Source organism: Ranitomeya imitator, chromosome 2, assembly GCF_032444005.1.
Source record: "Ranitomeya imitator isolate aRanImi1 chromosome 2, aRanImi1.pri, whole genome shotgun sequence".
Classification (NCBI taxonomy): domain Eukaryota; kingdom Metazoa; phylum Chordata; class Amphibia; order Anura; family Dendrobatidae; genus Ranitomeya; species Ranitomeya imitator.
This window is the reverse complement of record NC_091283.1, coordinates 660,624,515-660,693,877: the sequence shown is the minus strand read 5'-3', so window position 1 is coordinate 660,693,877 and position 69,363 is coordinate 660,624,515.

Here is a 69,363-nt window from a genome sequence, read left to right as displayed (position 1 = left end):
CCCTGCCTTATGCCTAGCCAGCACTTGTGCCCCTGCCTTATGCCTAGCCAGCACTTGTGCCCCTGCTTTATGCCTAGCCAGCACTTGTGCCCCTGCCTTATGCCTAGCCTGCACTTGTGCCTCTGCCTTATGCCTAGCCTGCACTTGTGCCCCTGCCTTATGCCTAGCCAGCACTTGTGCCCCTGCCTTATGCCTAGCCAGCACTTGTGCCCCTGCCTTATGCCTAGCCAGCACTTGTGCCCCTGCCTTATGCCTAGCCAGCACTTGTGCCCCTGCCTTATGCCTAGCCAGCACTTGTGCCCCTGCCTTATGCCTAGCCAGCACTTGTGCCCCTGCCTTATGCCTAGCCAGCACTTGTGCCCCTGCCTTATGCCTAGCCAGCACTTTTGAGCCCCTTGCATTATTGTTTTTTTGTCTTTAGCTTCATGTTGGTTATGCACACAGGGCAGGCTTTACGCTCTTCGCTCTTGTCCCGTCTGAATGCACATGCACGACTGTAATTGGGGACGAAGGCATTACCCATTTACGGAGGACAGACAAGATGTGCCTGGTCGCTTGGAGCATGGGGGTTATGGAGTGGCTCCGCACTGTACAACAAAGTACAGAGTAGAGGGGTGAAAGCTAGCTCTTCACCCCTAAGGGTGCCTATCCCTTTATGCAAAGAGTGCAAAGAGTTAGCCGTATGCCTTATGTGTAGCCATCACTTGTGCCCCTGCCTTATGCCTAGCCTGCACTTGTGCCCCTGCCTTATGCCTAGCCTGCACTTGTGCCTCTGCCTTATGCCTAGCCTGCACTTGTGCCCCTGCCTTATGCCTAGCCTGCACTTGTGCCCCTGCCTTATGCCTAGCCTGCACTTGTGCCCCTGCCTTATGCCTAGCCAGCACTTGTGCCCCTGCCATATGCCTAGCCAGCACTCGTGCCCCTGCCTTATGCCTAGCCAGCACTCGTGCCCCTGCCTTATGCCTAGCCAGCACTCGTGCCCCTGCCATATGCCTAGCCTGCACGTGTGCCCCTGCCTTATGCCTAGCCTGCACGTGTGCCCCTGCCTTATGCCTAGCCTGCACGTGTGCCCCTGCCTTATGCCTAGCCTGCACTTGTGCCCCTGCCTTATGCCTAGCCTGCACTTGTGCTCCTGCCTTATGCCTAGCCTGCACTTGTGCCCCTGCCTTATGCCTTGCCTGCACTTGTGCCCCTGCCTTATGCCTTGCCTGCACTTGTGCCCCTGCCTTATGCCTAGCCTGCACTTGTGCCCCTGCCTTATGCCTAGCCTGCACTTGTGCCCCTGTCTTATGCCTAGCCTGCACTTGTGCCTCTGCCTTATGCTTAGTTTGCACTTGTGCCCCTGCCTAAAGACTAGCCTGCACTTGTGCCCCTGCCTTACGCCTAGCCAGCACTTGTGCCCCTGCCTTACGCCTAGCCAGCACTTGTGCCCCTGCCTTACGCCTAGCCAGCACTTGTGCCCCTGCCTCATGCCTAGCCAGCACTTGTGCCCCTGCCTTATGCCTAGCCTGCACTTGTGCCTCTGCCCTATGCTTAGTTTGCACTTGTGCCCCTGCCTAAAAACTAGCCCGCACTTGTGCCCCTGCCTTATGCCTGGCCAGCACTTGTGCCCCTGCCTTATGCCTAGCCAGCACTTGTGCCCCTGCCTTATGCCTAGCCAGCACTTGTGCCCCTGCCTTATGCCTGGCCAGCACTTGTGCCCCTGCCTCATGCCTAGCCAGCACTTGTGCCCCTGCCTTATGCCTAGCCAGCACTCGTGCCCCTGCCTTATGCCTAGCCAGCACTCGTGCCCCTGCCTTATGCCTAGCCTGCACTTGTGCCCCTGCCTTATGCCTAGCCTGCACTTGTGCCCCTGCCTTATGCCTAGCCTGCACTTGTGCCCCTGCCTTATGCCTAGCCCGCACTTGTGCCCCTGCCTTATGCCTAGCCCGCACTTGTGCCCCTGCCTTATGCCTAGCCCGCACTTGTGCCCCTGCCTTATGCCTAGCCTGCACTTGTGCCCCTGCCTTATGCCTAGCCCGCACTTGTGCCCCTGCCTTATGCCTAGCCTGCACTCGTGCCCCTGCTTTATGCCTAGCCAGCACTCGTGCCCCTGCCTTATGCCTAGCCAGCACTCGTGCCCCTGCCATATGCCTAGCCTGCACGTGTGCCCCTGCCTTATGCCTAGCCTGCACGTGTGCCCCTGCCTTATGCCTAGCCTGCACGTGTGCCCCTGCCTTATGCCTAGCCTGCACGTGTGCCCCTGCCTTATGCCTAGCCCGCACTTGTGCCCCTGCCTTATGCCTAGCCCGCACTTGTGCCCCTGCCTTATGCCTAGCCCGCACTTGTGCCCCTGCCTTATGCCTAGCCAGCACTCGTGCCCCTGCCTTATGCCTAGCCAGCACTCGTGCCCCTGCCTTATGCCTAGCCAGCACTCGTGCCCCTGCTTTATGCCTAGCCAGCACTCGTGCCCCTGCCTTATGCCTAGCCAGCACTCGTGCCCCTGCCATATGCCTAGCCTGCACGTGTGCCCCTGCCTTATGCCTAGCCTGCACGTGTGCCCCTGCCTTATGCCTAGCCTGCACTTGTGCCCCTGCCTTATGCCTAGCCTGCACGTGTGCCCCTGCCTTATGCCTAGCCCGCACTTGTGCCCCTGCCTTATGCCTAGCCCGCACTTGTGCCCCTGCCTTATGCCTAGCCCGCACTTGTGCCCCTGCCTTATGCCTAGCCAGCACTTGTGCCCCTGCCTTATGCCTAGCCAGCACTTGTGCCCCTGCCTTATGCCTTGCCTGCACTTGTGCCCCTGCCTTATGCCTAGCCAGCACTCGTGCCCCTGCCATATGCCTAGCCTGCACGTGTGCCCCTGCCTTATGCCTAGCCTGCACTTGTGCCCCTGCCTTATGCCTAGCCTGCACGTGTGCCCCTGCCTTATGCCTAGCCTGCACTTGTGCCCCTGTCTTATGCCTAGCCCGCACTTGTGCCCCTGCCTTATGCCTAGCCCGCACTTGTGCCCCTGCCTTATGCCTAGCCAGCACTTGTGCCCCTGCCTTATGCCTAGCCTGCACTTGTGCCCCTGCCTTATGCCTAGCCTGCACTTGTGCCCCTGCCTTATGCCTAGCCAGCACTTGTGCCCCTGCCTTATGCCTAGCCAGCACTTGTGCCCCTGCCTTATGCCTAGCCAGCACTTGTGCCCCTGCCTTATGCCTAGCCAGCACTTATGCCCCTGCCTTATGCCTAGCCAGCACTTGTGCCCCTGCCTTATGCCTAGCCAGCACTTGTGCCCCTGCCTTATGCCTAGCCAGCACTTGTGCCCCTGCCTTATGCCTAGCCAGCACTTGTGCCCCTGCCTTATGCCTAGCCTGCACGTGTGCCCCTGCCTTATGCCTAGCCTGCACGTGTGCCCCTGCCTTATGCCTAGCCTGCACGTGTGCCCCTGCCTTATGCCTAGCCTGCACGTGTGCCCCTGCCTTATACCTAGCCCGCACTTGTGCCCCTGCCTTATGCCTAGCCCGCACTTGTGCCCCTGCCTTATGCCTAGCCCGCACTTGTGCCCCTGCCTTATGCCTAGCCAGCACTCGTGCCCCTGCCTTATGCCTAGCCAGCACTCGTGCCCCTGCCTTATGCCTAGCCAGCACTCGTGCCCCTGCTTTATGCCTAGCCAGCACTCGTGCCCCTGCCTTATGCCTAGCCAGCACTCGTGCCCCTGCCATATGCCTAGCCTGCACGTGTGCCCCTGCCTTATGCCTAGCCTGCACGTGTGCCCCTGCCTTATGCCTAGCCTGCACTTGTGCCCCTGCCTTATGCCTAGCCTGCACGTGTGCCCCTGCCTTATGCCTAGCCCGCACTTGTGCCCCTGCCTTATGCCTAGCCCGCACTTGTGCCCCTGCCTTATGCCTAGCCCGCACTTGTGCCCCTGCCTTATGCCTAGCCAGCACTTGTGCCCCTGCCTTATGCCTAGCCAGCACTTGTGCCCCTGCCTTATGCCTTGCCTGCACTTGTGCCCCTGCCTTATGCCTAGCCAGCACTCGTGCCCCTGCCATATGCCTAGCCTGCACGTGTGCCCCTGCCTTATGCCTAGCCTGCACTTGTGCCCCTGCCTTATGCCTAGCCTGCACGTGTGCCCCTGCCTTATGCCTAGCCTGCACTTGTGCCCCTGCCTTATGCCTAGCCCGCACTTGTGCCCCTGCCTTATGCCTAGCCCGCACTTGTGCCCCTGCCTTATGCCTAGCCAGCACTTGTGCCCCTGCCTTATGCCTAGCCTGCACTTGTGCCCCTGCCTTATGCCTAGCCTGCACTTGTGCCCCTGCCTTATGCCTAGCCTGCACTTGTGCCCCTGCCTTATGCCTAGCCAGCACTTGTGCCCCTGCCTTATGCCTAGCCAGCACTTGTGCCCCTGCCTTATGCCTAGCCAGCACTTGTGCCCCTGCCTTATGCCTAGCCAGCACTTGTGCCCCTGCCTTATGCCTAGCCAGCACTTGTGCCCCTGCCTTATGCCTAGCCAGCACTTGTGCCCCTGCCTTATGCCTAGCCAGCACTTGTGCCCCTGCCTTATGCCTAGCCAGCACTTGTGCCCCTGCCTTATGCCTAGCCAGCACTTGTGCCCCTGCCTTATGCCTAGCCAGCACTTGTGCCCCTGCCTTATGCCTAGCCAGCACTTGTGCCCCTGCCTTATGCCTAGCCAGCACTTGTGCCCCTGCCTTATGCCTAGTCTGCACTTGTTCCTCTGCCTTATGCTTAGTTTGCACTTGTGCCCCTGCCTAAAGCCTAGCCCGCACTTGTGCCCCTGCCTTATGCCTAGCCCGTACTTGTGCCCCTGCCTTATGCCTAGCCCGCACTTGTGCCCCTGCCTTATGCCTAGCCCGCACTTGTGCCCCTGCCTTATGCCTAGCCTGCACTTGTGCCCCTGCCTTATGCCTAGCCTGCACTTGTGCCCCTGCCTTATGCCTAGCCCGCACTTGTGCCCCTGCCTTATGCCTAGCCCGCACTTGTGCCCCTGCCTTATGCCTAGCCCGCACTTGTGCCTCTGCCTTATGGTTAGTTTGCACTTGTGCCCCTGCCTAAAGACTAGCCCGCACTTGTGCCCCTGCCTTATGCCTAGCCCGCACTCGTGCCCCTGCCTTATGCCTAGCCCGCACTCGTGCCCCTGCCTTATGCCTAGCCTGCACTCGTGCCCCTGCCTTATGCCTAGCCTGCACTCGTGCCCCTGCCTTATGCCTAGCCTGCACTCGTGCCCCTGCCTTATGCCTAGCCTGCACTCGTGCCCCTGCCTTATGCCTAGCCTGCACTCGTGCCCCTGCCTTATGCCTAGCCTGCACTCGTGCCCCTGCCTTATGCCTAGCCTGCACTCGTGCCCCTGCCTTATGCCTAGCCTGCACTCGTGCCCCTGCCTTATGCCTAGCCTGCACTCGTGCCCCTGCCTTATGCCTAGCCTGCACTCGTGCCCCTGCCTTATGCCTAGCCAGCACTCGTGCCCCTGCCTTATGCCTAGCCAGCACTCGTGCCCCTGCCTTATGCCTAGCCAGCACTCGTGCCCCTGCCTTATGCCTAGCCAGCACTCGTGCCCCTGCCTTATGCCTAGCCAGCACTCGTGCCCCTGCCTTATGCCTAGCCAGCACTCGTGCCCCTGCCTTATGCCTAGCCAGCACTCGTGCCCCTGCCTTATGCCTAGCCAGCCCTCGTGCCCCTGCCTTATGCCTAGCCAGCACTCGTGCCCCTGCCTTATGCCTAGCCAGCACTCGTGCCCCTGCCTTATGCCTAGCCAGCACTCGTGCCCCTGCCTTATGCCTAGCCAGCACTCGTGCCCCTGCCTTATGCCTAGCCAGCACTCGTGCCCCTGCCTTATGCCTAGCCAGCACTCGTGCCCCTGCCTTATGCCTAGCCAGCACTCGTGCCCCTGCCTTATGCCTAGCCAGCACTCGTGCCCCTGCCTTATGCCTAGCCTGCACTCGTGCCCCTGCCTTATGCCTAGCCAGCACTCGTGCCCCTGCCTTATGCCTAGCCAGCACTCGTGCCCCTGCCTTATGCCTAGCCAGCACTCGTGCCCCTGCCTTATGCCTAGCCAGCACTTTTGAGCCCCTTGCATTATTGTTTTTTTTGTCTTTAGCTTCATGTTGGTTATGCACACAGGGCAGGCGTTACGCTCTTCGCTCTTGTCCCGTCTGAATGCACATGCACGACTGTAATTGGGGACGAAGGCATTACCCATTTACGGAGGACAGACAAGATGTGCCTGGTCGCTTGGAGCATGGGGGTTATGGAGTGGCTCCGCACTGTACAACAAAGTACAGAGTAGAGGGGTGAAAGCTAGCTCTTCACCCCTAAGGGTGCCTATCCCTTTATGCAAAGAGTTAGCCGTATTCCTTATGTGTAGCCATCACTTGTGCCCCTGCCTTATGCCTAGCCTGCACTTGTGCCCCTGCCTTATGCCTAGCCTGCACTTGTGCCCCTGCCTTATGCCTCTGCCTTATGCCTAGCCTGCACTTGTGCCCCTGCCTTATGCCTAGCCAGCACTTGTGCCCCTGCCTTATGCCTAGCCAGCACTTGTGCCCCTGCCTTATGCCTAGCCAGCACTTGTGCCCCTGCCTTATGCCTAGCCAGCACTTGTGCCCCTGCCTTATGCCTAGCCAGCACTTGTGCCCCTGCCTTATGCCTAGCCAGCACTTGTGCCCCTGCCTTATGCCTAGCCAGCACTTGTGCCCCTGCCTTATGCCTAGCCAGCACTTGTGCCCCTGCCTTATGCCTAGCCAGCACTTGTGCCCCTGCCTTATGCCTAGCCAGCACTTGTGCCCCTGCCTTATGCCTAGCCAGCACTTGTGCCCCTGCCTAAAGACTAGCCAGCACTTGTGCCCCTGCCTAAAGACTAGCCCGCACTTGTGCCCCTGCCTTATGCCTAGCCCGCACTCGTGCCCCTGCCTTATGCCTAGCCCGCACTCGTGCCCCTGCCTTATGCCTAGCCCGCACTCGTGCCCCTGCCTTATGCCTAGCCTGCACTCGTGCCCCTGCCTTATGCCTAGCCTGCACTCGTGCCCCTGCCTTATGCCTAGCCTGCACTCGTGCCCCTGCCTTATGCCTAGCCTGCACTCGTGCCCCTGCCTTATGCCTAGCCTGCACTCGTGCCCCTGCCTTATGCCTAGCCTGCACTCGTGCCCCTGCCTTATGCTTAGCCTGCACTCGTGCCCCTGCCTTATGCTTAGCCTGCACTCGTGCCCCTGCCTTATGCCTAGCCTGCACTCGTGCCCATGCCTTATGCCTAGCCTGCACTCGTGCCCCTGCCTAATGCCTAGCCTGCACTCGTGCCCCTGCCTTATGCCTAGCCAGCACTCGTGCCCCTGCCTTATGCCTAGCCAGCACTCGTGCCCCTGCCTTATGCCTAGCCAGCACTCGTGCCCCTGCCTTATGCCTAGCCAGCACTCGTGCCCCTGCCTTATGCCTAGCCAGCACTCGTGCCCCTGCCTTATGCCTAGCCAGCACTCGTTCCCCTGCCTTATGCCTAGCCAGCACTCGTGCCCCTGCCTTATGCCTAGCCAGCACTCGTGCCCCTGCCTTATGCCTAGCCAGCCCTCGTGCCCCTGCCTTATGCCTAGCCAGCACTCGTGCCCCTGCCTTATGCCTAGCCAGCACTCGTGCCCCTGCCTTATGCCTAGCCAGCACTCGTGCCCCTGCCTTATGCCTAGCCAGCACTCGTGCCCCTGCCTTATGCCTAGCCAGCACTCGTGCCCCTGCCTTATGCCTAGCCAGCACTCGTGCCCCTGCCTTATGCCTAGCCAGCACTCGTGCCCCTGCCTTATGCCTAGCCAGCACTCGTGCCCCTGCCTTATGCCTAGCCAGCACTCGTGCCCCTGCCTTATGCCTAGCCAGCACTCGTGCCCCTGCCTTATGCCTAGCCAGCACTCGTGCCCCTGCCTTATGCCTAGCCAGCACTCGTGCCCCTGCCTTATGCCTAGCCAGCACTTTTGAGCCCCTTGCATTATTGTTTTTTTTGTCTTTAGCTTCATGTTGGTTATGCACACAGGGCAGGCGTTACGCTCTTCGCTCTTGTCCCGTCTGAATGCACATGCACGACTGTAATTGGGGACGAAGGCATTACCCATTTACGGAGGACAGACAAGATGTGCCTGGTCGCTTGGAGCATGGGGGTTATGGAGTGGCACCGCACTGTACAACAATGTACAGAGTAGAGGGGTGAAAGCTAGCTCTTCACCCCTAAGGGTGCCTATCCCTTTATGCAAAGAGTTAGCCGTATTCCTTATGTGTAGCCATCACTTGTGCCCCTGCCTTATGCCTAGCCTGCACTTGTGCCCCTGCCTTATGCCTAGCCTGCACTTGTGCCCCTGCCTTATGCCTCTGCCTTATGCCTAGCCTGCACTTGTGCCCCTGCCTTATGCCTAGCCAGCACTTGTGCCCCTGCCTTATGCCTAGCCAGCACTTGTGCCCCTGCCTTATGCCTAGCCAGCACTTGTGCCCCTGCCTTATGCCTAGCCAGCACTTGTGCCCCTGCCTTATGCCTAGCCAGCACTTGTGCCCCTGCCTTATGCCTAGCCAGCACTTGTGCCCCTGCCTTATGCCTAGCCAGCACTTGTGCCCCTGCCTTATGCCTAGCCAGCACTTGTGCCCCTGCCTTATGCCTAGCCAGCACTTGTGCCCCTGCCTTATGCCTAGCCAGCACTTGTGCCCCTGCCTTATGCCTAGCCAGCACTTGTGCCCCTGCCTTATGCCTAGCCAGCACTTGTGCCCCTGCCTTATGCCTAGCCAGCACTTGTGCCCCTGCCTTATGCCTAGCCAGCACTTGTGCCCCTGCCTTATGCCTAGCCAGCACTTGTGCCCCTGCCTTATGCCTAGCCAGCACTTGTGCCCCTGCCTTATGCCTAGCCAGCACTTGTGCCCCTGCCTTATGCCTAGCCAGCACTTGTAACCCTGCCTTATGCCTAGCCAGCACTTGTGCCCCTGCCTTATGCCTAGCCAGCACTTGTGCCCCTGCCTTATGTCTAGCCAGCACTTGTGCCCCTGCCTTATGCCTAGCCTGCACTTGTTCCTCTGCCTTATGCCTAGCCTGCACTTGTTCCTCTGCCTTATGCTTAGTTTGCACTTGTGCCCCTGCCTAAAGCCTAGCCCGCACTTTTTCCCCTGCCTTATGCCTAGCCCGCACTTGTGCCCCTGCCTTATGCCTAGCCCGCACTTGTGCCCCTGCCTTATGCCTAGCCCGCACTTGTGCCCCTGCCTTATGCCTAGCCCGCACTTGTGCCCATGCCTTATGCCTAGCCCGCACTTGTGCCCTGCCTTATGCCTAGCCTGCACTTGTGCCCCTGCCTTATGCCTAGCCCGCACTTGTGCCCCTGCCTTATGCCTAGCCCGCACTTGTGCCCCTGCCTTATGCCTAGCCCGCACTTGTGCCCCTGCCTTATGCCTAGCCCGCACTTGTGCCCATGCCTTATGCCTAGCCCGCACTTGTGCCCTGCCTTATGCCTAGCCTGCACTTGTGCCCCTGCCTTATGCCTAGCCTGCACTTGTGCCCCTGCCTTATGCCTAGCCTGCACTTGTGCCCCCTGCCTTATGCCTAGCCTACACTTGTGCCCCTGCCTTATGCCTAGTCTGCACTTGTGCCCCTGCCTTATGCCTAGTCTGCACTTGTGCCCCTGCCTTATGCCTAGCCCGCACTTGTGCCCCTGCCTTATGCCTAGCCAGCACTTGTGCCCCTGCCTTATGCCTAGCCAGCACTTGTGCCCCTGCCTTATGCCTAGCCAGCACTTGTGCCCCTGCCTTATGCCTAGCCAGCACTTGTGCCCCTGCCTTATGCCTAGCCCGCACTTGTGCCCCTGCCTTATGCCTAGCCAGCACTTGTGCCCCTGCCTTATGCCTAGCCAGCACTTGTGCCCCTGCCTTATGCCTAGCCAGCACTTTTGCCCCTGCCTTATGCCTAGCCAGCACTTGTGCCCCTGCCTTATGCCTAGCCAGCACTTGTGCCCCTGCCTTATGCCTAGCCAGCACTTGTGCCCCTGCCTTATGCCTAGCCAGCACTTGTGCCCCTGCCTTATGCTTAGCCAGCACTTGTGCCCCTGCTTTATGCCTAGCCAGCACTTGTGCCCCTGCTTTATGCCTAGCCAGCACTTGTGCCCCTGCCTTATGCCTAGCCTGCACTTGTGCCCCTGCCTTATGCCTAGCCAGCACTTGTGCCCCTGCCTTATGCCTAGCCAGCACTTGTGCCCCTGCCTTATGCCTAGCCAGCACTTGTGCCCCTGCCTTATGCCTAGCCAGCACTTGTGCCCCTGCCTTATGCCTAGCCAGCACTTGTGCCCCTGCCTTATGCCTAGCCAGCACTTGTGCCCCTGCCTTATACCTATCCAGCACTTGTGCCCCTGCCTTATGCCTAGCCAGCACTTGTGCCCCTGCCTTATGCCTAGCCAGCACTTTTGAGCCCCTTGCATTATTGTTTTTTTGTCTTTAGCTTCATGTTGGTTATGCACACAGGGCAGGCTTTACGCTCTTCGCTCTTGTCCCGGCTGAATGCACATGCACGACTGTAATTGGGGACGAAGGCATTACCCATTTACGGAGGACAGACAAGATGTGCCTGGTCGCTTGGAGCATGGGGGTTATGGAGTGGCTCCGCACTGTACAACAAAGTACAGAGTAGAGGGGTGAAAGCTAGCTCTTCACCCCTAAGGGTGCCTATCCCTTTATGCAAAGAGTGCAAAGAGTTAGCCGTATGCCTTATGTGTAGCCATCACTTGTGCCCCTGCCTTATGCCTAGCCTGCACTTGTGCCCCTGCCTTATGCCTAGCCTGCACTTGTGCCTCTGCCTTATGCCTAGCCTGCACTTGTGCCCCTGCCTTATGCCTAGCCTGCACTTGTGCCCCTGCCTTATGCCTAGCCTGCACTTGTGCCCCTGCCTTATGCCTAGCCTGCACTTGTGCCCCTGCCTTATGCCTAGCCTGCATTTGTGCCCCTGCCTTATGCCTAGCCAGCACTTGTGCCCCTGCCTTATGCCTAGCCAGCACTTGTGCCCCTGCCTTATGCCTAGCCAGCACTTGTGCCCCTGCCTTATGCCTAGCCTGCACTTGTGCCCCTGCCTTATGCCTAGCCTGCACTTGTGCCCCTGCCTTATGCCTAGCCTGCACTTGTGCCCCTGCCTTATGCCTAGCCAGCACTTGTGCCCCTGCCTTATGCCTAGCCAGCACTTGTGCCCCTGCCTTATGCCTAGCCAGCACTTGAGCCCCTGCCTTATACCTAGCCTGCACTTGTTCCTCTGCCTTATGCTTAGTTTGCACTTGTGCCCCTGCCTAAAGCCTAGCCCGCACTTGTGCCCCTGCCTTATGCCTAGCCCGCACTTGTGCCTCTGCCTTATGCCTAGCCCGCACTTGTGCCCCTGCCTTATGCCTAGCCCGCACTTGTGCCCCTGCCTTATGCCTAGCCCGCACTTGTGCCCCTGCCTTATGCCTAGCCCGCACTTGTGCCCCTGCCTTATGCCTAGCCCGCACTTGTGCCCCTGCCTTATGCCTAGCCCGCACTTGTGCCCCTGCCTTATGCCTAGCCCGCACTTGTGCCCCTGCCTTATGCCTAGCCCGCACTTGTGCCCCTGCCTTATGCCTAGCCCGCACTTGTGCCCCTGCCTTATGCCTAGCCCGCACTTGTGCCCCTGCCTTATGCCTAGCCCGCACTTGTGCCCCTGCCTTATGCCTAGCCCGCACTTGTGCCCCTGCCTTATGCCTAGCCCGCACTTGTGCCCCTGCCTTATGCCTAGCCCGCACTTGTGCCCCTGCCTTATGCCTAGCCCGCACTTGTGCCCCTGCCTTATGCCTAGCCCGCACTTGTGCCCCTGCCTTATGCCTAGCCCGCACTTGTGCCCCTGCCTTATGCCTAGCCCGCACTTGTGCCCCTGCCTTATGCCTAGCCCGCACTTGTGCCCCTGCCTTATGCCTAGCCCGCACTTGTGCCCCTGCCTTATGCCTAGCCAGCACTTGTGCCCCTGCCTTATGCCTAGCCAGCACTTGTGCCCCTGCCTTATGCCTAGCCAGCACTTGTGCCCCTGCCTTATGCCTAGCCTGCACTTGTGCCCCTGCCTTATGCCTAGCCAGCACTTTTGAGCCCCTTGCATTATTGTTTTTTTGTCTTTAGCTTCATGTTGGTTATGCACACAGGGCAGGCTTTACGCTTTTCGCTCTTGTCCCGTCTGAATGCACATGCACGACTGTAATTGGGGACGAAGGCATTACCCATTTACGGAGGACAGACAAGATGTGCCTGGTCGCTTGGAGCATGGGGGTTATGGAGTGGCTCCGCACTGTACAACAAAGTACAGAGTAGAGGGGTGAAAGCTAGCTCTTCACCCCTAAGGGTGCCTATCCCTTTATGCAAAGAGTGCAAAGAGTTAGCCGTATTCCTTTTGTGTAGCCATCACTTGTGCCCCTGCCTTATGCCTAGCCTGCACTTGTGCCCCTGCCTTATGCCTAGCCTGCACTTGTGCCCCTGCCTTATGCCTAGCCTGCACGTGTGCCCCTGCCTTATGCCTAGCCTGCACGTGTGCCCCTGCCTTATGCCTAGCCTGCACTTGTGCCCCTGCCTTATGCCTAGCCTGCACTTGTGCCCCTGCCTTATACCTAGCCTGCACTTGTGTTCCTACCTTATGCCTAGCCTGCACTTGTGCCCCTGCCTTATGCCTAGCCTGCACTTGTGCCCCTGCCTTATGCCTAGCCTGCACTTGTGCCCCTGCCTTATGCCTAGCCTGCACTTGTGCCCCTGCCTTATGCCTAGCCAGCACTTGTGCCCCTGCCTTATGCCTAGCCAGCACTTGTGCCCCTGCCTTATGCCTAGCCAGCACTTGTGCCCCTGCCTTATGCCTAGCCCGCACTTGTGCCCCTGCCTTATGCCTAGCCAGCACTTGTGCCCCTGCCTTATGCCTAGCCAGCACTTGTGCCCCTGCCTTATGCCTAGCCAGCACTTGTGCCCCTGCCTTATGCCTAGCCAGCACTTGTGCCCCTGCCTTATGCCTAGCCCGCACTTGTGCCCCTGCCTTATGCCTAGCCAGCACTTGTGCCCCTGCCTTATGCCTAGCCAGCACTTGTGCCCCTGCCTTATGCCTAGCCAGCACTTGTGCCCCTGCCTTATGCCTAGCCAGCACTTTTGCCCCTGCCTTATGCCTAGCCAGCACTTGTGCCCCTGCCTTATGCCTAGCCAGCACTTGTGCCCCTGCCTTATGCCTAGCCAGCACTTGTGCCCCTGCCTTATGCCTAGCCAGCACTTGTGCCCCTGCCTTATGCTTAGCCAGCACTTGTGCCCCTGCTTTATGCCTAGCCAGCACTTGTGCCCCTGCTTTATGCCTAGCCAGCACTTGTGCCCCTGCCTTATGCCTAGCCTGCACTTGTGCCCCTGCCTTATGCCTAGCCAGCACTTGTGCCCCTGCCTTATGCCTAGCCAGCACTTGTGCCCCTGCCTTATGCCTAGCCAGCACTTGTGCCCCTGCCTTATGCCTAGCCAGCACTTGTGCCCCTGCCTTATGCCTAGCCAGCACTTGTGCCCCTGCCTTATGCCTAGCCAGCACTTGTGCCCCTGCCTTATACCTATCCAGCACTTGTGCCCCTGCCTTATGCCTAGCCAGCACTTGTGCCCCTGCCTTATGCCTAGCCAGCACTTTTGAGCCCCTTGCATTATTGTTTTTTTGTCTTTAGCTTCATGTTGGTTATGCACACAGGGCAGGCTTTACGCTCTTCGCTCTTGTCCCGGCTGAATGCACATGCACGACTGTAATTGGGGACGAAGGCATTACCCATTTACGGAGGACAGACAAGATGTGCCTGGTCGCTTGGAGCATGGGGGTTATGGAGTGGCTCCGCACTGTACAACAAAGTACAGAGTAGAGGGGTGAAAGCTAGCTCTTCACCCCTAAGGGTGCCTATCCCTTTATGCAAAGAGTGCAAAGAGTTAGCCGTATGCCTTATGTGTAGCCATCACTTGTGCCCCTGCCTTATGCCTAGCCTGCACTTGTGCCCCTGCCTTATGCCTAGCCTGCACTTGTGCCTCTGCCTTATGCCTAGCCTGCACTTGTGCCCCTGCCTTATGCCTAGCCTGCACTTGTGCCCCTGCCTTATGCCTAGCCTGCACTTGTGCCCCTGCCTTATGCCTAGCCTGCACTTGTGCCCCTGCCTTATGCCTAGCCTGCATTTGTGCCCCTGCCTTATGCCTAGCCAGCACTTGTGCCCCTGCCTTATGCCTAGCCAGCACTTGTGCCCCTGCCTTATGCCTAGCCAGCACTTGTGCCCCTGCCTTATGCCTAGCCTGCACTTGTGCCCCTGCCTTATGCCTAGCCTGCACTTGTGCCCCTGCCTTATGCCTAGCCTGCACTTGTGCCCCTGCCTTATGCCTAGCCAGCACTTGTGCCCCTGCCTTATGCCTAGCCAGCACTTGTGCCCCTGCCTTATGCCTAGCCAGCACTTGAGCCCCTGCCTTATACCTAGCCTGCACTTGTTCCTCTGCCTTATGCTTAGTTTGCACTTGTGCCCCTGCCTAAAGCCTAGCCCGCACTTGTGCCCCTGCCTTATGCCTAGCCCGCACTTGTGCCTCTGCCTTATGCCTAGCCCGCACTTGTGCCCCTGCCTTATGCCTAGCCCGCACTTGTGCCCCTGCCTTATGCCTAGCCCGCACTTGTGCCCCTGCCTTATGCCTAGCCCGCACTTGTGCCCCTGCCTTATGCCTAGCCCGCACTTGTGCCCCTGCCTTATGCCTAGCCCGCACTTGTGCCCCTGCCTTATGCCTAGCCCGCACTTGTGCCCCTGCCTTATGCCTAGCCCGCACTTGTGCCCCTGCCTTATGCCTAGCCCGCACTTGTGCCCCTGCCTTATGCCTAGCCCGCACTTGTGCCCCTGCCTTATGCCTAGCCCGCACTTGTGCCCCTGCCTTATGCCTAGCCCGCACTTGTGCCCCTGCCTTATGCCTAGCCCGCACTTGTGCCCCTGCCTTATGCCTAGCCCGCACTTGTGCCCCTGCCTTATGCCTAGCCCGCACTTGTGCCCCTGCCTTATGCCTAGCCCGCACTTGTGCCCCTGCCTTATGCCTAGCCCGCACTTGTGCCCCTGCCTTATGCCTAGCCCGCACTTGTGCCCCTGCCTTATGCCTAGCCCGCACTTGTGCCCCTGCCTTATGCCTAGCCCGCACTTGTGCCCCTGCCTTATGCCTAGCCAGCACTTGTGCCCCTGCCTTATGCCTAGCCAGCACTTGTGCCCCTGCCTTATGCCTAGCCAGCACTTGTGCCCCTGCCTTATGCCTAGCCTGCACTTGTGCCCCTGCCTTATGCCTAGCCAGCACTTTTGAGCCCCTTGCATTATTGTTTTTTTGTCTTTAGCTTCATGTTGGTTATGCACACAGGGCAGGCTTTACGCTTTTCGCTCTTGTCCCGTCTGAATGCACATGCACGACTGTAATTGGGGACGAAGGCATTACCCATTTACGGAGGACAGACAAGATGTGCCTGGTCGCTTGGAGCATGGGGGTTATGGAGTGGCTCCGCACTGTACAACAAAGTACAGAGTAGAGGGGTGAAAGCTAGCTCTTCACCCCTAAGGGTGCCTATCCCTTTATGCAAAGAGTGCAAAGAGTTAGCCGTATTCCTTTTGTGTAGCCATCACTTGTGCCCCTGCCTTATGCCTAGCCTGCACTTGTGCCCCTGCCTTATGCCTAGCCTGCACTTGTGCCCCTGCCTTATGCCTAGCCTGCACGTGTGCCCCTGCCTTATGCCTAGCCTGCACGTGTGCCCCTGCCTTATGCCTAGCCTGCACTTGTGCCCCTGCCTTATGCCTAGCCTGCACTTGTGCCCCTGCCTTATACCTAGCCTGCACTTGTGTTCCTACCTTATGCCTAGCCTGCACTTGTGCCCCTGCCTTATGCCTAGCCTGCACTTGTGCCCCTGCCTTATGCCTAGCCTGCACTTGTGCCCCTGCCTTATGCCTAGCCTGCACTTGTGCCCCTGCCTTATGCCTAGCCAGCACTTGTGCCCCTGCCTTATGCCTAGCCAGCACTTGTGCCCCTGCCTTATGCCTAGCCAGCACTTGTGCCCCTGCCTTATGCCTAGCCAGCACTTGTGCCCCTGCCTTATGCCTAGCCAGCACTTGTGCCCCTGCCTTATGCCTAGCCAGCACTTGTGCCCCTGCCTTATGCCTAGCCAGCACTTGTGCCCCTGCCTTATGCCTAGCCAGCACTTGTGCCCCTGCCTTATGGCTAGCCAGCACTTGTGCCCCTGCCTTATGCCTAGCCAGCACTTGTGCCCCTGCCTTATGCCTAGCCAGCACTTGTGCCCCTGCCTTATGCCTAGCCAGCACTTGTGCCCCTGCCTTATGCCTAGCCAGCACTTGTGCCCCTGCCTTATGCCTAGCCTGCACTTGTTCCTCTGCCTTATGCTTAGTTTGCACTTGTGCCCCTGCCTAAAGCCTAGCCCGCACTTGTGCCCCTGCCTAAAGCCTAGCCCGCACTTGTGCCCCTGCCTTATGCCTAGCCCGCACTTGTGCCCCTGCCTTATGCCTAGCCTGCACTTGTGCCCCTGCCTTATGCCTAGCCTGCACTTGTGCCCCTGCCTTATGCCTAGCCATCACTTGTGCCCCTGCCTTATGCCTAGCCAGCACTTGTGCCCCTGCCTTATGCCTAGCCAGCACTTGTGCCCCTGCCTTATGCCTAGCCAGCACTTGTGCCCCTGCTTTATGCCTAGCCAGCACTTGTGCCCCTGCCTTATGCCTAGCCAGCACTTGTGCCCCTGCCTTATGCCTAGCCAGCACTTGTGCCCCTGCCTTATGCCTAGCCAGCACTTGTGCCCCTGCCTTATGCCTAGCCAGCACTTGTGCCCCTGCCTTATGCCTAGCCAGCACTTGTGCCCCTGCCTTATGCCTAGCCAGCACTTGTGCCCCTGCCTTATGCCTAGCCAGCACTTGTGCCCCTGCCTTATGCCTAGCCAACACTTGTGCCCCTGCCTTATGCCTAGCCAGCACTTGTGCCCCTGCCTTATGCCTAGCCAGCACTTGTGCCCCTGCCTTATGCCTAGCCTGCACTTGTTCCACTGCCTTCTGCTTAGTTTGCACTTGTTCCACTGCCTTATGCTTAGTTTGCACTTGTGCCCCTGTCTTATGCCTAGCCTGCACTTGTGCTCCTGCCTTATGCCTAGCCTGCACTCGTGCCCCTGCTTTATGCCTAGCCTGCACTCGTGCCCCTGCCTTATGCCTAGCCTGCACTCGTGCCCCTGCCTTATGCCTAGCCTGCACTCGTGCCCCTGCCTTATGCTTAGCCTGCACTCGTGCCCCTGCCTTATGCCTAGCCTGCACTCGTGCCCCTGCCTTATGCCTAGCCTGCACTCGTGCCCATGCCTTATGCCTAGCCTGCACTCGTGCCCCTGCCTTATGCCTAGCCTGCACTCGTGCCCCTGCCTTATGCCTAGCCAGCACTCGTGCCCCTGCCTTATGCCTAGCCAGCACTTGTGCCCCTGCCTTATGCCTAGCCAGCACTTGTGCCCCTGCCTTATGCCTAGCCAGCACTCGTGCCCCTGCCTTATGCCTAGCTAGCACTTGTGCCCCTGCTTTATGCCTAGCCAGCACTTGTGCCCCTGCCTTATGCCTAGCCTGCACTTGTGCCCCTGCCTTATGCCTAGCCTGCACTTGTGCCCCTGCCTTATGCCTAGCCTGCACTTGTGCCCCTGCCTTATGCCTAGCCAGCACTCGTGCCCCTGCCTTATGCCTAGCCAGCACTCGTGCCCCTGCCTTATGCCTAGCCAGCACTCGTGCCCCTGCCTTATGCCTAGCCAGCACTTGTGCCCCTGCCTTATGCCTAGCCAGCACTTTTGAGCCCCTTGCATTATTGTTTTTTTTGTCTTTAGCTTCATGTTGGTTATGCACACAGGGCAGGCTTTACGCTTTTCGCTCTTGTCCCGTCTGAATGCACATGCACGACTGTAATTGGGGACGAAGGCATTACCCATTTACGGAGGACAGACAAGATGTGCCTGGTCGCTTGGAGCATGGGGGTTATGGAGTGGCTCCGCACTGTACAACAAAGTACAGAGTAGAGGGGTGAAAGCTAGCTCTTCACCCCTAAGGGTGCCTATCCCTTTATGCAAAGAGTGCAAAGAGTTAGCCGTATTCCTTATGTGTAGCCATCACTTGTGCCCCTGCCTTATGCCTAGCCTGCACTTGTGCCCCTGCCTTATGCCTAGCCTGCACGTGTGCCCCTGCCTTATGCCTAGCCTGCACGTGTGCCCCTGCCTTATGCCTAGCCTGCACGTGTGCCCCTGCCTTATGCCTAGCCTGCACTTGTGCCCCTGCCTTATGCCTAGCCTGCACTTGTGCCCCTGCCTTATACCTAGCCTGCACTTGTGTTCCTGCCTTATGCCTAGCCTGCACTTGTGCCCCTGCCTTATGCCTAGCCTGCACTTGTGCCCCTGCCTTATGCCTAGCCTGCACTTGTGCCCCTGCCTTATGCCTAGCCTGCACTTGTGCCCCTGCCTTATGCCTAGCCAGCACTTGTGCCCCTGCCTTATGCCTAGCCAGCACTTGTGCCCCTGCCTTATGCCTAGCCAGCACTTGTGCCCCTGCCTTATGCCTAGCCAGCACTTGTGCCCCTGCCTTATGCCTCGCCAGCACTTGTGCCCCTGCCTTATGCCTAGCCAGCACTTGTGCCCCTGCCTTATGCCTAGCCTGCACTTGTTCCTCTGCCTTATGCTTAGTTTGCACTTGTGCCCCTGCCTAAAGCCTAGCCCGCACTTGTGCCCCTGCCTTATGCCTAGCCAGCACTTGTGCCCCTGCCTTATGCCTAGCCAGCACTTGTGCCCCTGCCTTATGCCTAGCCAGCACTTGTGCCCCTGCCTTATGCCTCGCCAGCACTTGTGCCCCTGCCTTATGCCTAGCCAGCACTTGTGCCCCTGCCTTATGCCTAGCCTGCACTTGTTCCTCTGCCTTATGCTTAGTTTGCACTTGTGCCCCTGCCTAAAGCCTAGCCCGCACTTGTGCCCCTGCCTTATGCCTAGCCCGCACTTGTGCCCCTGCCTTATGCCTAGCCTGCATTTGTGCCCCTGCCTTATGCCTAGCCTGCACTTGTGCCCCTGCCTTATGCCTAGCCTGCACTTGTGCCCCTGCCTTATGCCTAGCCAGCACTTGTGCCCCTGCCTTATGCCTAGCCAGCACTTGTGCCCCTGCCTTATGCCTAGCCAGCACTTGTGCCCCTGCCTTATGCCTAGCCAGCACTTGTGCCCCGCCTTATGCCTAGCCAGCACTTGTGCCCCTGCCTTATGCCTAGCCAGCACTTGTGCCCCTGCCTTATGCCTAGCCAGCACTTGTGCCCCTGCCTTATGCCTAGCCAGCACTTGTGCCCCTGCCTTATGCCTAGCCAGCACTTGTGCCCCTGCCTTATGCCTAGCCAGCACTTGTGCCCCTGCCTTATGCCTAGCCAGCACTTGTGCCCCTGCCTTATGCCTAGCCAGCACTTGTGCCCCTGCCTTATGCCTAGCCAGCACTTGTGCCCCTGCCTTATGCCTAGCCAGCACTTGTGCCCCTGCCTTATGCCTAGCCAGCACTTGTGCCCCTGCCTTATGCCTAGCCTGCACTTGTTCCACTGCCTTATGCTTAGTTTGCACTTGTGCCCCTGCCTTACGCCTAGCCCGCACTTGTGCCCCTGCCTTACGCCTAGCCCGCACTTGTGCCCCTGCCTTACGCCTAGCCCGCACTTGTGCCCCTGCCTTATGCCTAGCCCGCACTTGTGCCCCTGCCTTATGCCTAGCCCGCACTTGTGCCCCTGCCTTATGCCTAGCCCGCACTTGTGCCCCTGCCTTATGCCTAGCCTGCACTCGTGCCCCTGCCTTATGCCTAGCCTGCACTCGTGCCCCTGCCTTATGCCTAGCCAGCACTCGTGCCCCTGCCTTATGCCTAGCCAGCACTCGTGCCCCTGCCTTATGCCTAGCCAGCACTCGTGCCCCTGCCTTATGCCTAGCCAGCACTCGTGCCCCTGCCTTATGCCTAGCCAGCACTCGTGCCCCTGCCTTATGCCTAGCCAGCACTCGTGCCCCTGCCTTATGCCTAGCCAGCACTCGTGCCCCTGCCTTATGCCTAGCCAGCACTCGTGCCCCTGCCTTATGCCTAGCCAGCACTCGTGCCCCTGCCTTATGCCTAGCCTGCACTCGTTCCTCTGCCTTATGCTTAGTTTGCACTTGTGCCCCTGCCTAAAGCCTAGCCCGCACTTGTGCCCCTGCCTTATGCCTAGCCCGCACTTGTGCCCCTGCCTTATGCCTAGCCCGCACTTGTGCCCCTGCCTTATGCCTAGCCCGCACTTGTGCCCCTGCCTTATGCCTAGCCCGCACTTGTGCCCCTGCCTTATGCCTAGCCCGCACTTGTGCCCCTGCCTTATGCCTAGCCCGCACTTGTGCCCCTGCCTTATGCCTAGCCCGCACTTGTGCCCCTGCCTTATGCCTAGCCCGCACTTGTGCCCCTGCCTTATGCCTAGCCCGCACTTGTGCCCCTGCCTTATGCCTAGCCCGCACTTGTGCCCCTGCCTTATGCCTAGCCCGCACTTGTGCCCCTGCCTTATGCCTAGCCCGCATTTGTGCCTTATGCCTAGCCCGCACTTGTGCCCCTGCCTTATGCCTAGCCCGCACTTGTGCCCCTGCCTTATGCCTAGCCCGCACTTGTGCCCCTGCCTTATGCCTAGCCCGCACTTGTGCCCCTGCCTTATGCCTTGCCTGCACTTGTGCCCCTGCCTTATGCCTAGCCTGCACTTGTGCCTCTGCCTTATGGTTAGTTTGCACTTGTGCCCCTGCCTAAAGACTAGCCCGCACTTGTGACCCTGCCTTATGCCTAACCTGCACTCCTGCCCCTGCCTTATGCCTAGCCTGCACTCCTGCCCCTGCCTTATGCCTAGCCTGCACTCGTGCCCCTGCCTTATGCCTAGCCTGCACTCGTGCCCCTGCCTTTTGCCTAGCCTGCACTCGTGCCCCTGCCTTATGCCTAGCCCGCACTCGTGCCCCTGCCTTATGCCTAGCCCGCACTTTTGAGCCCCTTGCATTTTTGTTTTTTTGTCTTTAGCTTCATGTTGATTATGCACACAGGGCAGGCTTTACGCTCTTCGCTCTTGTCCCGTCTGAATGCACATGCACGACTAATTGGGGACGAAGGCATTACCCATTTACGGAGGACAGACAAGATGTGCCTGGTCGCTTGGAGCATGGGGGTTATGGAGTGGCTCCGCACTGTACAACAAAGTACAGAGTAGAGGGGTGAAAGCTAGCTCTTCACCCCTAAGGGTGCCTATCCCTTTATGCAAAGAGTGCAAAGAGTTAGCCGTATGCCTTATGTGTAGCCATCACTTGTGCCCCTGCCTCATGCCTAGCCTGCACTTGTGCCCCTGCCTTATGCCTAGCCTGCACTTGTGCCCCTGCCTTATGCCTAGCCAGCACTTGTGCCCCTGCCTTATGCCTAACCAGCACTTGTGCCCCTGCCTTATGCCTAGCCAGCACTTGTGCCCCTGCCTTATGCCTAGCCAGCACTTGTGCCCCTGCCTTATGCCTAGCCAGCACTTGTGCCCCTGCCTTATGCCTAGCCAGCACTTGTGCCCCTGCCTTATGCCTAGCCAGCACTTGTGCCCCTGCCTTATGCCTAGCCAGCACTTGTGCCCCTGCCTTATGCCTAGCCAGCACTTGTGCCCCTGCCTTATGCCTAGCCAGCACTTGTGCCCCTGCCTTATGCCTAGCCAGCACTTGTGCCCCTGCCTTATGCCTAGCCAGCACTTGTGCCCCTGCCTTATGCCTAGCCAGCACTTGTGCCCCTGCCTTATGCCTAGCCTGCACTTTTTCCTCTGCCTTATGCTTAGTTTGCACTTGTGCCCCTGCCTAAAGCCTAGCCCGCACTTTTTCCCCTGCCTTATGCCTAGCCTGCACTTGTGCCCCTGCCTTATGCCTAGCCTGCACTTGTGCCCCCTGGCTTATGCCTAGCCTGCACTTGTGCCCCCTGGCTTATGCCTAGCCTGCACTTGTGCCCCTGCCTTATGCCTAGTCTGCACTTGTGCCCCTGCCTTATGCCTAGTCTGCACTTGTGCCCCTGCCTTATGCCTAGCCCGCACTTGTGCCCCTGCCTTATGCCTAGCCAGCACTTGTGCCCCTGCCTTATGCCTAGCCCGCACTTGTGCCCCTGCCTTATGCCTAGCCAGCACTTGTGCCCCTGCCTTATGCCTAGCCAGCACTTGTGCCCCTGCCTTATGCCTAGCCAGCACTTTTGAGCCCCTTGCATTATTGTTTTTTTGTCTTTAGCTTCATGTTGGTTATGCACACAGGGCAGGCTTTACGCTCTTCGCTCTTGTTCCGTCTGAATGCACATGCACGACTGTAATTGGGGACGAAGGCATTACCCATTTACGGAGGACAGACAAGATGTGCCTGGTCGCTTGGAGCATGGGGGCTATGGAGTGGCTCCGCACTGTACAACAAAGTACAGAGTAGAGGGGTGAAAGCTAGCTCTTCACCCCTAAGGGCGCCTATCCCTTTATGCAAAGAGTGCAAAGAGTTAGCCGTATGCCTTATGTGTAGCCATCACTTGTGCCCCTGCCTTATGCCTAGCCTGCACTTGTGCCCCTGCCTTATGCCTAGCCTGCACTTGTGCCCCTGCCTTATGCCTAGCCTGCACTTGTGCCTCTGCCTTATGCCTAGCCTGCACTTGTGCCCCTGCCTTATGCCTAGCCTGCACTTGTGCCCCTGCCTTATGCCTAGCCTGCACTTGTGACCCCTGCCTTATGTCTAGCCTGCACTTGTGCCCCTGCCTTATGCCTAGCCTGCATTTGTGCCCCTGCCTTATGCCTAGCCTGCATTTGTGCCCCTGCCTTATGCCTAGCCAGCACTTGAGCCCCTGCCTTATACCTAGCCTGCACTTGTTCCTCTGCCTTATGCTTAGTTTGCACTTGTGCCCCTGCCTAAAGCCTAGCCCGCACTTGTGCCCCTGCCTTATGCCTAGCCCGCACTTGTGCCCCTGCCTTATGCCTAGCCCGCACTTGTGCCCCTGCCTTATGCCTAGCCCGCACTTGTGCCCCTGCCTTATGCCTAGCCCGCAGTTGTGCCCCTGCCTTATGCCTAGCCCGCACTTGTGCCCCTGCCTTATGCCTAGCCCGCACTTGTGCCCCTGCCTTATGCCTAGCCCGCACTTGTGCCCCTGCCTTATGCCTAGCCCGCACTTGTGCCCCTGCCTTATGCCTAGCCCGCACTTGTGCCCCTGCCTTATGCCTAGCCCGCACTTGTGCCCCTGCCTTATGCCTAGCCCGCACTTGTGCCCCTGCCTTATGCCTAGCCCGCACTTGTGCCCCTGCCTTATGCCTAGCCCGCACTTGTGCCCCTGCCTTATGCCTAGCCCGCACTTGTGCCCCTGCCTTATGCCTAGCCCGCACTTGTGCCCCTGCCTTATGCCTAGCCCGCACTTGTGCCCCTGCCTTATGCCTAGCCCGCACTTGTGCCCCTGCCTTATGCCTAGCCAGCACTTGTGCCCCTGCCTTATGCCTAGCCAGCACTTGTGCCCCTGCCTTATGCCTAGCCAGCACTTGTGCCCCTGCCTTATGCCTAGCCTGCACTTGTGCCCCTGCCTTATGCCTAGCCTGCACTTGTGCCTCTGCCTTATGGTTAGTTTGCACTTGTGCCCCGCCTAAAGACTAGCCCGCACTTGTGCCCCTGCCTTATGCCTAGCCTGCACTCGTGCCCCTGCCTTATGCCTAGCCTGCACTCGTGCCCCTGCCTTATGCCTAGCCTGCACTCGTGCCCCTGCCTTATGCCTAGCCTGCACTCGTGCCCCTGCCTTATGCCTAGCCTGCACTCGTGCCCCTGCCTTATGCCTAGCCTGCACTCGTGCCCCTGCCTTATGCCTAGCCTGCACTCGTGCCCCTGCCTTATGCCTAGCCTGCACTCGTGCCCCTGCCTTATGCCTAGCCTGCACTCGTGCCCATGCCTTATGCCTAGCCTGCACTCGTGCCCCTGCCTTATGCCTAGCCTGCACTCGTGCCCCTGCCTTATGCCTAGCCAGCACTCGTGCCCCTGCCTTATGCCTAGCCAGCACTCGTGCCCCTGCCTTATGCCTAGCCAGCACTCGTGCCCCTGCCTTATGCCTAGCCAGCACTTGTGCCCCTGCCTTATGCCTAGCCAGCACTTGTGCCCCTGCTTTATGCCTAGCCATCACTTGTGCCCCTGCCTTATGCCTAGCCTGCACTTGTGCCCCTGCCTTATGCCTAGCCTGCACTTGTGCCCCTGCCTTATGCCTAGCCTGCACTTGTGCCCCTGCCTTATGTCTAGCCTGCACTCGTGCCCCTGCCTTATGCCTAGCCAGCACTCGTGCCCCTGCCTTATGCCTAGCCAGCACTCGTGCCCCTGCCTTATGCCTAGCCAGCACTTGTGCCCCTGCCTTATGCCTAGCCAGCACTTTTGAGCCCCTTGCATTATTGTTTTTTTTGTCTTTAGCTTCATGTTGGTTATGCACACAGGGCAGGCTTTACGCTTTTCGCTCTTGTCCCGTCTGAATGCACATGCACGACTGTAATTGGGGACGAAGGCATTACCCATTTACGGAGGACAGACAAGATGTGCCTGGTCGCTTGGAGCATGGGGGTTATGGAGTGGCTCCGCACTGTACAACAAAGTACAGAGTAGAGGGGTGAAAGCTAGCTCTTCACCCCTAAGGGTGCCTATCCCTTTATGCAAAGAGTGCAAAGAGTTAGCCGTATTCCTTATGTGTAGCCATCACTTGTGCCCCTGCCTTATGCCTAGCCTGCACTTGTGCCCCTGCCTTATGCCTAGCCTGCACGTGTGCCCCTGCCTTATGCCTAGCCTGCACGTGTGCCCCTGCCTTATGCCTAGCCTGCACTTGTGCCCCTGCCTTATGCCTAGCCTGCACTTGTGCCCCTGCCTTATACCTAGCCTGCACTTGTGTTCCTGCCTTATGCCTAGCCTGCACTTGTGCCCCTGCCTTATGCCTAGCCTGCACTTGTGCCCCTGCCTTATGCCTAGCCTGCACTTGTGCCCCTGCCTTATGCCTAGCCTGCACTTGTGCCCGTGCCTTATGCCTAGCCAGCACTTGTGCCCCTGCCTTATGCCTAGCCAGCACTTGTGCCCCTGCCTTATGCCTAGCCAGCACTTGTGCCCCTGCCTCATGCCTAGCCAGCACTTGTGCCCCTGCCTTATGCCTAGCCAGCACTTGTGCCCCTGCCTTATGCCTAGCCAGCACTTGTGCCCCTGCCTTATGCCTAGCCAGCACTTGTGCCCCTGCCTTATGCATAGCCAGCACTTGTGCCCCTGCCTTATGCCTAGCCAGCACTTGTGCCCCTGCCTTATGCCTAGCCAGCACTTGTGCCCCTGCCTTATGCCTAGCCAGCACTTGTGCCCCTGCCTTATGCCTAGCCAGCACTTGTGCCCCTGCCTTATGCCTAGCCAGCACTTGTGCCCCTGCCTTATGCCTAGCCAGCACTTGTGCCCCTGCCTTATGCCTAGCCAGCACTTGTGCCCCTGCCTTATGCCTAGCCTGCACTTGTTCCTCTGCCTTATGCTTAGTTTGCACTTGTGCCCCTGCCTAAAGCCTAGCCCGCACTTGTGCCCCTGCCTTATGCCTAGCCCGCACTTGTGCCCCTGCCTTATGCCTAGCCTGCACTTGTGCCCCTGCCTTATGCCTAGCCTGCACTTGTGCCCCTGCCTTATGCCTAGCCAGCACTTGTGCCCCTGCCTTATGCCTAGCCAGCACTTGTGCCCCTGCCTTATGCCTAGCCAGCACTTGTGCCCCTGCCTTATGCCTAGCCAGCACTTGTGCCCCTGCCTTATGCCTAGCCAGCACTTGTGCCCCTGCCTTATGCCTAGCCAGCACTTGTGCCCCTGCCTTATGCCTAGCCAGCACTTGTGCCCCTGCCTTATGCCTAGCCAGCACTTGTGCCCCTGCCTTATGCCTAGCCAGCACTTGTGCCCCTGCCTTATGCCTAGCCAGCACTTGTGCCCCTGCCTTATGCCTAGCCAGCACTTGTGCCCCTGCCTTATGCCTTGCCAGCACTTGTGCCCCTGCCTTATGCCTAGCCAGCACTTGTGCCCCTGCCTTATGCCTAGCCAGCACTTGTGCCCCTGCCTTATGCCTAGCCTGCACTTGTTCCACTGCCTTATGCTTAGTTTGCACTTGTGCCCCTGCCTTACGCCTAGCCCGCACTTGTGCCCCTGCCTTACGCCTAGCCCGCACTTGTGCCCCTGCCTTACGCCTAGCCCGCACTTGTGCCCCTGCCTTATGCCTAGCCCGCACTTGTGCCCCTGCCTTATGCCTAGCCAGCACTTGTGCCCCTGCCTTATGCCTAGCCAGCACTTGTGCCCCTGCCTTATGGTTAGTTTGCAGTTGTGCCCCTGCCTAAAGACTAGCCCGCACTTGTGCCCCTGCCTTATGCCTAGCCTGCACTCGTGCCCCTGCCTTATGCCTAGCCTGCACTCGTGCCCCTGCCTTATGCCTAGCTTGCACTCGTGCCCCTGCTTTATGCCTAGCCTGCACTCGTGCCCATGCCTTATGCCTAGCCTGCACTCGTGCCCCTGCCTTATGCCTAGCCTGCACTCGTGCCCCTGCCTTATGCCTAGCCTGCACTCATGCCCCTGCCTTATGCCTAGCCTGCACTCGTGCCCCTGCCTTATGCCTAGCCTGCACTCGTGCCCCTGCCTTATGCCTAGCCAGCACTCGTGCCCTTGCCTTATGCCTAGCCAGCACTCGTGCCCCTGCCTTATGCCTAGCCAGCACTCGTGCCACTGCCTTATGCCTAGCCAGCACTCGTGCCACTGCCTTATGCCTAGCCAGCACTCGTGCCCCTGCCTTATGCCTAGCCAGCACTCGTGCCCCTGCCTTATGCCTAGCCAGCACTCGTGCCCCTGCCTTATGCCTAGCCAGCACTCGTGCCCCTGCCTTATGCCTAGCCAGCACTCGTGCCCCTGCCTTATGCCTAGCCTGCACTCGTTCCTCTGCCTTATGCTTAGTTTGCACTTGTGCCCCTGCCTAAAGCCTAGCCCGCACTTGTGCCCCTGCCTTATGCCTAGCCAGCACTCGTGCCCCTGCCTTATGCCTAGCCAGCACTCGTGCCCCTGCCTTATGCCTAGCCAGCACTCGTGCCCCTGCCTTATGCCTAGCCTGCACTCGTTCCTCTGCCTTATGCTTAGTTTGCACTTGTGCCCCTGCCTAAAGCCTAGCCCGCACTTGTGCCCCTGCCTTATGCCTAGCCTGCACTCGTGCCCCTGCCTTATGCCTAGCCTGCACTCGTGCCCCTGCCTTATGCCTAGCTTGCACTCGTGCCCCTGCTTTATGCCTAGCCTGCACTCATGCCCATGCCTTATGCCTAGCCTGCACTCGTGCCCCTGCCTTATGCCTAGCCTGCACTCGTGCCCCTGCCTTATGCCTAGCCTGCACTCGTGCCCCTGCCTTATGCCTAGCCTGCACTCGTGCCCCTGCCTTATGCCTAGCCTGCACTCGTGCCCCTGCCTTATGCCTAGCCAGCACTCGTGCCCTTGCCTTATGCCTAGCCAGCACTCGTGCCCCTGCCTTATGCCTAGCCAGCACTCGTGCCACTGCCTTATGCCTAGCCAGCACTCGTGCCACTGCCTTATGCCTAGCCAGCACTCGTGCCCTTGCCTTATGCCTAGCCAGCACTCGTGCCCCTGCCTTATGCTTAGCCAGCACTCGTGCCCCTGCCTTATGCCTAGCCAGCACTCGTGCCCCTGCCTTATGCCTAGCCAGCACTCGTGCCCCTGCCTTATGCCTAGCCTGCACTCGTTCCTCTGCCTTATGCTTAGTTTGCACTTGTGCCCCTGCCTAAAGCCTAGCCCGCACTTGTGCCCCTGCCTTATGCCTAGCCCGCACTTGTGCCCCTGCCTTATGCCTAGCCCGCACTTGTGCCCCTGCCTTATGCCTAGCCCGCACTTGTGCCCCTGCCTTATGCCTAGCCCGCACTTGTGCCCCTGCCTTATGCCTAGCCCGCACTTGTGCCCCTGCCTTATGCCTAGCCCGCACTTGTGCCCCTGCCTTATGCCTAGCCCGCACTTGTGCCCCTGCCTTATGCCTAGCCCGCACTTGTGCCCCTGCCTTATCCCTAGCCCGCACTTGTGCCCCTGCCTTATGCCTAGCCCGCACTTGTGTCCCTGCCTTATGCCTAGCCCGCACTTGTGCCCCTGCCTTATGCCTAGCCCGCACTTGTGCCCCTGCCTTATGCCTTGCCTGCACTTGTGCCCCTGCCTTATGCCTAGCCTGCACTTGTGCCTCTGCCTTATGGTTAGTTTGCACTTGTGCCCCTGCCTAAAGACTAGCCCGCACTTGTGACCCTGCCTTATGCCTAGCCTGCACTCCTGCCCCTGCCTTATGCCTAGCCTGCACTCCTGCCCCTGCCTTATGCCTAGCCTGCACTCGTGCCCCTGCCTTATGCCTAGCCTGCACTCGTGCCCCTGCCTTATGCCTAGCCTGCACTCGTGCCCCTGCCTTATGCCTAGCCCGCACTCGTGCCCCTGCCTTATGCCTAGCCCGCACTTGTGCCCCTGCCTTATGCCTAGCCCGCACTTGTGCCCATGCCTTATGCCTAGCCCGCACTTGTGCCCTGCCTTATGCCTAGCCCGCACTTGTGCCCCTGCCTTATGCCTAGCCCGCACTTGTGCCCCTGCCTTATGCCTAGCCTGCACTTGTGCCCCCTGGCTTATGCCTAGCCTGCACTTGTGCCCCCTGGCTTATGCCTAGCCTGCACTTGTGCCCCTGCCTTATGCCTAGTCTGCACTTGTGCCCCTGCCTTATGCCTAGTCTGCACTTGTGCCCCTGCCTTATGCCTAGCCCACACTTGTGCCCCTGCCTTATGCCTAGCCCGCACTTGTGCCCCTGCCTTATGCCTAGCCCGCACTTGTGCCCCTGCCTTATGCCTAGCCAGCACTTGTGCCCCTGCCTTATGCCTAGCCAGCACTTGTGCCCCTGCCTTATGCCTAGCCAGCACTTTTGAGCCCCTTGCATTATTGTTTTTTTGTCTTTAGCTTCATGTTGGTTATGCACACAGGGCAGGCTTTACGCTCTTCGCTCTTGTTCCGTCTGAATGCACATGCACGACTGTAATTGGGGACGAAGGCATTACCCATTTACGGAGGACAGACAAGATGTGCCTGGTCGCTTGGAGCATGGGGGTTATGGAGTGGCTCCGCACTGTACAACAAAGTACAGAGTAGAGGGGTGAAAGCTAGCTCTTCACCCCTAAGGGTGCCTATCCCTTTATGCAAAGAGTGCAAAGAGTTAGCCGTATGCCTTATGTGTAGCCATCACTTGTGCCCCTGCCTTATGCCTAGCCTGCACTTGTGCCCCTGCCTTATGCCTAGCCTGCACTTGTGCCCCTGCCTTATGCCTAGCCTGCACTTGTGCCCCTGCCTTATGCCTAGCCTGCACTTGTGCCTCTGCCTTATGCCTAGCCTGCACTTGTGCCCCTGCCTTATGCCTAGCCTGCACTTGTGCCCCTGCCTTATGCCTAGCCTGCATTTGTGCCCCTGCCTTATGTCTAGCCTGCACTTGTGCCCCTGCCTTATGCCTAGCCTGCATTTGTGCCCCTGCCTTATGCCTAGCCAGCACTTGTGCCCCTGCCTTATGCCTAGCCAGCACTTGTGCCCCTGCCTTATGCCTAGCCTGCACTTGTGCCCCTGCCTTATGCCTAGCCTGCACTTGTGCCCCTGCCTTATGCCTAGCCTGCACTTGTGCCCCTGCCTTATGCCTAGCCTGCACTTGTGCCCCTGCCTTATGCCTAGCCTGCACTTGTGCCCCTGCCTTATGCCTAGCCTGCACTTGTGCCCCTGCCTTATGCCTAGCCTGCACTTGTGCCCCTGCCTTATGCCTAGCCTGCACTTGTGCCCCTGCCTTATGCCTAGCCTGCACTTGTGCCCCTGCCTTATGCCTAGCCTGCACTTGTGCCCCTGCCTTATGCCTAGCCAGCACTTGTGCCCCTGCCTTATGCCTAGCCAGCACTTGTGCCCCTGCCTTATGCCTAGCCAGCACTTGTGCCCCTGCCTTATGCCTAGCCAGCACTTGTGCCCCTGCCTTATGCCTAGCCAGCACTTGTGCCCCTGCCTTATGCCTAGCCAGCACTTGTGCCCCTGCCTTATGCCTAGCCAGCACTTGTGCCCCTGCCTTATGCCTAGCCAGCACTTGTGCCCCTGCCTTATGCCTAGCCAGCACTTGTGCCCCTGCCTTATGCCTAGCCAGCACTTGTGCCCCTGCCTTATGCCTAGCCAGCACTTGTGCCCCTGCCTTATGCCTAGCCAGCACTTGTGCCCCTGCCTTATGCCTAGCCAGCACTTGTGCCCCTGCCTTATGCCTAGCCAGCACTTGTGCCCCTGCCTTATGCCTAGCCAGCACTTGTGCCCCTGCCTTATGCCTAGCCAGCACTTGTGCCCCTGCCTTATGCCTAGCCAGCACTTGTGCCCCTGCCTTATGCCTAGCCAGCACTTGTGCCCCTGCCTTATGCCTAGCCAGCACTTGTGCCCCTGCCTTATGCCTAGCCAGCACTTGTGCCCCTGCCTTATGCCTAGCCAGCACTTGTGCCCCTGCCTTATGCCTAGCCAGCACTTGTGCCCCTGCCTTATGCGTAGCCTGCACTTGTTCCTCTGCCTTATGCTTAGTTTGCACTTGTGCCCCTGCCTAAAGCCTAGCCCGCACTTGTGCCCCTGCCTTATGCCTAGCCCGCACTTGTGCCCCTGCCTTATGCCTAGCCCGCACTTGTGCCCCTGCCTTATGCCTAGCCCGCACTTGTGCCCCTGCCTTATGCCTAGCCCGCACTTGTGCCCCTGCCTTATGCCTAGCCCGCACTTGTGCCCCTGCCTTATGCCTAGCCCGCACTTGTGCCCCTGCCTTATGCCTAGCCCGCACTTGTGCCCCTGCCTTATGCCTAGCCCGCACTTGTGCCCCTGCCTTATGCCTAGCCCGCACTTGTGCCCCTGCCTTATGCCTAGCCCGCACTTGTGCCCCTGCCTTATGCCTAGCCCGCACTTGTGCCTCTGCCTTATGCCTAGCCCGCACTTGTGCCCCTGCCTTATGCCTAGCCCGCACTTGTGCCCCTGCCTTATGCCTAGCCCGCACTTGTGCCCCTGCCTTATGCCTCGCCCGCACTTGTGCCCCTGCCTTATGCCTAGCCCGCCCTTGTGCCCCTGCCTTATGCCTAGCCCGCACTTGTGCCCCTGCCTTATGCCTAGCCCGCACTTGTGCCCCTGCCTTATGCCTAGCCCGCACTTGTGCCCCTGCCTTATGCCTAGCCCGCACTTGTGCCCCTGCCTTATGCCTAGCCCGCACTTGTGCCCCTGCCTTATGCCTAGCCCGCACTTGTGCCCCTGCCTTATGCCTAGCCCGCACTTGTGCCCCTGCCTTATGCCTAGCCAGTACTTGTGCCCCTGCCTTATGCCTAGCCAGCACTTGTGCCCCTGCCTTATGCCTAGCCAGCACTTGTGCCCCTGCCTTATGCCTAGCCAGCACTTGTGCCCCTGCCTTATGCCTAGCCTGCACTTGTGCCCCTGCCTTATGCCTAGCCTGCACTTGTGCCCTTGCCTTATGCCTAGCCTGCACTTGTGCCCCTGCCTTATGCCTAGCCTGCACTTGTGCCCCTGCCTTATGCCTAGCCTGCACTTGTGCCCCTGCCTTATGCCTAGCCTGCACTTGTGCCTCTGCCTTATGGTTAGTTTGCACTTGTGCCTCTGCCTTATGGTTAGTTTGCACTTGTGCCCCTGCCTAAAGACTAGCCCGCACTTGTGCCCCTGCCTTATGCCTAGCCCGCACTCGTGCCCCTGCCTTATGCCTAGCCTGCACTCGTGCCCCTGCCTTATGCCTAGCCAGCACTCGTGCCCCTGCCTTATGCCTAGCCAGCACTCGTGCCCCTGCCTTATGCCTAGCCAGCACTCGTGCCCCTGCCTTATGCCTAGCCAGCACTCGTGCCCCTGCCTTATGCCTAGCCAGCACTCGTGCCCCTGCCTTATGCCTAGCCAGCACTCGTGCCCCTGCCGTATGCCTAGCCAGCACTCGTGCCCCTGCCTTATGCCTAGCCAGCACTCGTGCCCCTGCCTTATGCCTAGCCAGCACTCGTGCCCCTGCCTTATGCCTAGCCTGCACTCGTGCCCCTGCCTTATGCCTAGCCTGCACTCGTGCCCCTGCCTTATGCCTAACCAGCACTCGTGCCCCTGCCTTATGCCTAGCCAGCACTTGTGCCCCTGCCTTATGCCTAGCCAGCACTTGTGCCCCTGCCTTATGCCTAGCCAGCACTTGTGCCCCTGCCTTATGCCTAGCCAGCACTTTTGAGCCCCTTGCATTATTGTTTTTTTTGTCTTTAGCTTCATGTTGGTTATGCACACAGGGCAGGCTTTACGCTCTTCGCTCTTGTCCCGTCTGAATGCACATGCACGACTGTAATTGGGGACGAAGGCATTACCCATTTACGGAGGACAGACAAGATGTGCCTGGTCGCTTGGAGCATGTGGGTTATGGAGTGGCTCCGCACTGTACAACAAAGTACAGAGTAGAGGGGTGAAAGCTAGCTCTTCACCCCTAAGGGTGCCTATCCCTTTATGCAAAGAGTGCAAAGAGTTAGCCGTATTCCTTATGTGTAGCCATCACTTGTGCCCCTGCCTTATGCCTAGCCTGCACTTGTGCCCCTGCCTTATGCCTAGCCTGCACGTGTGCCCCTGCCTTATGCCTAGCCAGCACTTGTGCCCCTGCCTTATGCCTAGCCCGCACTTGTGCCCCTGCCTTATGCCTAGCCCGCACTTGTGCCCCTGCCTTATGCCTAGCCTGCACTTGTGCCCCTGCCTTATGCCTAGCCTGCACTTGTGCCCCTGCCTTATGCCTAGCCAGCACTCGTGCCCCTGCCTTATGCCTAGCCTGCACTCGTGCCCCTGCCTTATGCCTAGCCTGCACTCGTGCCCCTGCCTTATGCCTAGCCTGCACTTGTGCCCCTGCCTTATGCCTAGCCTGCACTTGTGCCCCTGCCTTATGCCTAGCCAGCACTTGTGCCCCTGCCTTATGCCTAGCCAGCACTTGTGCCCCTGCCTTATGCCTAGCCAGCACTTGTGCCCCTGCCTTATGCCTAGCCAGCACTTGTGCCCCTGCCTTATGCCTAGCCAGCACTTGTGCCCCTGCCTTATGCCTAGCCAGCACTTGTGCCCCTGCCTTATGCCTAGCCAGCACTTGTGCCCCTGCCTTATGCCTAGCCAGCACTTGTGCCCCTGCCTTATGCCTAGCCAGCACTTGTGCCCCTGCCTTATGCCTAGCCAGCACTTGTGCCCCTGCCTTATGCCTAGCCAGCACTTGTGCCCCTGCCTTATGCCTAGCCAGCACTTGTGCCCCTGCCTTATGCCTAGCCAGCACTTGTGCCCCTGCCTTATGCCTAGCCAGCACTTGTGCCCCTGCCTTATGCCTAGCCAGCACTTGTGCCCCTGCCTTATGCCTAGCCAGCACTTGTGCCCCTGCCTTATGCCTAGCCAGCACTTGTGCCCCTGCCTTATGCCTAGCCAGCACTTGTGCCCCTGCCTTATGCCTAGCCAGCACTTGTGCCCCTGCCTTATGCCTAGCCAGCACTTGTGCCCCTGCCTTATGCCTAGCCAGCACTTGTGCCCCTGCCTTATGCCTAGCCATCACTTGTGCCCCTGCCTTATGCCTAGCCAGCACTTGTGCCCCTGCCTTATGCCTAGCCCGCACTTGTGCCCCTGCCTTATGCCTAGCCCGCACTTGTGCCCCTGCCTTATGCCTAGCCCGCACTTGTGCCCCTGCCTTATGCCTAGCCCGCACTTGTGCCCCTGCCTTATGCCTAGCCCGCACTTGTGCCCCTGCCTTATGCCTAGCCCGCACTTGTGCCCCTGCCTTATGCCTAGCCCGCACTTGTGCCCCTGCCTTATGCCTAGCCCGCACTTGTGCCCCTGCCTTATGCCTAGCCAGCACTTGTGCCCCTGCCTTATGCCTAGCCTGCACTTGTGCCCCTGCCTTATGCCTAGCCAGCACTTGTGCCCCTGCCTTATGCCTAGCCAGCACTTGTGCCCCTGCCTTATGCCTAGCCAGCACTTGTGCCCCTGCCTTATGCCTAGCCAGCACTCGTGCCCCTGCCTTATGCCTAGCCTGCACTCGTGCCCCTGCCTTATGCCTAGCCTGCACTCGTGCCCCTGCCTTATGCCTAGCCTGCACTCGTGCCCCTGCCTTATGCCTAGCCTGCACTCGTGCCCCTGCCTTATGCCTAGCCAGCACTCGTGCCCTTGCCTTATGCCTAGCCAGCACTCGTGCCCCTGTCTTATGCCTAGCCAGCACTCGTGCCCCTGCCTTATGCCTAGCCAGCACTCGTGCCCCTGCCTTATGCCTAGCCAGCACTCGTGCCCCTGCCTTATGCCTAGCCAGCACTTGTGCCCCTGCCTTATGCCTAGCCTGCACTTGTTACTCTGCCTTATGCTTAGTTTGCACTTGTGCCCCTGCCTAAAGCCTAGCCCGCACTTGTGCCCCTGCCTTATGCCTAGCCCGCACTTGTGCCCCTGCCTTATGCCTAGCCCGCACTTGTGCCCCTGCCTTATGCCTAGCCCGCACTTGTGCCCCTGCCTTATGCCTAGCCCGCACTTGTGCCCCTGCCTTATGCCTAGCCCGCACTTGTGCCCCTGCCTTATGCCTAGCCAGCACTTGTGCCCCTGCCTTATGCCTAGCCCGCACTTGTGCCCCTGCCTTATGCCTAGCCCGCACTTGTGCCCCTGCCTTATGCCTAGCCCGCACTTGTGCCCCTGCCTTATGCCTAGCCCGCACTTGTGCCCCTGCCTTATGCCTAGCCCGCACTTGTGCCCCTGCCTTATGCCTAGCCCGCACTTGTGGCCCTGCCTTATGCCTAGCCCGCACTTGTGCCCATGCCTTATGCCTAGCCTGCACTTGTGCCCCTGCCTTATGCCTAGCCTGCACTTGTGCCCCTGCCTTATGCCTAGCCTGCACTTGTGCCCCTGCCTTATGCCTAGCCTGCACTTGTGCCTCTGCCTTATGGTTAGTTTGCACTTGTGCCCCTGCCTAAACACTAGCCCGCACTTGTGACCCTGCCTTATGCCTAGCCTGCACTCCTGCCCCTGCCTTATGCCTAGCCTGCACTCGTGCCCCTGCCTTATGTCTAGCCTGCACTCGTGCCCCTGCCTTATGCCTAGCCTGCACTCGTGCCCCTGCCTTATGCCTAGCCCGCACTCGTGCCCCTGCCTTATGCCTAGCCCGCACTCGTGCCCCTGCCTTATGCCTAGCCCGCACTCGTGCCCCTGCCTTATGCCTAGCCCGCACTCGTGCCCCTGCCTTATGCCTAGCCCGCACTCGTGCCCCTGCCTTATGCCTAGCCCGCACTCGTGCCCCTGCCTTATGCCTAGCCCGCACTCGTGCCCCTGCCTTATGCCTAGCCCGCACTCGTGCCCCTGCCTTATGCCTAGCCCGCACTCGTGCCCCTGCCTTATGCCTAGCCCGCACTCGTGCCCCTGCCTTATGCCTAGCCCGCACTCGTGCCCCTGCCTTATGCCTAGCCCGCACTCGTGCCCCTGCCTTATGCCTAGCCCGCACTCGTGCCCCTGCCTTATGCCTAGCCCGCACTCGTGCCCCTGCCTTATGCCTAGCCCGCACTCGTGCCCCTGCCTTATGCCTAGCCCGCACTCGTGCCCCTGCCTTATGCCTAGCCCGCACTCGTGCCCCTGCCTTATGCCTAGTCTGCACTTGTTCCCCTGCCTTATGCCTAGCCCGCACTCGTGCCCCTGCCTTATGCCTAGCCCGCACTCGTGCCCCTGCCTTATGCCTAGCCCGCACTCGTGCCCCTGCCTTATGCCTAGCCCGCACTCGTGCCCCTGCCTTATGCCTAGCCCGCACTCGTGCCCCTGCCTTATGCCTAGCCCGCACTCGTGCCCCTGCCTTATGCCTAGCCTGCACTCGTTCCCCTGCCTTATGCCTAGCCTGCACTTGTGCCCCTGCCTTATGCCTAGCCTGCACTTGTGCCCCCTGCCTTATGCCTAGTCTGCACTTGTGCCCCTGCCTTATGCCTAGTCTGCACTTGTGCCCCTGCCTTATGCCTAGTCTGCACTTGTGCCCCTGCCTTATGCCTAGTCTGCACTTGTGCCCCTGCCTTATGCCTAGACCGCACTTGTGCCCCTGCCTTATGCCTAGCCAGCACTTGTGCCCCTGCCTTATGCCTAGCCAGCACTTGTGCCCCTGCCTTATGCCTAGCCCGCACTTGTGCCCCTGCCTTATGCCTAGCCCGCACTTGTGCCCCTGCCTTATGCCTAGCCAGCACTTGTGCCCCTGCCTTATGCCTAGCCAGCACTTGTGCCCCTGCCTTATGCCTAGCCAGCACTTGTGCCCCTGCCTTATGCCTAGCCAGCACTTGTGCCCCTGCCTTATGCCTAGCCAGCACTTGTGCCCCTGCCTTATGCCTAGCCAGCACTTGTGCCCCTGCCTTATGCCTTGCCAGCACTTGTGCCCCTGCCTTATGCCTAGCCAGCACTTGTGCCCCTGCCTTATGCCTAGCCAGCACTTGTGCCCCTGCCTTATGCCTAGCCTGCACTTGTGCCCCTGCCTTATGCCTAGCCAGCACTTGTGCCCCTGCCTTATGCCTAGCCAGCACTAGTGCCCCTGCCTTATGCCTAGCCAGCACTTGTGCCCCTGCCTTATGCCTAGCCAGCACTTGTGCCCCTGCCTTATGCCTAGCCAGCACTTGTGCCCCTGCCTTATGCCTAGCCCGCACTTGTGCCCCTGCCTTATGCCTAGCCAGCACTTGTGCCCCTGCCTTATGCCTAGCCAGCACTTGTGCCCCTGCCTTATGCCTAGCCAGCACTTGTGCCCCTGCCTTATGCCTAGCCAGCACTTTTGAGCCCCTTGCATTATTGTTTTTTTGTCTTTAGCTTCATGTTGGTTATGCACACAGGGCAGGCTTTACGCTCTTCGCTCTTTTCCCGTCTGAATGCACATGCACGACTGTAATTGGGGACGAAGGCATTACCCATTTACGGAGGACAGACAAGATATGCCTGGTCGCTTGGAGCATGGGTGTTATGGAGTGGCTCCGCACTGTACAACAAAGTACAGAGTAGAGGGGTGAAAGCTAGCTCTTCACCCCAAAGGGTGCCTATCCCTTTATGCAAAGAGTGCAAAGAGTTAGCCGTATGCCTTATGTGTAGCCATCACTTGTGCCACTGCCTTATGCCTAGCCTGCACTTGTGCCCCTGCCTTATGCCTAGCCTGCACTTGTGCCCCTGCCTTATGCCTAGCCTGCACTTGTGCCTCTGCCTTATGCCTAGCCTGCACTTGTGCCCCCTGCCTTATGTCTAGCCTGCACTTGTGCCCCTGCCTTATGCCTAGCCTGCACTTGTGCCCCTGCCTTATGCCTAGCCAGCACTTGTGCCCCTGCCTTATGCCTAGCCAGCACTTGTGCCCCTGCCTTATGCCTAACCAGCACTTGTGCCCCTGCCTTATGCCTAGCCAGCACTTGTGCCCCTGCCTTATGCCTAGCCAGCACTTGTGCCCCTGCCTTATGCCTTGCCAGCACTTGTGCCCCTGCCTTATGCCTAGCCAGCACTTGTGCCCCTGCCTTATGCCTAGCCAGCACTTGTGCCCCTGCCTTATGCCTAGCCAGCACTTGTGCCCCTGCCTTATGCCTAGCCAGCACTTGTGCCCCTGCCTTATGCCTAGCCAGCACTTGTGCCCCTGCCTTATGCCTAGCCAGCACTTGTGCCCCTGCCTTATGCCTAGCCAGCACTTGTGCCCCTGCCTTATGCCTAGCCAGCACTTGTGCCCCTGCCTTATGCCTAGCCTGCACTTGTTCCTCTGCCTTATGCTTAGTTTGCACTTGTGCCCCTGCCTTATGCCTAGCCAGCACTTGTGCCCCTGCCTTATGCCTAGCCCGCACTTGTGCCCATGCCTTATGCCTAGCCCGCACTTGTGCCCATGCCTTTTGCCTAGCCCGCACTTGTGCCCATGCCTTTTGCCTAGCCCGCACTTGTGCCCCTGCCTTATGCCTAGCCCGCACTTGTGCCCCTGCCTTATGATTAGCCCGCACTTGTGCCCATGCCTTATGCCTAGCCCGCACTTGTGCCCTGCCTTATGCCTAGCCTGCACTTGTGCCCCTGCCTTATGCCTAGCCTGCACTTGTGCCCCTGCCTTATGCCTAGCCTGCACTTGTGCCCCCTGCCTTATGCCTAGCCTGCACTTGTGCCCCTGCCTTATGCCTAGTCTGCACTTGTGCCCCTGCCATATGCCTAGTCTGCACTTGTGCCCCTGCCTTATGCCTAGTCTGCACTTGTGCCCCTGCCTTATGCCTAGCCAGCACTTGTGCCCCTGCCTTATGCCTAGCCAGCACTTGTGCCCCTGCCTTATGCCTAGCCCGCACTTGTGCCCCTGCCTTATGCCTAGCCAGCACTTGTGCCCCTGCCTTATGCCTAGCCAGCACTTGTGCCCCTGCCTTATGCCTAGCCCGCACTTGTGCCCCTGCCTTATGCCTAGCCATCACTCGTGCCCCTGCCTTATGCCTAGCCAGCACTCGTGCCCTTGCCTTATGCCTAGCCAGCACTCGTGCCCCTTCCTTATGCCTAGCCAGCACTCGTGCCCCTGCCTTATGCCTAGCCAGCACACGTGCCCCTGCCTTATGCTTAGTTTGCACTTGTGCCCCTGCCTAAAGCCTATCCCGCACTTTTGCCCCTGCCTTATGCCTAGCCTGCACTCGTGCCCCTGCCTTATGCCTAGCCAGCACTCGTGCCCCTGCCTTATGCCTAGCCAGCACTCGTGCCCCTGCCTTATGCCTAGCCAGCACTCGTGCCCTTGCCTTATGCCTAGCCAGCACTCGTGCCCCTGCCTTATGCCTAGCCAGCACTCGTGCCCCTGCCTTATGCCTAGCCAGCACTCGTGCCCCTGCCTTATGCCTAGCCAGCACTCGTGCCCCTGCCTTATGCCTAACCAGCACTCGTGCCCCTGCCTTATGCCTAGCCAGCACTCGTGCCCCTGCCTTATGCCTAGCCAGCACTCGTGCCCCTGCCTTATGCCTAGCCAGCACTCGTGCCCCTGCCTTATGCCTAGCCAGCACTCGTGCCCCTGCCTTATGCCTAGCCAGCACTCGTGCCCCTGCCTTATGCCTAGCCAGCACTCGTGCCCCTGCCTTATGCCTAGCCAGCACTCGTGCCCCTGCCTTATGCCTAGCCAGCACTCGTGCCCCTGCCTTATGCCTAGCCTGCACTCGTGCCCCTGCCTTATGCCTAGCCTGCACTCGTGCCCCTGCCTTATGCCTAGCCTGCACGTGTGCCCCTGCCTTATGCCTAGTCTGCACGTGTGCCCCTGCCTTATGCCTAGCCTGCACGTGTGCCCCTGCCTTATGCCTAGCCTGCACGTGTGCCCCTGCCTTATGCCTAGCCTGCACTTGTGCCCCTGCCTTATGCCTAGCCCGCACTTGTGCCCCTGCCTTATGCCTAGCCCGCACTTGTGCCCCTGCCTTATGCCTAGCCAGCACTTGTGCCCCTGCCTTATGCCTAGCCTGCACTTGTGCCCCTGCCTTATGCCTAGCCAGCACTTGTGCCCCTGCCTTATGCCTAGCCTGCATTGTGCCCCTGTCTTATGCCTAGCCTGCACTTGTGCTCCTGCCTTATGCCTAGCCTGCACTTGTGCCCCTGCCTTATGCCTAGCCTGCACTTGTGCCTCTGCCTTATGCTTAGTTTGCACTTGTGCCCCTGCCTTATGCCTAGCCAGCACTTGTGCCCCAGCCTTATGCCTAGCCAGCACTTGTGCCCCTGCCTTACGCCTAGCCAGCACTTGTGCCCCTGCCTTACGCCTCGCCAGCACTTGTGCCCCTGCCTTACGCCTAGCCAGCACTTGTGCCCCTGCCTTACGCCTAGCCAGCACTTGTGCCCCTGCCTTACGCCTAGCCAGCACTTGTGCCCCTGCCTTACGCCTAGCCAGCACTTGTGCCCCTGCCTTACGCCTAGCCAGCACTTGTGCCCCTGCCTTATGCCTAGCCAGCACTTGTGCCCCTGCCTTATGCCTAGCCCGCACTTGTGCCCCTGCCTTATGCCTAGCCCGCACTTGTGCCCCTGCCTTATGCCTAGCCCGCACTTGTGCCCCTGCCTTATGCCTACCCCGCACTTGTGCCCCTGCCTTATGCCTACCCCGCACTTGTGCCCCTGCCTTATGCCTACCCCGCACTTGTGCCCCTGCCTTATGCCTAGCCCGCACTTGTGCCCCTGCCTTATGCCTAGCCCGCACTTGTGCCCCTGCCTTATGCCTAGCCCGCACTTGTGCCCCTGCCTTATGCCTAGCCCGCACTTGTGCCCCTGCCTTATGCCTAGCCCGCACTTGTGCCCCTGCCTTATGCCTAGCCCGCACTTGTGCCCCTGCCTTATGCCTAGCCCGCACTTGTGCCCCTGCCTTATGCCTAGCCAGCACTTGTGCCCCTGCCTTATGCCTAGCCAGCACTTGTGCCCCTGCCTTATGCCTAGCCAGCACTTGTGCCCCTGCCTTATGCCTAGCCAGCACTTGTGCCCCTGCCTTATGCCTAGCCAGCACTTGTGCCCCTGCCTCATGCCTAGCCAGCACTTGTGCCCCTGCCTTATGCCTAGCCAGCACTTGTGCCCCTGCCTTATGCCTAGCCAGCACTTGTGCCCCTGCCTTATGCCTAGCCAGCACTTGTGCCCCTGCCTTATGCCTAGCCCGCACTTGTGCCCTGCCTTATGCCTAGCCCGCACTTGTGCCCTGCCTTATGCCTAGCCTGCACTTGTGCCCTGCCTTATGCCTAGCCCGCACTTGTGCCCCTGCCTTATGCCTAGCCAGCACTTGTGCCCCTGCCTTATGCCTAGCCAGCACTTGTGCCCCTGCCTTATGCCTAGCCAGCACTTGTGCCCCTGCCTTATGCCTAGCCAGCACTTGTGCCCCTGCCTTATGCCTAGCCAGCACTTGTGCCCCTGCCTCATGCCTAGCCAGCACTTGTGCCCCTGCCTTATGCCTAGCCAGCACTTGTGCCCCTGCCTTATGCCTAGCCAGCACTTGTGCCCCTGCCTTATGCCTAGCCCGCACTTGTGCCCTGCCTTATGCCTAGCCCGCACTTGTGCCCTGCCTTATGCCTAGCCTGCACTTGTGCCCTGCCTTATGCCTAGCCTGCACTTGTGCCCCTGCCTTATGCCTAGCCAGCACTTGTGCCCCTGCCTTATGCCTAGCCTGCACTTGTGCCCCTGCCTTATGCCTAGCCCGCACTTGTGCCCCTGCCTTATGCCTAGCCCGCACTTGTGCCCCTGCCTTATGCCTAGCCTGCACTTGTGCCCCTGCCTTATGCCTATCCAGCACTTGTGCCCCTGCCTTATGCCTAGCCTGCACTTGTGCCCCTGCCTTATGCCTAGCCAGCACTTGTGCCCCTGCCTTATGCCTAGCCAGCACTTGTGCCCCTGCCTTATGCCTAGCCAGCACTTGTGCCCCTGCCTTATGCCTAGCCAGCACTTGTGCCCCTGCCTTATGCCTAGCCCGCACTTGTGCCCCTGCCTTATGCCTAGCCCGCACTTGTGCCCTGCCTTATGCCTAGCCTGCACTTGTGCCCCTGCCTTATGCCTAGCCAGCACTTGTGCCCCTGCCTTATGCCTAGCCAGCACTTGTGCCCCTGCCTTATGCCTAGCCAGCACTTGTGCCCCTGCCTTATGCCTAGCCAGCACTTGTGCCCCTGCCTTATGCCTAGCCAGCACTTGTGCCCCTGCCTTATGCCTAGCCAGCACTTGTGCCCCTGCCTTATGCCTAGCCAGCACTTGTGCCCCTGCCTTATGCCTAGCCAGCACTTGTGCCCCTGCCTTATGCCTAGCCAGCACTTGTGCCCCTGCCTTATGCCTAGCCAGCACTTGTGCCCCTGCCTTATGCCTAGCCTGCACTTTTGCCCCTGCCTTATGCCTAGCCTGCACTTGTGCCCCTGCCTTATGCCTAGCCTGCACTTGTGCCCCTGTCTTATGCCTAGCCTGCACTTGTGCTCCTGCCTTATGCCTAGCCTGCACTTGTGCCCCTGCCTTATGCCTAGCCTGCACTTGTGCCTCTGCCCTATGCTTAGTTTGCACTTGTGCCCCTGCCTAAAAACTATCCCGCACTTGTGCCCCTGCCTTATGCCTAGCCAGCACTTGTGCCCCTGCCTTATGCCTAGCCAGCACTTGTGCCCCTGCCTTATGCCTAGCCAGCACTTGTGCCCCTGCCTTATGCCTAGCCAGCACTTGTGCCCCTGCCTTATGCCTAGACAGCACTTGTGCCCCTGCCTCATGCCTAGCCAGCACTTGTGCCCCTGCCTTATGCCTAGCCAGCACTTGTGCCCCTGCCTTATGCTTAGCCCGCACTTGTGCCCCTGCCTTATGCCTAGCCCGCACTTGTGCCCCTGCCTTATGCCTAGCCCGCACTTGTGCCCCTGCCTTATGCCTAGCCCGCACTTGTGCCCTGCCTTATGCCTAGCCCGCACTTGTGCCCCTGCCTTATGCCTAGCCCGCACTTGTGCCCTGCCTTATGCCTAGCCTGCACTTGTGCCCCTGCCTTATGCCTAGCCTGCACTTGTGCCCCTGCCTTATGCCTAGCCTGCACTTGTGCCCCTGCCTTATGCCTAGCCAGCACTTGTGCCCCTGCCTTATGCCTAGCCCGCACTTGTGCCCCTGCCTTATGCCTAGCCCGCACTTGTGCCCCTGCCTTATGCCTAGCCCGCACTTGTGCCCCTGCCTTATGCCTAGCCCGCACTTGTGCCCCTGCCTTATGCCTAGCCCGCACTTGTGCCCTGCCTTATGCCTAGCCTGCACTTGTGCCCCTGCCTTATGCCTAGCCTGCACTTGTGCCCCTGCCTTATGCCTAGCCTGCACTTGTGCCCCTGCCTTATGCCTAGCCTGCACTTGTGCCCCTGCCTTATGCCTAGCCCGCACTTGTGCTCCTGCCTTATGCCTAGCCAGCACTTGTGCCCCTGCCTTATGCCTAGCCCGCACTTGTGCCCCTGCCTTATGCCTAGCCCGCACTTGTGCCCCTGCCTTATGCCTAGCCCGCACTTGTGCCCCTGCCTTATGCCTAGCCAGCACTTGTGCCCCTGCCTTATGCCTAGCCAGCACTTGTGCCCCTGCCTTATGCCTAGCCAGCACTTGTGCCCCTGCTTTATGCCTAGCCTGCACTTGTGCCCCTGCCTTATGCCTAGCCTGCACTTGTGCCCCTGCCTTATGCCTAGCCAGCACTCGTGCCCCTGCCTTATGCCTAGCCAGCACTCGTGCCCCTGCCTTATGCCCAGCCAGCACTTGTGCCCCTGCCTTATGCCTAGCCAGCACTTGTGCCCCTGCCTTATGCCTAGCCAGCACTTGTGCCCCTGCCTTATGCCTAGCCAGCACTTTTGAGCCCCTTGCATTATTGTTTTTTTGTTTTTAGCTTCATGTTGGTTATGCACACAGGGCAGGCTTTACGCTCTTCGCTCTTGTCCCGTCTGAATGCACATGCACGACTGTAATTGGGGACGAAGGCATTACCCATTTACGGAGGACAGACAAGATGTGCCTGGTCGCTTGGAGCATGGGGGTTATGGAGTGGCTCCGCACTGTACAACAAAGTACAGAGTAGAGGGGTGAAAGCTAGCTCTTCACCCCTAAGGGTGCCTATCCCTTTATGCAAAGAGTGCAAAGAGTTAGCCGTATGCCTTATGTGTAGCCATCACTTGTGCCCCTGCCTTATGCCTAGCCTGCACTTGTGCCCCTGCCTTATGCCTAGCCTGCACTTGTGCCTCTGCCTTATGCCTAGCCTGCACTTGTGCCCCTGCCTTATGCCTAGCCTGCACTTGTGCCCCTGCCTTATGCCTAGCCTGCACTTGTGCCCCTGCCTTATGCCTAGCCTGCACTTGTGCCCCTGCCTTATGCCTAGCCTGCACTTGTGCCCCTGCCTTATGCCTAGCCTGCATTTGTGCCCCTGCCTTATGCCTAGCCAGCACTTGTGCCCCTGCCTTATGCCTAGCCAGCACTTGTGCCCCTGCCTTATGCCTAGCCAGCACTTGTGCCCCTGCCTTATGCCTAGCCTGCACTTGTGCCCCTGCCTTATGCCTAGCCTGCACTTGTGCCCCTGCCTTATGCCTAGCCTGCACTTGTGCCCCTGCCTTATGCCTAGCCAGCACTTGTGCCCCTGCCTTATGCCTAGCCAGCACTTGTGCCCCTGCCTTATGCCTAGCCAGCACTTGAGCCCCTGCCTTATGCCTAGCCTGCACTTGTTCCTCTGCCTTATGCCTAGCCCGCACTTGTGCCCCTGCCTAAAGCCTAGCCCGCACTTGTGCCCCTGCCTTATGCCTAGCCCGCACTTGTGCCCCTGCCTTATGCCTAGCCCGCACTTGTGCCCCTGCCTTATGCCTAGCCCGCACTTGTGCCCCTGCCTTATGCCTAGCCCGCACTTGTGCCCCTGCCTTATGCCTAGCCCGCACTTGTGCCCCTGCCTTATGCCTAGCCCGCACTTGTGCCCCTGCCTTATGCCTAGCCCGCACTTGTGCCCCTGCCTTATGCCTAGCCCGCACTTGTGCCCCTGCCTTATGCCTAGCCCGCACTTGTGCCCCTGCCTTATGCCTAGCCCGCACTTGTGCCCCTGCCTTATGCCTAGCCCGCACTTGTGCCCCTGCCTTATGCCTAGCCCGCACTTGTGCCCCTGCCTTATGCCTAGCCCGCACTTGTGCCCCTGCCTTATGCCTAGCCCGCACTTGTGCCCCTGCCTTATGCCTAGCCAGCACTTGTGCCCCTGCCTTATGCCTAGCCAGCACTTGTGCCCCTGCCTTATGCCTAGCCCGCACTTGTGCCCCTGCCTTATGCCTAGCCCGCACTTGTGCCCCTGCCTTATGCCTAGCCCGCACTTGTGCCCCTGCCTTATGCCTAGCCCGCACTTGTGCCCCTGCCTTATGCCTAGCCCGCACTTGTGCCCCTGCCTTATGCCTAGCCCGCACTTGTGCCCCTGCCTTATGCCTAGCCCGCACTTGTGCCCCTGCCTTATGCCTAGCCCGCACTTGTGCCCCTGCCTTATGCCTAGCCCGCACTTGTGCCCCTGCCTTATGCCTAGCCCGCACTTGAGCCCCTGCCTTATGCCTAGCCAGCACTTGTGCCCCTGCCTTATGCCTAGCCAGCACTTGTGCCCCTGCCTTATGCCTAGCCAGCACTTGTGCCCCTGCCTTATGCCTAGCCAGCACTTGTGCCCCTGCCTTATGCCTAGCCAGCACTTGTGCCCCTGCCTTATGCCTAGCCAGCACTTGTGCCCCTGCCTTATGCCTAGCCTGCACTTGTGCCCCTGCCTTATGCCTAGCCTGCACTTGTGCCCCTGCCTTATGCCTAGCCAGCACTTGTGCCCCTGCCTTATGCCTAGCCAGCACTTGTGCCCCTGCCTTATGCCTAGCCAGCACTTGAGCCCCTGCCTTATGCCTAGCCTGCACTTGTGCCCCTGCCTTATGCCTAGCCCGCACTTGTGCCCCTGCCTTATGCCTAGCCCGCACTTGTGCCCCTGCCTTATGCCTAGCCCGCACTTGTGCCCCTGCCTTATGCCTAGCCAGCACTTGTGCCCCTGCCTTATGCCTAGCCAGCACTTTTGAGCCCCTTGCATTATTGTTTTTTTGTTTTTAGCTTCATGTTGGTTATGCACACAGGGCAGGCTTTACGCTCTTCGCTCTTGTCCCGTCTGAATGCACATGCACGACTGTAATTGGGGACGAAGGCATTACCCATTTACGGAGGACAGACAAGATGTGCCTGGTCGCTTGGAGCATGGGGGTTATGGAGTGGCTCCGCACTGTACAACAAAGTACAGAGTAGAGGGGTGAAAGCTAGCTCTTCACCCCTAAGGGTGCCTATCCCTTTATGCAAAGAGTGCAAAGAGTTAGCCGTATGCCTTATGCCTAGCCATCACTTGTGCCCCTGCCTTATGCCTAGCCTGCACTTGTGCCCCTGCCTTATGCCTAGCCTGCACTTGTGCCTCTGCCTTATGCCTAGCCTGCACTTGTGCCCCTGCCTTATGCCTAGCCTGCACTTGTGCCCCTGCCTTATGCCTAGCCTGCACTTGTGCCCCTGCCTTATGCCTAGCCTGCACTTGTGCCCCTGCCTTATGCCTAGCCTGCACTTGTGCCCCTGCCTTATGCCTAGCCTGCATTTGTGCCCCTGCCTTATGCCTAGCCAGCACTTGTGCCCCTGCCTTATGCCTAGCCAGCACTTGTGCCCCTGCCTTATGCCTAGCCAGCACTTGTGCCCCTGCCTTATGCCTAGCCTGCACTTGTGCCCCTGCCTTATGCCTAGCCTGCACTTGTGCCCCTGCCTTATGCCTAGCCTGCACTTGTGCCCCTGCCTTATGCCTAGCCAGCACTTGTGCCCCTGCCTTATGCCTAGCCAGCACTTGTGCCCCTGCCTTATGCCTAGCCAGCACTTGAGCCCCTGCCTTATGCCTAGCCCGCACTTGTTCCTCTGCCTTATGCCTAGCCCGCACTTGTGCCCCTGCCTAAAGCCTAGCCCGCACTTGTGCCCCTGCCTTATGCCTAGCCCGCACTTGTGCCCCTGCCTTATGCCTAGCCCGCACTTGTGCCCCTGCCTTATGCCTAGCCCGCACTTGTGCCCCTGCCTTATGCCTAGCCCGCACTTGTGCCCCTGCCTTATGCCTAGCCCGCACTTGTGCCCCTGCCTTATGCCTAGCCCGCACTTGTGCCCCTGCCTTATGCCTAGCCCGCACTTGTGCCCCTGCCTTATGCCTAGCCCGCACTTGTGCCCCTGCCTTATGCCTAGCCCGCACTTGTGCCCCTGCCTTATGCCTAGCCCGCACTTGTGCCCCTGCCTTATGCCTAGCCCGCACTTGTGCCCCTGCCTTATGCCTAGCCCGCACTTGTGCCCCTGCCTTATGCCTAGCCAGCACTTGTGCCCCTGCCTTATGCCTAGCCAGCACTTGTGCCCCTGCCTTATGCCTAGCCAGCACTTGTGCCCCTGCCTTATGCCTAGCCCGCACTTGTGCCCCTGCCTTATGCCTAGCCCGCACTTGTGCCCCTGCCTTATGCCTAGCCCGCACTTGTGCCCCTGCCTTATGCCTAGCCCGCACTTGTGCCCCTGCCTTATGCCTAGCCCGCACTTGTGCCCCTGCCTTATGCCTAGCCCGCACTTGTGCCCCTGCCTTATGCCTAGCCCGCACTTGTGCCCCTGCCTTATGCCTAGCCCGCACTTGTGCCCCTGCCTTATGCCTAGCCCGCACTTGTGCCCCTGCCTTATGCCTAGCCCGCACTTGTGCCCCTGCCTTATGCCTAGCCCGCACTTGTGCCCCTGCCTTATGCCTAGCCCGCACTTGTGCCCCTGCCTTATGCCTAGCCCGCACTTGTGCCCCTGCCTTATGCCTAGCCAGCACTTGTGCCCCTGCCTTATGCCTAGCCAGCACTTGTGCCCCTGCCTTATGCCTAGCCAGCACTTGTGCCCCTGCCTTATGCCTAGCCAGCACTTGTGCCCCTGCCTTATGCCTAGCCAGCACTTGTGCCCCTGCCTTATGCCTAGCCAGCACTTGTGCCCCTGCCTTATGCCTAGCCTGCACTTGTGCCCCTGCCTTATGCCTAGCCTGCACTTGTGCCCCTGCCTTATGCCTAGCCAGCACTTGTGCCCCTGCCTTATGCCTAGCCAGCACTTGTGCCCCTGCCTTATGCCTAGCCAGCACTTGAGCCCCTGCCTTATGCCTAGCCTGCACTTGTGCCCCTGCCTTATGCCTAGCCCGCACTTGTGCCCCTGCCTTATGCCTAGCCCGCACTTGTGCCCCTGCCTTATGCCTAGCCAGCACTTTTGAGCCCCTTGCATTATTGTTTTTTTGTTTTTAGCTTCATGTTGGTTATGCACACAGGGCAGGCTTTACGCTCTTCGCTCTTGTCCCGTCTGAATGCACATGCACGACTGTAATTGGGGACGAAGGCATTACCCATTTACGGAGGACAGAAAAGATGTGCCTGGTCGCTTGGAGCATGGGGGTTATGGAGTGGCTCCGCACTGTACAACAAAGTACAGAGTAGAGGGGTGAAAGCTAGCTCTTCACCCCTAAGGGTGCCTATCCCTTTATGCAAAGAGTGCAAAGAGTTAGCCGTATGCCTTATGTGTAGCCATCACTTGTGCCCCTGCCTTATGCCTAGCCTGCACTTGTGCCCCTGCCTTATGCCTAGCCTGCACTTGTGCCTCTGCCTTATGCCTAGCCTGCACTTGTGCCCCTGCCTTATGCCTAGCCTGCACTTGTGCCCCTGCCTTATGCCTAGCCTGCACTTGTGCCCCTGCCTTATGCCTAGCCTGCACTTGTGCCCCTGCCTTATGCCTAGCCTGCACTTGTGCCCCTGCCTTATGCCTAGCCTGCATTTGTGCCCCTGCCTTATGCCTAGCCAGCACTTGTGCCCCTGCCTTATGCCTAGCCAGCACTTGTGCCCCTGCCTTATGCCTAGCCAGCACTTGTGCCCCTGCCTTATGCCTAGCCTGCACTTGTGCCCCTGCCTTATGCCTAGCCTGCACTTGTGCCCCTGCCTTATGCCTAGCCTGCACTTGTGCCCCTGCCTTATGCCTAGCCAGCACTTGTGCCCCTGCCTTATGCCTAGCCAGCACTTGTGCCCCTGCCTTATGCCTAGCCAGCACTTGAGCCCCTGCCTTATGCCTAGCCTGCACTTGTTCCTCTGCCTTATGCCTAGCCCGCACTTGTGCCCCTGCCTAAAGCCTAGCCCGCACTTGTGCCCCTGCCTTATGCCTAGCCCGCACTTGTGCCCCTGCCTTATGCCTAGCCCGCACTTGTGCCCCTGCCTTATGCCTAGCCCGCACTTGTGCCCCTGCCTTATGCCTAGCCCGCACTTGTGCCCCTGCCTTATGCCTAGCCCGCACTTGTGCCCCTGCCTTATGCCTAGCCCGCACTTGTGCCCCTGCCTTATGCCTAGCCCGCACTTGTGCCCCTGCCTTATGCCTAGCCCGCACTTGTGCCCCTGCCTTATGCCTAGCCCGCACTTGTGCCCCTGCCTTATGCCTAGCCCGCACTTGTGCCCCTGCCTTATGCCTAGCCCGCACTTGTGCCCCTGCCTTATGCCTAGCCCGCACTTGTGCCCCTGCCTTATGCCTAGCCCGCACTTGTGCCCCTGCCTTATGCCTAGCCAGCACTTGTGCCCCTGCCTTATGCCTAGCCAGCACTTGTGCCCCTGCCTTATGCCTAGCCCGCACTTGTGCCCCTGCCTTATGCCTAGCCCGCACTTGTGCCCCTGCCTTATGCCTAGCCCGCACTTGTGCCCCTGCCTTATGCCTAGCCCGCACTTGTGCCCCTGCCTTATGCCTAGCCCGCACTTGTGCCCCTGCCTTATGCCTAGCCCGCACTTGTGCCCCTGCCTTATGCCTAGCCCGCACTTGTGCCCCTGCCTTATGCCTAGCCCGCACTTGTGCCCCTGCCTTATGCCTAGCCCGCACTTGTGCCCCTGCCTTATGCCTAGCCCGCACTTGTGCCCCTGCCTTATGCCTAGCCCGCACTTGTGCCCCTGCCTTATGCCTAGCCCGCACTTGTGCCCCTGCCTTATGCCTAGCCCGCACTTGTGCCCCTGCCTTATGCCTAGCCCGCACTTGTGCCCCTGCCTTATGCCTAGCCAGCACTTGTGCCCCTGCCTTATGCCTAGCCAGCACTTGTGCCCCTGCCTTATGCCTAGCCAGCACTTGTGCCCCTGCCTTATGCCTAGCCAGCACTTGTGCCCCTGCCTTATGCCTAGCCAGCACTTGTGCCCCTGCCTTATGCCTAGCCAGCACTTGTGCCCCTGCCTTATGCCTAGCCTGCACTTGTGCCCCTGCCTTATGCCTAGCCTGCACTTGTGCCCCTGCCTTATGCCTAGCCAGCACTTGTGCCCCTGCCTTATGCCTAGCCAGCACTTGTGCCCCTGCCTTATGCCTAGCCAGCACTTGAGCCCCTGCCTTATGCCTAGCCCGCACTTGTGCCCCTGCCTTATGCCTAGCCCGCACTTGTGCCCTTGCCTTATGCCTAGCCCGCACTTGTGCCCCTGACTTATGCCTAGCCCGCACTTGTGCCCCTGCCTTATGCCTAGCCCGCACTTGTGCCCCTGCTTTATGCCTAGCCCGCACTTGTGCCCCTGCCTTATGCCTAGCCCGCACTTGTGCCCCTGCCTTATGCCTAGCCCGCACTTGTGCCCCTGCCTTATGCCTAGCCCGCACTTGTGCCCCTGCCTTATGCCTAGCCAGCACTTGTGCCCCTGCCTTATGCCTAGCCCGCACTTGTGCCCCTGCCTTATGCCTAGCCCGCACTTGTGCCCCTGCCTTATGCCTAGCCCGCACTTGTGCCCCTGCCTTATGCCTAGCCCGCACTTGTGCCCTGCCTTATGCCTAGCCTGCACTTGTGCCCCTGCCTTATGCCTAGCCTGCACTTGTGCCCCTGCCTTATGCCTAGCCTGCACTTGTGCCCCTGCCTTATGCCTAGCCTGCACTTGTGCCCCTGCCTTATGCCTAGCCCGCACTTGTGCCCCTGCCTTATGCCTAGCCAGCACTTGTGCCCCTGCCTTATGCCTAGCCCGCACTTGTGCCCCTGCCTTATGCCTAGCCCGCACTTGTGCCCCTGCCTTATGCCTAGCCCGCACTTGTGCCCCTGCCTTATGCCTAGCCAGCACTTGTGCCCCTGCCTTATGCCTAGCCAGCACTTGTGCCCCTGCCTTATGCCTAGCCAGCACTTGTGCCCCTGCTTTATGCCTAGCCTGCACTTGTGCCCCTGCCTTATGCCTAGCCTGCACTTGTGCCCCTGCCTTATGCCTAGCCAGCACTCGTGCCCCTGCCTTATGCCTAGCCCGCACTCGTGCCCCTGCCTTATGCCTAGCCCGCACTTGTGCCCCTGCCTTATGCCTAGCCCGCACTTGTGCCCCTGCCTTATGCCTAGCCCGCACTTGTGCCCCTGCCTTATGCCTAGCCCGCACTTGTGCCCCTGCCTTATGCCTAGCCCGCACTTGTGCCCCTGCCTTATGCCTAGCCCGCACTTGTGCCCCTGCCTTATGCCTAGCCCGCACTTGTGCCCCTGCCTTATGCCTAGCCCGCACTTGTGCCCCTGCCTTATGCCTAGCCCGCACTTGTGCCCCTGCCTTATGCCTAGCCCGCACTTGTGCCCCTGCCTTATGCCTAGCCCGCACTTGTGCCCCTGCCTTATGCCTAGCCAGCACTTGTGCCCCTGCCTTATGCCTAGCCAGCACTTGTGCCCCTGCCTTATGCCTAGCCAGCACTTGTGCCCCTGCCTTATGCCTAGCCAGCACTTGTGCCCCTGCCTTATGCCTAGCCAGCACTTGTGCCCCTGCCTTATGCCTAGCCAGCACTTGTGCCCCTGCCTTATGCCTAGCCTGCACTTGTGCCCCTGCCTTATGCCTAGCCTGCACTTGTGCCCCTGCCTTATGCCTAGCCAGCACTTGTGCCCCTGCCTTATGCCTAGCCAGCACTTGTGCCCCTGCCTTATGCCTAGCCAGCACTTGAGCCCCTGCCTTATGCCTAGCCTGCACTTGTGCCCCTGCCTTATGCCTAGCCCGCACTTGTGCCCCTGCCTTATGCCTAGCCCGCACTTGTGCCCCTGCCTTATGCCTAGCCAGCACTTTTGAGCCCCTTGCATTATTGTTTTTTTGTTTTTAGCTTCATGTTGGTTATGCACACAGGGCAGGCTTTACGCTCTTCGCTCTTGTCCCGTCTGAATGCACATGCACGACTGTAATTGGGGACGAAGGCATTACCCATTTACGGAGGACAGACAAGATGTGCCTGGTCGCTTGGAGCATGGGGGTTATGGAGTGGCTCCGCACTGTACAACAAAGTACAGAGTAGAGGGGTGAAAGCTAGCTCTTCACCCCTAAGGGTGCCTATCCCTTTATGCAAAGAGTGCAAAGAGTTAGCCGTATGCCTTATGTGTAGCCATCACTTGTGCCCCTGCCTTATGCCTAGCCTGCACTTGTGCCCCTGCCTTATGCCTAGCCTGCACTTGTGCCTCTGCCTTATGCCTAGCCTGCACTTGTGCCCCTGCCTTATGCCTAGCCTGCACTTGTGCCCCTGCCTTATGCCTAGCCTGCACTTGTGCCCCTGCCTTATGCCTAGCCTGCACTTGTGCCCCTGCCTTATGCCTAGCCTGCACTTGTGCCCCTGCCTTATGCCTAGCCTGCATTTGTGCCCCTGCCTTATGCCTAGCCAGCACTTGTGCCCCTGCCTTATGCCTAGCCAGCACTTGTGCCCCTGCCTTATGCCTAGCCAGCACTTGTGCCCCTGCCTTATGCCTAGCCTGCACTTGTGCCCCTGCCTTATGCCTAGCCTGCACTTGTGCCCCTGCCTTATGCCTAGCCTGCACTTGTGCCCCTGCCTTATGCCTAGCCAGCACTTGTGCCCCTGCCTTATGCCTAGCCAGCACTTGTGCCCCTGCCTTATGCCTAGCCAGCACTTGAGCCCCTGCCTTATGCCTAGCCTGCACTTGTTCCTCTGCCTTATGCCTAGCCCGCACTTGTGCCCCTGCCTAAAGCCTAGCCCGCACTTGTGCCCCTGCCTTATGCCTAGCCCGCACTTGTGCCCCTGCCTTATGCCTAGCCCGCACTTGTGCCCCTGCCTTATGCCTAGCCCGCACTTGTGCCCCTGCCTTATGCCTAGCCCGCACTTGTGCCCCTGCCTTATGCCTAGCCCGCACTTGTGCCCCTGCCTTATGCCTAGCCCGCACTTGTGCCCCTGCCTTATGCCTAGCCCGCACTTGTGCCCCTGCCTTATGCCTAGCCCGCACTTGTGCCCCTGCCTTATGCCTAGCCCGCACTTGTGCCCCTGCCTTATGCCTAGCCCGCACTTGTGCCCCTGCCTTATGCCTAGCCCGCACTTGTGCCCCTGCCTTATGCCTAGCCCGCACTTGTGCCCCTGCCTTATGCCTAGCCCGCACTTGTGCCCCTGCCTTATGCCTAGCCCGCACTTGTGCCCCTGCCTTATGCCTAGCCAGCACTTGTGCCCCTGCCTTATGCCTAGCCAGCACTTGTGCCCCTGCCTTATGCCTAGCCAGCACTTGTGCCCCTGCCTTATGCCTAGCCCGCACTTGTGCCCCTGCCTTATGCCTAGCCCGCACTTGTGCCCCTGCCTTATGCCTAGCCCGCACTTGTGCCCCTGCCTTATGCCTAGCCCGCACTTGTGCCCCTGCCTTATGCCTAGCCCGCACTTGTGCCCCTGCCTTATGCCTAGCCCGCACTTGTGCCCCTGCCTTATGCCTAGCCCGCACTTGTGCCCCTGCCTTATGCCTAGCCCGCACTTGTGCCCCTGCCTTATGCCTAGCCCGCACTTGTGCCCCTGCCTTATGCCTAGCCCGCACTTGTGCCCCTGCCTTAAGCCTAGCCCGCACTTGTGCCCCTGCCTTATGCCTAGCCCGCACTTGTGCCCCTGCCTTATGCCTAGCCCGCACTTGTGCCCCTGCCTTATGCCTAGCCCGCACTTGTGCCCCTGCCTTATGCCTAGCCCGCACTTGTGCCCCTGCCTTATGCCTAGCCCGCACTTGTGCCCCTGCCTTATGCCTAGCCAGCACTTGTGCCCCTGCCTTATGCCTAGCCAGCACTTGTGCCCCTGCCTTATGCCTAGCCAGCACTTGTGCCCCTGCCTTATGCCTAGCCAGCACTTGTGCCCCTGCCTTATGCCTAGCCAGCACTTGTGCCCCTGCCTTATGCCTAGCCAGCACTTGTGCCCCTGCCTTATGCCTAGCCAGCACTTGTGCCCCTGCCTTATGCCTAGCCTGCACTTGTGCCCCTGCCTTATGCCTAGCCTGCACTTGTGCCCCTGCCTTATGCCTAGCCAGCACTTGTGCCCCTGCCTTATGCCTAGCCAGCACTTGTGCCCCTGCCTTATGCCTAGCCAGCACTTGAGCCCCTGCCTTATGCCTAGCCTGCTTTTGTGCCCCTGCCTTATGCCTAGCCCGCACTTGTGCCCCTGCCTTATGCCTAGCCCGCACTTGTGCCCCTGCCTTATGCCTAGCCCGCACTTGTGCCCCTGCCTTATGTCTAGCCCGCACTTGTGCTCCTGCTTTATGCCTAGCCCGCACTTGTGCCCCTGCCTTATGCCTAGCCCGCACTTGTGCCCCTGCCTTATGCCTAGCCCGCACTTGTGCCCCTGCCTTATGCCTAGCCCGCACTTGTGCCCCTGCCTTATGCCTAGCCAGCACTTGTGCCTCTGCCTTATGGTTAGTTTGCACTTGTGCCCCTGCCTAAAGACTAGCCCGCACTTGTGCCCCTGCCTTATGCCTAGCCTGCAATCGTGCCCCTGCCTTATGCCTAGCCTGCACTCGTGCCCCTGCCTTATGCCTAGCCTGCACTCGTGCCCCTGCCTTATGCCTAGCCTGCACTCGTGCCCCTGCCTTATGCCTAGCCTGCACTCGTGCCCCTGCCTTATGCCTAGCCAGCACTCGTGCCCCTGCCTTATGCCTAGCCAGCACTTGTGCCCCTGCCTTATGCCTAGCCAGCACTTGTGCCCCTGCCTTATGCCTAGCCAGCACTTGTGCCCCTGCCTTATGCCTAGCCAGCACTTGTGCCCCTGCCTTATGCCTAGCCAGCACTTGTGCCCCTGCCTTATGCCTAGCCAGCACTTGTGCCCCTGCCTTATGCCTAGCCAGCACTTGTGCCCCTGCCTTATGCCTAGCCAGCACTTGTGCCCCTGCCTTATGCCTAGCCTGCACTTTTGCCCCTGCCTTATGCCTAGCCTGCACTTGTGCCCCTGCCTTATGCCTAGCCTGCACTTGTGCCCCTGTCTTATGCCTAGCCTGCACTTGTGCTCCTGCCTTATGCCTAGCCTGCACTTGTGCCCCTGCCTTATGCCTAGCCTGCACTTGTGCCCCTGTCTTATGCCTAGCCTGCACTTGTGCTCCTGCCTTATGCCTAGCCTGCACTTGTGCCCCTGCCTTATGCCTAGCCTGCACTTGTGCCTCTGCCCTATGCTTAGTTTGCACTTGTGCCCCTGCCTAAAAACTATCCCGCACTTGTGCCCCTGCCTTATGCCTAGCCAGCACTTGTGCCCCTGCCTTATGCCTAGCCAGCACTTGTGCCCCTGCCTTATGCCTAGCCAGCACTTGTGCCCCTGCCTTATGCCTAGCCCGCACTTGTGCCCCTGCCTTATGCCTAGCCCGCACTTGTGCCCCTGCCTTATGCCTAGCCAGCACTTGTGCCCCTGCCTTATGCCTAGCCAGCACTTGTGCCCCTGCCTTATGCCTAGCCAGCACTTGTGCCCCTTATGCCTAGCCAGGACTTGTGCCCCTTCCTTATGCCTAGCCAGCACTTGTGCCCCTGCCTTATGCCTAGCCAGCACTTGTGCCCCTGCCTTATGCCTAGCCTGCACTTGTGCTCCTGCCTTATGCCTAGCCACCACTTGTGCCCCTGCCTTATGCCTAGCCCGCACTTGTGCCCCTGCCTTATGCCTAGCCCGCACTTGTGCCCCTGCCTTATGCCTAGCCCGCACTTGTGCCCCTGCCTTATGCCTAGCCCGCACTTGTGCCCCTGCCTTATGCCTAGCCAGCACTTGTGCCCCTGCCTTATGCTTAGCCAGCACTTGTGCCCCTGCCTTATGCCTAGCCAGCACTTGTGCCCCTGCTTTATGCCTAGCCTGCACTTGTGCCCCTGCCTTATGCCTAGCCTGCACTTGTGCCCCTGCCTTATGCCTAGCCAGCACTCGTGCCCCTGCCTTATGCCTAGCCAGCACTCGTGCCCCTGCCTTATGCCCAGCCAGCACTTGTGCCCCTGCCTTATGCCTAGCCAGCACTTGTGCCCCTGCCTTATGCCTAGCCAGCACTTGTGCCCCTGCCTTATGCCTAGCCAGCACTTGTGCCCCTGCCTTATGCCTAGCCAGCACTTTTGAGCCTTTTGCATTATTGTTTTTTTGTTTTTAGCTTCATGTTGGTTATGCACACAGGGCAGGCTTTACGCTCTTCGCTCTTGTCCCGTCTGAATGCACATGCACGACTGTAATTGGGGACGAAGGCATTACCCATTTACGGAGGACAGACAAGATGTGCCTGGTCGCTTGGAGCATGGGGGTTATGGAGTGGCTCCGCACTGTACAACAAAGTACAGAGTAGAGGGGTGAAAGCTAGCTCTTCACCCCTAAGGGTGCCTATCCCTTTATGCAAAGAGTGCAAAGAGTTAGCCGTATGCCTTATGTGTAGCCATCACTTGTGCCCCTGCCTTATGCCTAGCCTGCACTTGTGCCCCTGCCTTATGCCTAGCCTGCACTTGTGCCTCTGCCTTATGCCTAGCCTGCACTTGTGCCCCTGCCTTATGCCTAGCCTGCACTTGTGCCCCTGCCTTATGCCTAGCCTGCACTTGTGCCCCTGCCTTATGCCTAGCCTGCACTTGTGCCCCTGCCTTATGCCTAGCCTGCATTTGTGCCCCTGCCTTATGCCTAGCCAGCACGTGTGCCCCTGCCTTATGCCTAGCCAGCACTTGTGCCCCTGCCTTATGCCTAGCCAGCACTTGTGCCCCTGCCTTATGCCTAGCCTGCACTTGTGCCCCTGCCTTATGCCTAGCCTGCACTTGTGCCCCTGCCTTATGCCTAGCCTGCACTTGTGCCCCTGCCTTATGCCTAGCCAGCACTTGTGCCCCTGCCTTATGCCTAGCCAGCACTTGTGCCCCTGCCTTATGCCTAGCCAGCACTTGTGCCCCTGCCTTATGCCTAGCCAGCACTTGAGCCCCTGCCTTATGCCTAGCCTGCACTTGTTCCTCTGCCTTATGCTTAGTTTGCACTTGTGCCCCTGCCTAAAGCCTAGCCCGCACTTGTGCCCCTGCCTTATGCCTAGCCCGCACTTGTGCCCCTGCCTTATGCCTAGCCCGCACTTGTGCCCCTGCCTTATGCCTAGCCCGCACTTGTGCCCCTGCCTTATGCCTAGCCCGCACTTGTGCCCCTGCCTTATGCCTAGCCCGCACTTGTGCCCCTGCCTTATGCCTAGCCCGCACTTGTGCCCCTGCCTTATGCCTAGCCCGCACTTGTGCCCCTGCCTTATGCCTAGCCCGCACTTGTGCCCCTGCCTTATGCCTAGCCCGCACTTGTGCCCCTGCCTTATGCCTAGCCCGCACTTGTGCCCCTGCCTTATGCCTAGCCCGCACTTGTGCCCCTGCCTTATGCCTAGCCCGCACTTGTGCCCCTGCCTTATGCCTAGCCCGCACTTGTGCCCCTGCCTTATGCCTAGCCCGCACTTGTGCCCCTGCCTTATGCCTAGCCCGCACTTGTGCCCCTGCCTTATGCCTAGCCCGCACTTGTGCCCCTGCCTTATGCCTAGCCCGCACTTGTGCCCCTGCCTTATGCCTAGCCCGCACTTGTGCCCCTGCCTTATGCCTAGCCCGCACTTGTGCCCCTGCCTTATGCCTAGCCCGCACTTGTGCCCCTGCCTTATGCCTAGCCCGCACTTGTGCCCCTGCCTTATGCCTAGCCCGCACTTGTGCCCCTGCCTTATGCCTAGCCCGCACTTGTGCCCCTGCCTTATGCCTAGCCCGCACTTGTGCCCCTGCCTTATGCCTAGCCCGCACTTGTGCCCCTGCCTTATGCCTAGCCCGCACCTGTGCCCCTGCCTTATGCCTAGCCCGCACTTGTGCCCCTGCCTTATGCCTAGCCCGCACTTGTGCCCTGCCTTATGCCTAGCCCGCACTTGTGCCCCTGCCTTATGCCTAGCCTGCACTTGTGCCCCTGCCTTATGCCTAGCCTGCACTTGTGCCCCTGCCTTATGCCTAGCCAGCACTTGTGCCCCTGCCTTATGCCTAGCCAGCACTTGTGCCCCTGCCTTATGCCTAGCCAGCACTTGTGCCCCTGCCTTATGCCTAGCCAGCACTTGTGCCCCTGCATTATGCCTAGCCCGCACTTGTGCCCCTGCCTTATGCCTAGCCCGCACTTGTGCCCCTGCCTTATGCCTAGCCAGCACTTGTGCCCCTGCATTATGCCTAGCCCGCACTTGTGCCCCTGCCTTATGCCTAGCCAGCACTTGAGCCCCTGCCTTATGCCTAGCCTGCTTTTGTGCCCCTGCCTTATGCCTAGCCCGCACTTGTGCCCCTGCCTTATGCCTAGCCCGCACTTGTGCCCCTGCCTTATGCCTAGCCCGCACTTGTGCCCCTGCCTTATGTCTAGCCCGCACTTGTGCTCCTGCTTTATGCCTAGCCCGCACTTGTGCCCCTGCCTTATGCCTAGCCCGCACTTGTGCCCCTGCCTTATGCCTAGCCCGCACTTGTGCCCCTGCCTTATGCCTAGCCCGCACTTGTGCCCCTGCCTTATGCCTAGCCAGCACTTGTGCCTCTGCCTTATGGTTAGTTTGCACTTGTGCCCCTGCCTAAAGACTAGCCCGCACTTGTGCCCCTGCCTTATGCCTAGCCTGCAATCGTGCCCCTGCCTTATGCCTAGCCTGCACTCGTGCCCCTGCCTTATGCCTAGCCTGCACTCGTGCCCCTGCCTTATGCCTAGCCTGCACTCGTGCCCCTGCCTTATGCCTAGCCTGCACTCGTGCCCCTGCCTTATGCCTAGCCAGCACTCGTGCCCCTGCCTTATGCCTAGCCAGCACTTGTGCCCCTGCCTTATGCCTAGCCAGCACTTGTGCCCCTGCCTTATGCCTAGCCAGCACTTGTGCCCCTGCCTTATGCCTAGCCAGCACTTGTGCCCCTGCCTTATGCCTAGCCAGCACTTGTGCCCCTGCCTTATGCCTAGCCAGCACTTGTGCCCCTGCCTTATGCCTAGCCAGCACTTGTGCCCCTGCCTTATGCCTAGCCAGCACTTGTGCCCCTGCCTTATGCCTAGCCTGCACTTTTGCCCCTGCCTTATGCCTAGCCTGCACTTGTGCCCCTGCCTTATGCCTAGCCTGCACTTGTGCCCCTGTCTTATGCCTAGCCTGCACTTGTGCTCCTGCCTTATGCCTAGCCTGCACTTGTGCCCCTGCCTTATGCCTAGCCTGCACTTGTGCCCCTGTCTTATGCCTAGCCTGCACTTGTGCTCCTGCCTTATGCCTAGCCTGCACTTGTGCCCCTGCCTTATGCCTAGCCTGCACTTGTGCCTCTGCCCTATGCTTAGTTTGCACTTGTGCCCCTGCCTAAAAACTATCCCGCACTTGTGCCCCTGCCTTATGCCTAGCCAGCACTTGTGCCCCTGCCTTATGCCTAGCCAGCACTTGTGCCCCTGCCTTATGCCTAGCCAGCACTTGTGCCCCTGCCTTATGCCTAGCCCGCACTTGTGCCCCTGCCTTATGCCTAGCCCGCACTTGTGCCCCTGCCTTATGCCTAGCCAGCACTTGTGCCCCTGCCTTATGCCTAGCCAGCACTTGTGCCCCTGCCTTATGCCTAGCCAGCACTTGTGCCCCTTATGCCTAGCCAGGACTTGTGCCCCTTCCTTATGCCTAGCCAGCACTTGTGCCCCTGCCTTATGCCTAGCCAGCACTTGTGCCCCTGCCTTATGCCTAGCCTGCACTTGTGCTCCTGCCTTATGCCTAGCCACCACTTGTGCCCCTGCCTTATGCCTAGCCCGCACTTGTGCCCCTGCCTTATGCCTAGCCCGCACTTGTGCCCCTGCCTTATGCCTAGCCCGCACTTGTGCCCCTGCCTTATGCCTAGCCCGCACTTGTGCCCCTGCCTTATGCCTAGCCAGCACTTGTGCCCCTGCCTTATGCTTAGCCAGCACTTGTGCCCCTGCCTTATGCCTAGCCAGCACTTGTGCCCCTGCTTTATGCCTAGCCTGCACTTGTGCCCCTGCCTTATGCCTAGCCTGCACTTGTGCCCCTGCCTTATGCCTAGCCAGCACTCGTGCCCCTGCCTTATGCCTAGCCAGCACTCGTGCCCCTGCCTTATGCCCAGCCAGCACTTGTGCCCCTGCCTTATGCCTAGCCAGCACTTGTGCCCCTGCCTTATGCCTAGCCAGCACTTGTGCCCCTGCCTTATGCCTAGCCAGCACTTGTGCCCCTGCCTTATGCCTAGCCAGCACTTTTGAGCCTTTTGCATTATTGTTTTTTTGTTTTTAGCTTCATGTTGGTTATGCACACAGGGCAGGCTTTACGCTCTTCGCTCTTGTCCCGTCTGAATGCACATGCACGACTGTAATTGGGGACGAAGGCATTACCCATTTACGGAGGACAGACAAGATGTGCCTGGTCGCTTGGAGCATGGGGGTTATGGAGTGGCTCCGCACTGTACAACAAAGTACAGAGTAGAGGGGTGAAAGCTAGCTCTTCACCCCTAAGGGTGCCTATCCCTTTATGCAAAGAGTGCAAAGAGTTAGCCGTATGCCTTATGTGTAGCCATCACTTGTGCCCCTGCCTTATGCCTAGCCTGCACTTGTGCCCCTGCCTTATGCCTAGCCTGCACTTGTGCCTCTGCCTTATGCCTAGCCTGCACTTGTGCCCCTGCCTTATGCCTAGCCTGCACTTGTGCCCCTGCCTTATGCCTAGCCTGCACTTGTGCCCCTGCCTTATGCCTAGCCTGCACTTGTGCCCCTGCCTTATGCCTAGCCTGCATTTGTGCCCCTGCCTTATGCCTAGCCAGCACGTGTGCCCCTGCCTTATGCCTAGCCAGCACTTGTGCCCCTGCCTTATGCCTAGCCAGCACTTGTGCCCCTGCCTTATGCCTAGCCTGCACTTGTGCCCCTGCCTTATGCCTAGCCTGCACTTGTGCCCCTGCCTTATGCCTAGCCTGCACTTGTGCCCCTGCCTTATGCCTAGCCAGCACTTGTGCCCCTGCCTTATGCCTAGCCAGCACTTGTGCCCCTGCCTTATGCCTAGCCAGCACTTGTGCCCCTGCCTTATGCCTAGCCAGCACTTGAGCCCCTGCCTTATGCCTAGCCTGCACTTGTTCCTCTGCCTTATGCTTAGTTTGCACTTGTGCCCCTGCCTAAAGCCTAGCCCGCACTTGTGCCCCTGCCTTATGCCTAGCCCGCACTTGTGCCCCTGCCTTATGCCTAGCCCGCACTTGTGCCCCTGCCTTATGCCTAGCCCGCACTTGTGCCCCTGCCTTATGCCTAGCCCGCACTTGTGCCCCTGCCTTATGCCTAGCCCGCACTTGTGCCCCTGCCTTATGCCTAGCCCGCACTTGTGCCCCTGCCTTATGCCTAGCCCGCACTTGTGCCCCTGCCTTATGCCTAGCCCGCACTTGTGCCCCTGCCTTATGCCTAGCCCGCACTTGTGCCCCTGCCTTATGCCTAGCCCGCACTTGTGCCCCTGCCTTATGCCTAGCCCGCACTTGTGCCCCTGCCTTATGCCTAGCCCGCACTTGTGCCCCTGCCTTATGCCTAGCCCGCACTTGTGCCCCTGCCTTATGCCTAGCCCGCACTTGTGCCCCTGCCTTATGCCTAGCCCGCACTTGTGCCCCTGCCTTATGCCTAGCCCGCACTTGTGCCCCTGCCTTATGCCTAGCCCGCACTTGTGCCCCTGCCTTATGCCTAGCCCGCACTTGTGCCCCTGCCTTATGCCTAGCCCGCACTTGTGCCCCTGCCTTATGCCTAGCCCGCACTTGTGCCCCTGCCTTATGCCTAGCCCGCACTTGTGCCCCTGCCTTATGCCTAGCCCGCACTTGTGCCCCTGCCTTATGCCTAGCCCGCACTTGTGCCCCTGCCTTATGCCTAGCCCGCACTTGTGCCCCTGCCTTATGCCTAGCCCGCACTTGTGCCCCTGCCTTATGCCTAGCCCGCACTTGTGCCCCTGCCTTATGCCTAGCCCGCACCTGTGCCCCTGCCTTATGCCTAGCCCGCACTTGTGCCCCTGCCTTATGCCTAGCCCGCACTTGTGCCCTGCCTTATGCCTAGCCCGCACTTGTGCCCCTGCCTTATGCCTAGCCTGCACTTGTGCCCCTGCCTTATGCCTAGCCTGCACTTGTGCCCCTGCCTTATGCCTAGCCAGCACTTGTGCCCCTGCCTTATGCCTAGCCAGCACTTGTGCCCCTGCCTTATGCCTAGCCAGCACTTGTGCCCCTGCCTTATGCCTAGCCAGCACTTGTGCCCCTGCATTATGCCTAGCCCGCACTTGTGCCCCTGCCTTATGCCTAGCCCGCACTTGTGCCCCTGCCTTATGCCTAGCCCGCACTTGTGCCCTGCCTTATGCCTAGCCTGCACTTGTGCCCCTGCCTTATGCCTAGCCTGCACTTGTGCCCCTGCCTTATGCCTAGCCTGCACTTGTGCCCCTGCCTTATGCCTAGCCTGCACTTGTGCCCCTGCCTTATGCCTAGCCCGCACTTGTGCTCCTGCCTTATGCCTAGCCAGCACTTGTGCCCCTGCCTTATGCCTAGCCCGCACTTGTGCCCCTGCCTTATGCCTAGCCCGCACTTGTGCCCCTGCCTTATGCCTAGCCCGCACTTGTGCCCCTGCCTTATGCCTAGCCAGCACTTGTGCCCCTTCCTTATGCCTAGCCAGCACTTGTGCCCCTGCCTTATGCCTAGCCAGCACTTGTGCCCCTGCCTTATGCCTAGCCTGCACTTGTGCTCCTGCCTTATGCCTAGCCAGCACTTGTGCCCCTGCCTTATGCCTAGCCCGCACTTGTGCCCCTGCCTTATGCCTAGCCCGCACTTGTGCCCCTGCCTTATGCCTAGCCCGCACTTGTGCCCCTGCCTTATGCCTAGCCCGCACTTGTGCCCCTGCCTTATGCCTAGCCCGCACTTGTGCCCCTGCCTTATGCCTAGCCCGCACTTGTGCCCCTGCCTTATGCCTAGCCAGCACTTGTGCCCCTGCCTTATGCTTAGCCAGCACTTGTGCCCCTGCCTTATGCCTAGCCAGCACTTGTGCCCCTGCTTTATGCCTAGCCTGCACTTGTGCCCCTGCCTTATGCCTAGCCTGCACTTGTGCCCCTGCCTTATGCCTAGCCAGCACTCGTGCCCCTGCCTTATGCCTAGCCAGCACTCGTGCCCCTGCCTTATGCCCAGCCAGCACTTGTGCCCCTGCCTTATGCCCAGCCAGCACTTGTGCCCCTGCCTTATGCCTAGCCAGCACTTGTGCCCCTGCCTTATGCCTAGCCAGCACTTGTGCCCCTGCCTTATGCCTAGCCAGCACTTGTGCCCCTGCCTTATGCCTAGCCAGCACTTTTGAGCCCCTTGCATTATTGTTTTTTTGTTTTTAGCTTCATGTTGGTTATGCACACAGGGCAGGCTTTACGCTCTTCGCTCTTGTCCCGTCTGAATGCACATGCACGACTGTAATTGGGGACGAAGGCATTACCCATTTACGGAGGACAGACAAGATGTGCCTGGTCGCTTGGAGCATGGGGGTTATGGAGTGGCTCCGCACTGTACAACAAAGTACAGAGTAGAGGGGTGAAAGCTAGCTCTTCACCCCTAAGGGTGCCTATCCCTTTATGCAAAGAGTGCAAAGAGTTAGCCGTATGCCTTATGTGTAGCCATCACTTGTGCCCCTGCCTTATGCCTAGCCTGCACTTGTGCCCCTGCCTTATGCCTAGCCTGCACTTGTGCCTCTGCCTTATGCCTAGCCTGCACTTGTGCCCCTGCCTTATGCCTAGCCTGCACTTGTGCCCCTGCCTTATGCCTAGCCTGCACTTGTGCCCCTGCCTTATGCCTAGCCCGCACTTGTGCTCCTGCCTTATGCCTAGCCAGCACTTGTGCCCCTGCCTTATGCCTAGCCCGCACTTGTGCCCCTGCCTTATGCCTAGCCCGCACTTGTGCCCCTGCCTTATGCCTAGCCCGCACTTGTGCCCCTGCCTTATGCCTAGCCAGCACTTGTGCCCCTTCCTTATGCCTAGCCAGCACTTGTGCCCCTGCCTTATGCCTAGCCAGCACTTGTGCCCCTGCCTTATGCCTAGCCTGCACTTGTGCTCCTGCCTTATGCCTAGCCAGCACTTGTGCCCCTGCCTTATGCCTAGCCCGCACTTGTGCCCCTGCCTTATGCCTAGCCCGCACTTGTGCCCCTGCCTTATGCCTAGCCCGCACTTGTGCCCCTGCCTTATGCCTAGCCCGCACTTGTGCCCCTGCCTTATGCCTAGCCAGCACTTGTGCCCCTGCCTTATGCTTAGCCAGCACTTGTGCCCCTGCCTTATGCCTAGCCAGCACTTGTGCCCCTGCTTTATGCCTAGCCTGCACTTGTGCCCCTGCCTTATGCCTAGCCTGCACTTGTGCCCCTGCCTTATGCCTAGCCAGCACTCGTGCCCCTGCCTTATGCCTAGCCAGCACTCGTGCCCCTGCCTTATGCCCAGCCAGCACTTGTGCCCCTGCCTTATGCCTAGCCAGCACTTGTGCCCCTGCCTTATGCCTAGCCAGCACTTGTGCCCCTGCCTTATGCCTAGCCAGCACTTGTGCCCCTGCCTTATGCCTAGCCAGCACTTTTGAGCCCCTTGCATTATTGTTTTTTTGTTTTTAGCTTCATGTTGGTTATGCACACAGGGCAGGCTTTACGCTCTTCGCTCTTGTCCCGTCTGAATGCACATGCACGACTGTAATTGGGGACGAAGGCATTACCCATTTACGGAGGACAGACAAGATGTGCCTGGTCGCTTGGAGCATGGGGGTTATGGAGTGGCTCCGCACTGTACAACAAAGTACAGAGTAGAGGGGTGAAAGCTAGCTCTTCACCCCTAAGGGTGCCTATCCCTTTATGCAAAGAGTGCAAAGAGTTAGCCGTATGCCTTATGTGTAGCCATCACTTGTGCCCCTGCCTTATGCCTAGCCTGCACTTGTGCCCCTGCCTTATGCCTAGCCTGCACTTGTGCCTCTGCCTTATGCCTAGCCTGCACTTGTGCCCCTGCCTTATGCCTAGCCTGCACTTGTGCCCCTGCCTTATGCCTAGCCTGCACTTGTGCCCCTGCCTTATGCCTAGCCTGCACTTGTGCCCCTGCCTTATGCCTAGCCTGCATTTGTGCCCCTGCCTTATGCCTAGCCAGCACGTGTGCCCCTGCCTTATGCCTAGCCAGCACTTGTGCCCCTGCCTTATGCCTAGCCAGCACTTGTGCCCCTGCCTTATGCCTAGCCTGCACTTGTGCCCCTGCCTTATGCCTAGCCTGCACTTGTGCCCCTGCCTTATGCCTAGCCTGCACTTGTGCCCCTGCCTTATGTCTAGCCAGCACTTGTGCCCCTGCCTTATGCCTAGCCAGCACTTGTGCCCCTGCCTTATGCCTAGCCAGCACTTGAGCCCCTGCCTTATGCCTGGCCTGCACTTGTTCCTCTGCCTTATGCTTAGTTTGCACTTGTGCCCCTGCCTAAAGCCTTGCCCGCACTTGTGCCCCTGCCTTATGCCTAGCCCGCACTTGTGCCCCTGCCTTATGCCTAGCCCGCACTTGTGCCCCTGCCTTATGCCTAGCCCGCACTTGTGCCCCTGCCTTATGCCTAGCCCGCACTTGTGCCCCTGCCTTATGCCTAGCCCGCACTTGTGCCCCTGCCTTATGCCTAGCCCGAACTTGTGCCCCTGCCTTATGCCTAGCCCGCACTTGTGCCCCTGCCTTATGCCTAGCCCGCACTTGTGCCCCTGCCTTATGCCTAGCCCGCACTTGTGCCCCTGCCTTATGCCTAGCCCGCACTTGTGCCCCTGCCTTATGCCTAGCCCGCACTTGTGCCCCTGCCTTATGCCTAGCCCGCACTTGTGCCCCTGCCTTATGCCTAGCCCGCACTTGTGCCCCTGCCTTATGCCTAGCCCGCACTTGTGCCCCTGCCTTATGCCTAGCCCGCACTTGTGCCCCTGCCTTATGCCTAGCCTGCACTTGTGCCCCTGTCTTATGCCTAGCCCGCACTTGTGCCCCTGCCTTATGCCTAGCCCGCACTTGTGCCCCTGCCTTATGCCTAGCCCGCACTTGTGCCCCTGCCTTATGCCTAGCCCGCACTTGTGCCCCTGCCTTATGCCTAGCCCGCACTTGTGCCCCTGCCTTATGCCTAGCCCGCACTTGTGCCCCTGCCTTATGCCTAGCCCGCACTTGTGCCCCTGCCTTATGCCTAGCCCGCACTTGTGCCCCTGCCTTATGCCTAGCCCGCACTTGTGCCCCTGCCTTATGCCTAGCCCGCACTTGTGCCCCTGCCTTATGCCTAGCCCTCACTTGTGCCCCTGCCTTATGCCTAGCCCGCACTTGTGCCCCTGCCTTATGCCTAGCCAGCACTTGTGCCCCTGCCTTATGCCTAGCCAGCACTTGTGCCCCTGCCTTATGCCTAGCCAGCACTTGTGCCCCTGCCTTATGCCTAGCCTGCACTTGTGCCCCTGCCTTATGCCTAGCCTGCACTTGTGCCCCTGCCTTATGCCTAGCCTGCACTTGTGCCCCTGCCTTATGCCTAGCCTGCACTTGTGCCTCTGCCTTATGGTTAGTTTGCACTTGTGCCCCTGCCTAAAGACTAGCCTGCACTTGTGCCCCTGCCTTATGCCTAGCCTGCACTCGTGCCCCTGCCTTATGCCTAGCCTGCACTCGTGCCCCTGCCTTATGCCTAGCCTGCACTCGTGCCCCTGCCTTATGCCTAGCCTGCACTCGTGCCCATGCCTTATGCCTAGCCTGCACTCGTGCCCATGCCTTATGCCTAGCCTGCACTCGTGCCCCTGCCTTATGCCTAGCCTGCACTCGTGCCCCTGCCTTATGCCTAGCCTGCACTCGTGCCCCTGCCTTATGCCTAGCCAGCACTCGTGCCCCTGCCTTATGCCTAGCCAGCACTTGTGCCCCTGCCTTATGCCTAGCCAGCACTTGTGCCCCTGCCTTATGCCTAGCCAGCACTTGTGCCCCTGCCTTATGCCTAGCCAGCACTTGTGCCCCTGCTTTATGCCTAGCCAGCACTTGTGCCCCTGCCTTATGCCTAGCCTGCACTTGTGCCCCTGCCTTATGCCTAGCTTGCACTTGTGCCCCTGCCTTATGCCTAGCCTGCACTTGTGCCCCTGCCTTATGCCTAGCCTGCACTTGTGCCCCTGCCTTATGCCTAGCCTGCACTTGTGCCCCTGCCTTATGCCTAGCCTGCACTTGTGCCCCTGCCTTATGCCTAGCCTGCACTTGTGCCCCTGCCTTATGCCTAGCCAGCACTCGTGCCCCTGCCTTATGCCTAGCCAGCACTTGTGCCCCTGCCTTATGCCTAGCCAGCACTTTTGAGCCCCTTGCATTATTGTTTTTTTGTCTTTAGCTTCATGTTGGTTATGCACACAGGGCAGGCTTTACGCTTTTCGCTCTTGTCCCGTCTGAATGCACATGCACGACTGTAATTGGGGACGAAGGCATTACACATTTACGGAGGACAGACAAGATGTGCCTGGTCGCTTGGAGCATGGGGGTTATGGAGTGGCTCCGCACTGTACAACAAAGTACAGAGTAGAGGGGTGAAAGCTAGCTCTTCACCCCTAAGGGTGCCTATCCCTTTATGCAAAGAGTGCAAAGAGTTAGCCGTATTCCTTATGTGTAGCCATCACTTGTGCCCCTGCCTTATGCCTAGCCTGCACTTGTGCCCCTGCCTTATGCCTAGCCTGCACGTGTGCCCCTGCCTTATGCCTAGCCTGCACGTGTGCCCCTGCCTTATGCCTAGCCTGCACTTGTGCCCCTGCCTTATGCCTAGCCTGCACTTGTGCCCCTGCCTTATACCTAGCCTGCACTTGTGTTCCTGCCTTATGCCTAGCCTGCACTTGTGCCCCTGCCTTATGCCTAGCCTGCACTTGTGCCCCTGCCTTATGCCTAGCCTGCACTTGTGCCCCTGCCTTATGCCTAGCCTGCACTTGTGCCCCTGCCTTATGCCTAGCCAGCACTTGTGCCCCTGCCTTATGCCTAGCCAGCACTTGTGCCCCTGCCTTATGCCTAGCCAGCACTTGTGCCCCTGCCTTATGCCTAGCCAGCACTTGTGCCCCTGCCTTATGCCTAGCCAGCACTTGTGCCCCTGCCTTATGCCTAGCCAGCACTTGTGCCCCTGCCTTATGCCTAGCCAGCACTTGTGCCCCTGCCTTATGCCTAGCCAGCACTTGTGCCCCTGCCTTATGCCTAGCCAGCACTTGTGCCCCTGCCTTATGCCTAGCCAGCACTTGTGCCCCTGCCTTATGCCTAGCCAGCACTTGTGCCCCTGCCTTATGCCTAGCCAGCACTTGTGCCCCTGCCTTATGCCTAGCCAGCACTTGTGCCCCTGCCTTATGCCTAGCCAGCACTTGTGCCCCTGCCTTAGGCCTAGCCAGCACTTGTGCCCCTGCCTTATGCCTAGCCAGCACTTGTGCCCCTGCCTTATGCCTAGCCAGCACTTGTGCCCCTGCCTTATGCCTAGCCTGCACTTGTTCCTCTGCCTTATGCTTAGTTTGCACTTGTGCCCCTGCCTAAAGCCTAGCACGCACTTGTGCCCCTGCCTTATGCCTAGCCCGCACTTGTGCCCCTGCCTTATGCCTAGCCCGCACTTGTGCCCCTGCCTTATGCCTAGCCCGCACTTGTGCCCCTGCCTTATGCCTAGCCCGCACTTGTGCCCCTGCCTTATGCCTAGCCCGCACTTGTGCCCCTGCCTTATGCCTAGCCCGCACTTGTGCCCCTGCCTTATGCCTAGCCCGCACTTGTGCCCCTGCCTTATGCCTAGTCCGCACTTGTGCCCCTACCTTATGCCTAGCCCGCACTTGTGCCCCTGCCTTATGCCTAGCCCGCACTTGTGCCCCTGCCGTATGCCTAGCCCGCACTTGTGCCCCTGCCTTATGCCTAGCCCGCACTTGTGCCCCTGCCTTATGCCTAGCCTGCACTTGTGCCCCTGCCTTATGCCTAGCCAGCACTTGTGCCCCTGCCTTATGCCTAGCCAGCACTTGTGCCCCTGCCTTATGCCTAGCCAGCACTTGTGCCCCTGCCTTATGCCTAGCCAGCACTTGTGCCCCTGCCTTATGCCTAGCCAGCACTTGTGCCCCTGCCTTATGCCTAGCCAGCACTTGTGCCCCTGCCTTATGCCTAGCCAGCACTTGTGCCCCTGCCTTATGCCTAGCCCGCACTTGTGCCCCTGCCTTATGCCTAGCCAGCACTTGTGCCCCTGCCTTATGCCTAGCCAGCACTTGTGCCCCTGCCTTATGCCTAGCCAGCACTTGTGCCCCTGCCTTATGCCTAGCCAGCACTTGTGCCCCTGCCTTATGCCTAGCCAGCACTTGTGCCCCTGCCTTATGCCTAGCCCGCACTTGTGCCCCTGCCTTATGCCTAGCCCGCACTTGTGCCCCTGCCTTATGCCTAGCCCGCACTTGTGCCCCTGCCTTATGCCTAGCCCGCACTTGTGCCCCTGCCTTATGCCTAGCCCGCACTTGTGCCCCTGCCTTATGCCTAGTCCGCACTTGTGCCCCTGCCTTATGCCTAGCCCGCACTTGTGCCCCTGCCTTATGCCTAGCCCGCACTTGTGCCCCTGCCGTATGCCTAGCCCGCACTTGTGCCCCTGCCTTATGCCTAGCCCGCACTTGTGCCCCTGCCTTATGCCTAGCCCGCACTTGTGCCCCTGCCTTATGCCTAGCCAGCACTTGTGCCCCTGCCTTATGCCTAGCCAGCACTTGTGCCCCTGCCTTATGCCTAGCCAGCACTTGTGCCCCTGCCTTATGCCTAGCCAGCACTTGTGCCCCTGCCT